Here is a 69,234-nt window from a genome sequence, read left to right on the forward strand (position 1 = left end):
AGCCATGCTATGCTGGACTTTCCCTGTGAAGAATGTGGTCAGTAGATATAGGGGTGTATTTTGCTGGTCCGAATGTTCCGAGTAGTAGGGAAAGTATAACCTTCCGCATTCATGGTGAAGTGTAAGAATGAGTTGCGGGTGCTGTCCACACCCAATGATACCCCAGTTACCGTAGAAAGGCAGTTGTAGTGTCAGCTGAGGTCGTCTGGAAGTCTGATCTCTAGAGCACACATACTGGTAGATATTAAAAAGCTCTAAAAGCTTCAGGTTAAAATGAAGGCCGGCCGTTTGACCATTAAGTTAGCACAATAGTCAGTGCAAAGATTTGGCGTTATGGACCGCTGTGGTACATACCCGTTCCCTCGGGTAACTTTTGTAGAGTTTTATAACGATTTGTGTATCTCTACCAAAGGATCATTTCGAAAACAAAATCAAGACTATAGTCTATAATGAAATGTACCACCTCCAGTAACGATGACTTTTCTTTCAATGTTTCAGAACCATTTGAGAAGCGCCACTTCCTGGTATAATGAGCTCATATGTTTCAGCTCCAGTTCTGACGCACCACTTCATATAATGAGTTGGTCTCTAATGTTTCAGCTCCAGTTGTGACGCGCCACTTCATATAATGAGTTGGTCTCTTGTTTTGTAGCTCCAACTGTGATGCGCTACTTCATGTAATGAGTTGTTCTCATATGTTTCAGCTCCAGTTGTAACGTGCCACTTCATATAATGAGTTGGTCTCTTTGTTTCAGCTACAGTTGTGACGCACCACTTCATATTAGTTGGTCTTATATATTCCAGCTCCAGTTGTGAGCACCACTTCAGGAAATGGGTTGGTCTCTAATGTTTCAGCGCCAGTTGTGAGCACAACTTCATAGTAATTGGTATCATATGTTTCAGCTCCAGCTGTGATGCACCACTTCAGATAATGGGTTGGTCTCTAATGTTTCAGCTTCAGTTGTGATGAACCACTTCATATTAGTTGGTCTCATATGTTTCAGCTCCAGTTTTGAGCACAACTTCAAATAATGTGTTGGTCTCATATGTTTCAGCTCCAGTTGTGACGCACCACTTCCTACTAATATGAGCGGTTTTTTCTGATTTATGTCCAGTTGAGACGCACCACTTAGACGAAGCAGATCATTTTTCCAGACAGAATCCTTTTTTCAATATTATGATGTAAACTCGGTGCTACTTTAACTCCATATAGTTTCTTTAGTCACGATGACTTTGACTGAATTTAAGCATGTCCTTCAACAATTGTACATTATACCTAGACGACCAAGGTGCCTGGACATGGGTTACACATTGCAACTGTCCGTGGTCATGTGGGCTCCATTCTGAGAAAGCCATGCTATGCTGGACTTTCCCTGTGAAGAATGTGGTCAGTAGATATAGGGGTGTATTTTGCTGGTCCGAATGTTCCGAGTAGTAGGGAAAGTATAACCTTCCGCATTCATGGTGAAGTGTAAGAATGAGTTGCGGGTGCTGTCCACACCCAATGATACCCCAGTTACCGTAGAAAGGCAGTTGTAGTGTCAGCTGAGGTCGTCTGGAAGTCTGATCTCTAGAGCACACATACTGGTAGATATTAAAAAGCTCTAAAAGCTTCAGGTTAAAATGAAGGCCGGCCGTTTGACCATTAAGTTAGCACAATAGTCAGTGCAAAGATTTGGCGTTATGGACCGCTGTGGTACATACCCGTTCCCTCGGGTAACTTTTGTAGAGTTTTATAACGATTTGTGTATCTCTACCAAAGGATCATTTCGAAAACAAAATCAAGACTATAGTCTATAATGAAATGTACCACCTCCAGTAACGATGACTTTTCTTTTAATGTTTCAGAACCATTTGAGAAGCGCCACTTCCTGGTATAATGAGCTCATATGTTTCAGCTCCAGTTCTGACGCACCACTTCATATAATGAGTTGGTCTCTAATGTTTCAGCTCCAGTTGTGATGCGCCACTTCAGATAATGAGTTGGTCTCATACGTTTAGGCTCCAGTTGCGATGCACCACTTCATATAATGGGTTGGTCTCTAATGTTTCAGCTCCAGTTGTGACGCGCCACTTCATATAATGAGTTGGTCTCTTGTTTTGTAGCTCCAACTGTGATGCGCTACTTCATGTAATGAGTTGTTCTCATATGTTTCAGCTCCAGTTGTAACGTGCCACTTCATATAATGAGTTGGTCTCTTTGTTTCAGCTACAGTTGTGACGCACCACTTCATATTAGTTGGTCTTATATATTCCAGCTCCAGTTGTGAGCACCACTTCAGGTAATTGGTTGGTCTCTAATGTTTCAGCTCCAGTTGTGAGCACAACTTCATAGTAATTGGTATCATATGTTTCAGCTCCAGCTGTGATGCACCACTTCAGATAATGGGTTGGTCTCTAATGTTTAAGCTTCAGTTGTGATGAACCACTTCATATTAGTTGGTCTCATATGTTTCAGCTCCAGTTTTGAGCACAACTTCAAATAATGTGTTGGTCTCATATGTTTCAGCTCCAGTTGTGACGCACCACTTCCTACTAATATGAGCGTTTTTTTTCTGATTTATGTCCAGTTGAGATGCACCACTTAGACGAAGCAGATCATTTTTCCAAACAGAATCCTTTTTTCAATATTATGATGTAAACTCGGTGCTACTTTAACTCCATATAGTTTCTTTAGTCACGATGACTTTGACTGAATTTAAGCATGTCCTTCAACAATTGTACATTATACCTAGACGACCAAGGTGCCTGGACATGGGTTACACATTGCAACTGTCCGTGGTCATGTGGGCTCCATTCTGAGAAAGCCATGCTATGCTGGACTTTCCCTGTGAAGAATGTGGTCAGTAGATATAGGGGTGTATTTTGCTGGTCAGAATGTTCCGAGTAGTAGGGAAAGTATAACCTTCCGCATTCATGGTGAAGTGTAAGAATGAGTTGCGGGTGCTGTCCACACCCAATGATACCCCAGTTACCGTAGAAAGGCAGTTGTAGTGTCAGCTGAGGTCGTCTGGAAGTCTGATCTCTAGAGCACACATACTGGTAGATATTAAAAAGCTCTAAAAGCTTCAGGTTAAAATGAAGGCCGGCCGTTTGACCATTACGTTAGCACAATAGTCAGTGCAAAGATTTGGCGTTATGGACCGCTGTGGTACATACCCGTTCCCTCGGGTAACTTTTGTAGAGTTTTATAACGATTTGTGTATCTCTACCAAAGGATCATTTCGAAAACAAAATCAAGACTATAGTCTATAATGAAATGTACCACCTCCAGTAACGATGACTTTTCTTTCAATGTTTCAGAACCATTTGAGAAGCGCCACTTCCTGGTATAATGAGCTCATATGTTTCAGCTCCAGTTCTGACGCACCACTTCATATAATGAGTCGGTCTCTAATGTTTCAGCTCCAGTTGTGACGCGCCACTTCATATAATGAGTTGGTCTCTTGTTTTGTAGCTCCAACTGTGATGCGCTACTTCATGTAATGAGTTGTTCTCATATGTTTCAGCTCCAGTTGTAACGTGCCACTTCATATAATGAGTTGGTCTCTTTGTTTCAGCTACAGTTGTGACGCACCACTTCATATTAGTTGGTCTTATATATTCCAGCTCCAGTTGTGAGCACCACTTCAGGTAATGGGTTGGTCTCTAATGTTTCAGCTCCAGTTGTGAGCACAACTTCATAGTAATTGGTATCATATGTTTCAGCTCCAGCTGTGATGCACCACTTCAGATAATGGGTTGGTCTCTAATGTTTCAGCTTCAGTTGTGATGAACCACTTCATATTAGTTGGTCTCATATGTTTCAGCTCCAGTTTTGAGCACAACTTCAAATAATGTGTTGGTCTCATATGTTTCAGCTCCAGTTGTGACGCACCACTTCCTACTAATATGAGCGGTTTTTTTCTGATTTATGTCCAGTTGAGACGCACCACTTAGACGAAGCAGATCATTTTTCCAAACAGAATCCTTTTTTCAATATTATGATGTAAACTCGGTGCTACTTTAACTCCATATAGTTTCTTTAGTCACGATGACTTTGACTGAATTTAAGCATGTCCTTCAACAATTGTACATTATACCTAGACGACCAAGGTGCCTGGACATGGGTTACACATTGCAACTGTCCGTGGTCATGTGGGCTCCATTCTGAGAAAGCCATGCTATGCTGGACTTTCCCTGTGAAGAATGTGGTCAGTAGATATAGGGGTGTATTTTGCTGGTCCGAATGTTCCGAGTAGTAGGGAAAGTATAACCTTCCGCATTCATGGTGAAGTGTAAGAATGAGTTGCGGGTGCTGTCCACACCCAATGATACCCCAGTTACCGTAGAAAGGCAGTTGTAGTGTCAGCTGAGGTCGTCTGGAAGTCTGATCTCTAGAGCACACATACTGGTAGATATTAAAAAGCTCTAAAAGCTTCAGGTTAAAATGAAGGCCGGCCGTTTGACCATTAAGTTAGCACAATAGTCAGTGCAAAGATTTGGCGTTATGGACCGCTGTGGTACATACCCGTTCCCTCGGGTAACTTTTGTAGAGTTTTATAACGATTTGTGTATCTCTACCAAAGGATCATTTCGAAAACAAAATCAAGACTATAGTCTATAATGAAATGTACCACCTCCAGTAACGATGACTTTTCTTTCAATGTTTCAGAACCATTTGAGAAGCGCCACTTCCTGGTATAATGAGCTCATATGTTTCAGCTCCAGTTCTGACGCACCACTTCATATAATGAGTTGGTCTCTAATGTTTCAGCTCCAGTTGTGATGCGCCACTTCAGAAAATGAGTTGGTCTCATACGTTTAGGCCCCAGTTGCGATGCACCACTTCATATAATGGGTTGGTCTCTAATGTTTCAGCTCCAGTTGTGACGCGCCACTTCATATAATGAGTTGGTCTCTTGTTTTGTAGCTCCAACTGTGATGCGCTACTTCATGTAATGAGTTGTTCTCATATGTTTCAGCTCCAGTTGTAACGTGCCACTTCATATAATGAGTTGGTCTCTTTGTTTCAGCTACAGTTGTGACGCACCACTTCATATTAGTTGGTCTTATATATTCCAGCTCCAGTTGTGAGCACCACTTCAGGTAATGGGTTGGTCTCTAATGTTTCAGCTCCAGTTGTGAGCACAACTTCATAGTAATTGGTATCATATGTTTCAGCTCCAGCTGTGATGCACCACTTCAGATAATGGGTTGGTCTCTAATGTTTCAGCTTCAGTTGTGATGAACCACTTCATATTAGTTGGTCTCATATGTTTCAGCTCCAGTTTTGAGCACAACTTCAAATAATGTGTTGGTCTCATATGTTTCAGCTCCAGATTTGTGTATCTCTACCAAAGAATCATTTCAAAAACAAAATCAAGACTATAGTCTATACTGAAATGTAGCGCCACTTCCTGGTATAATGCACTCAAATGTTTCAGCTCCATTTCTGACGCACCACTTCATATAATGAGTTGGTCTCATACGTTTCAGCTCCAGTTGTGATGCGCCACTTCAGAAAATGAGTTGGTCTCATACGTTTAGGCCCCAGTTGCGATGCACCACTTCATATAATGGGTTGGTCTCTAATGTTTCAGCTCCAGTTGTGACGCGCCACTTCATATAATGAGTTGGTCTCTTGTTTTGTAGCTCCAACTGTGATGCGCTACTTCATGTAATGAGTTGTTCTCATATGTTTCAGCTCCAGTTGTAACGTGCCACTTCATATAATGAGTTGGTCTCTTTGTTTCAGCTACAGTTGTGACGCACCACTTCATATTAGTTGGTCTTATATATTCCAGCTCCAGTTGTGAGCACCACTTCAGGTAATGGGTTGGTCTCTAATGTTTCAGCGCAAGTTGTGAGCACAACTTCATAGTAATTGGTATCATATGTTTCAGCTCCAGCTGTGATGCACCACTTCAGATAATGGGTTGGTCTCTAATGTTTCAGCTTCAGTTGTGATGAACCACTTCATATTAGTTGGTCTCATATGTTTCAGCTCCAGTTTTGAGCACAACTTCAAATAATGTGTTGGTCTCATATGTTTCAGCTCCAGTTGTGACGCACCACTTCCTACTAATATGAGCGGTTTTTTTCTGATTTATGTCCAGTTGAGACGCACCACTTAGACGAAGCAGATCATTTTTCCAGACAGAATCCTTTTTTCAATATTATGATGTAAACTCGGTGCTACTTTAACTCCATATAGTTTCTTTAGTCACGATGACTTTGACTGAATTTAAGCATGTCCTTCAACAATTGTACATTATACCTAGACGACCAAGGTGCCTGGACATGGGTTACACATTGCAACTGTCCGTGGTCATGTGGGCTCCATTCTGAGAAAGCCATGCTATGCTGGACTTTCCCTGTGAAGAATGTGGTCAGTAGATATAGGGGTGTATTTTGCTGGTCCGAATGTTCCGAGTAGTAGGGAAAGTATAACCTTCCGCATTCATGGTGAAGTGTAAGAATGAGTTGCGGGTGCTGTCCACACCCAATGATACCCCAGTTACCGTAGAAAGGCAGTTGTAGTGTCAGCTGAGGTCGTCTGGAAGTCTGATCTCTAGAGCACACATACTGGTAGATATTAAAAAGCTCTAAAAGCTTCAGGTTAAAATGAAGGCCGGCCGTTTGACCATTAAGTTAGCACAATAGTCAGTGCAAAGATTTGGCGTTATGGACCGCTGTGGTACATACCCGTTCCCTCGGGTAACTTTTGTAGAGTTTTATAACGATTTGTGTATCTCTACCAAAGGATCATTTCGAAAACAAAATCAAGACTATAGTCTATAATGAAATGTACCACCTCCAGTAACGATGACTTTTCTTTCAATGTTTCAGAACCATTTGAGAAGCGCCACTTCCTGGTATAATGAGCTCATATGTTTCAGCTCCAGTTCTGACGCACCACTTCATATAATGAGTTGGTCTCTAATGTTTCAGCTCCAGTTGTGATGCGCCACTTCAGAAAATGAGTTGGTCTCATACGTTTAGGCCCCAGTTGCGATGCACCACTTCATATAATGGGTTGGTCTCTAATGTTTCAGCTCCAGTTGTGACGCGCCACTTCATATAATGAGTTGGTCTCTTGTTTTGTAGCTCCAACTGTGATGCGCTACTTCATGTAATGAGTTGTTCTCATATGTTTCAGCTCCAGTTGTAACGTGCCACTTCATATAATGAGTTGGTCTCTTTGTTTCAGCTACAGTTGTGACGCACCACTTCATATTAGTTGGTCTTATATATTCCAGCTCCAGTTGTGAGCACCACTTCAGGTAATGGGTTGGTCTCTAATGTTTCAGCTCCAGTTGTGAGCACAACTTCATAGTAATTGGTATCATATGTTTCAGCTCCAGCTGTGATGCACCACTTCAGATAATGGGTTGGTCTCTAATGTTTCAGCTTCAGTTGTGATGAACCACTTCATATTAGTTGGTCTCATATGTTTCAGCTCCAGTTTTGAGCACAACTTCAAATAATGTGTTGGTCTCATATGTTTCAGCTCCAGATTTGTGTATCTCTACCAAAGAATCATTTCAAAAACAAAATCAAGACTATAGTCTATACTGAAATGTAGCGCCACTTCCTGGTATAATGCACTCAAATGTTTCAGCTCCATTTCTGACGCACCACTTCATATAATGAGTTGGTCTCATTTGTTTCAGCTCCAGTTGTGACGCACCACTTCAGAAAATGAGCTGGTCTCTAATGTTTCAGCTCCACTTGTGATGCACCACTTCATATAATGAGTTGGTCTCCAATGCTTCAGGTCCAGTTGTGACGCCACCATTTCATATTAGTTGGTCTCCAATATTTCAGGTCCAGTTGTGATGCACCACTTCATATTAGTTGGTCTCCAATGTTTCAGGTCCAGTTGTGAGCACCACTTCATATTAGTTGGTCTCATATGTTTCAGCTCCAGTTTTGAGCACAACTTCAAATAATGGGTTGGTCTTATATGTTTGAGCTCCAGTTGTGAGCACCACTTCAGATAATGGGTTGGTTTTTTATTTTTTAGCTCCAGTTGTTATGAACCACTTCATATTAGTTGGTTTCATATGTTTCAGGTCCAGTTTTGAGCACAATTTTAAATAATGGGTTTGTCTCATATGTTTCAGGTCCAGTTGTGGGCACCACTTCATAGTAGTTGGTCTCATATGTTTCAGCTCCAGTTTTGAGCACAACTTCAAATAATGGGTTTGTCTCTAATGTTTCAGGTCCAGTTTTGAGCACAACTTCAAATAATGGGTTGGTCTCAATGTTTCAGGTCCAGATGTGACGCGCCACTTCAGATAATGAGTTGGTCTCATATATTCCAGCTCATGTTGTGAGCACCACTTCAGATAATGTGTTTCAGCTCCAGTTAAGACGCACCACTTCCTACTAATATGAACGGGTTTTTCTGATTTATGTCCAGTTGAGACGCATCACTTAGACGAAGCAGATTATTTTTTCCAAACAGAATCCTTTTTTCAATATTATGATGTAAACTCGGTGCTACTTTAACTCCATATAGTTTCTATAGTCACGGTGACTTTGATTGAATGTAAGCATGTCCTTCAACAATTGTACATTATACCTAGACGACCAAGGTGCCTGGACATGGGTTACACATTGCAACTGTCCGTGGTCATGTGGGCTCCATTCTGAGAAAGCCATGCTATGCTGGACTTTCCCTGTGAAGAATGTGGTCAGTAGATATAGGGGTGTATTTTGCTGGTCAGAATGTTCCGAGTAGTAGGGAAAGTATAACCTTCCTCATTCATGGTGAAGTGTAAGAATGAGTTGCGGGTGCTGTCCACACCCAATGATACCCCAGTTACCGTAGAAAGGCAGTTGTAGTGTCAGCTGAGGTCGTCTGGAAGTCTGATCTCTAGAGCACACATACTGATAGATATTAAAAAGCTCTAAAAGCTTCAGTTTAAAATGAAGGCCGACCGTTTGACCATTAAGTTAGCACAATAGTCAGTGCAAAGATTTGGCGTTATGGACCTCTGTGGTACATACCCGTTCTCTCAGGTAACTTTTGTAGAGTTCTATCATTTCGAAAACAAAATCAAGACTATACTGAAATGAGAGTTGTTCTCATATGTTTCATCTCCAGTTGCGATGCACCACTTCATATAATGAGTTGGTCTCTAATGTTTCAGCTCCATTTGTGACGCTCCACTTCATATAACGAGTTGGTCTCTTTGTTTCAGCTCCGTTTGTGACGCTCCACTTCATTTGATGGTCTCTTGTGATGTAGCTCCAACTGTGATGTGCTACTTCATGTAATGAGTTGTCCTCATAAGTTTCATCTCCAGTTGCGATGCACCACTTCATTTTATTAGTTGGTCTCTGATGTTTCAGCTCAGTTTGTGACGCACCACTTCATATGATGAGTCGGTCTCTTGTGTTGTAACTCCAACTGTGATGCGCTACTACCTGTAATGAGTTGTTCTCATATGTTTCAGCTTTGGTCATCTCTATGTTTCAGCTCCAGTTGTAACGAGCCACTTCATATAATTAGTTGGTCTCTTTGTTTCAGCTGCAGTTGTGTTGCACCACTTCATTTAATTAATTCGTCTCTAATGTTTCAGCTCCAGTTGTGACGCACCACTTCATAACACCCGTGAAGATACAGGGTAAAAAAGGTCTTCAGCAACCCATGCTTGCCGTAGAAGTGACTATGGTTATCGTAAGAGCTGATAAACGGGATCGGGTGGTAATAATAACTCATATATAGCCTGACTAAATATAACCAGAAACGTTATCGAAATACAGCTCATTGGTATCGGGTGGTCAGGCTCGCTGACCTGGTTGATGCATGTCATCGATCCCAATTGCGTGGATCTATGCTCATGATGTCACTGAATTTTCTGGTCCAGACTCGATTATTTACAGACCGTCGTCATACAGCTGGAATATTGCTGAGTGCGGCGTTAAACAACAACAAACAAACAAACAAAACTCATATGGGCGAAAATATGCAGTGTAATATCTTTTTTTTATATTTGCAGTGTGCAATTACTCATTCTCGAAGCTGATTGGTCAGTTAAACAATGATCAATTATCATTGGACGCCATTTATTCAAATGTTTTACGTGCGACAATCTAACTGATTCGAGATATTTTAGACAAGAAAGAGTTTCATGTCAACAACATCTTCAAATTATTTGTTTTCATATATTTCACATGATTTTCTATTTACAGTAAAACCCAAAACTACGTCTGCGTCGATAACCATTTGACACCTGTCAAAGTAAATGACCTCGTTAAAGCGGACGGAGATCTGACAGACATGAAGTGTTATTCGTATAATTCAACCTCTGAGCACATTTAATGATGTCTTTGTTGTCATTGCTGCATATGGCCAGATAGAAGTTCCAAGATTCAGATTGCGAGTGTGGCCAGAATCCGTTTCAAGTGCGCCAAGATCACCGCCAAGTCCGAGTCTAAGACATGCTGTTTGACGAATGTTTCGACCACCCGAATCCAAAAACCGGACTTAGTACTTACTAATTACTTACTTACTTACTTTGGAGATTTAACGTGCGCTTTCCGACTGATGCGTATTTCGCACACGGGCCCGGCCAGGCCATTTAATGTGTTTCCGAAAGGGGCGAGGGTGGTCTGTGCAACCCAAGAGGGGGCTTTAGGGGTTGCTTATATAGAATTTGGGAATTTTGAGATTTGGAATAGATGCCGATGGGGTTGGGGAAGAGAACGAAGGGAGCTGGGTATGGTGGATGATTGTTTGTTTATGTGATTTTGATTTGGTAGGTTATTATGGTTTTAGATGCGTTTTATTAGTTCCGTTTTGATTAAGAATACGCCTAAGGCCTTGAAGTTTTCTAGTTTATTTTGTGGGTTTAGTATTGCTTCTAGAGTGAGAGCCTTATTTAGATTGAGGGTGGTTTGTAATGCGGTTCGATGTGTTAGGTAGTGTGTGCAGTGGATGAGTGCGTGTTCTGGGGTTTCTGGTTGTTTGCAGTGTGGGCAGTTACCTGTAGTGTGTTTTTTATAATTTTTTAGGTGGTTATTTAGGTTGGTGTGTCCTGTTTGGAGTTTAGTGATTACTCTGTCGATTTTTTTTGATGGATGGAGAATTTTTAGTTTGGTTAGTGGTTTGCTGAGCACTCTTTTGATTTGGCTATTTGAGTTTAGATATAGGTTATGCCATTTTTTTGTGATTTTTTGTTTGTTTACACTTTTAATTTCTGATTTTGAGATGGGTAAGTTTAAGCTTATTTCTGGGATTTTGAGGGATAGTTTAGCTGCTTTATCGGCGTTTTCATTACCGTATATTCCTACGTGGGCGGGTATCCACAAGAAGGTTATTTGTTTGCCTGCTTTTGTTAGGTCGTTGGAGCTTTTAAGTATTTGATTTATTAATTTAGGTCGGTTTTTGGTATTTTTGTTTTGGAGGGCTTGTAGTCCACTTAGGGAGTCAGTAAGTATTAGGACTTTTTGGTTGTTTTTGGATTCTTGATTGTGGAGGGCTGAGGCTATGCCCATTAGTTCGGCCGTGAATATTGATTGGTTATTTGGGAGTCGGAAGGATTGTGTGGTTTTAGTTGGTTGTGTGGTATGGACTCCGAAACCCGTGTGTTTGGAGGTCGGATCTGAGGATCCGTCCGTGTAAATGTGACACCAATTTGGCCAATTTTTGTGTATGTATGCTAGTGCGGTAGTTTTAGCTATGTTTGGGTCGGTTTGTTTATTTATTTGGCTAGCTAGTGTTGTGTCTATTTTGGGTATTTTAAGTTTAGGGGTGAAGATATTTGATTGTTTGCAGTTTTGTTTAAGATTTTTAATTTGGTGTTCATTTAGGTAGTTTGTTATTCTTTGGGATATTGGGGTAAGTAAGGGGTGTTTACGAGCTAGAGCTTGGTTTTTAGGGCTGATGTTTTGGTTTATTAAGTTTTGGATGAGAGGGTTTGATTGGGACGCGGCCCAGAAATTTAAGCTTAGCTGTTCCCTGCGTAGACTTAGTGGCATTTCTCCTGTTAAGGCCTGAAGTGAGGTGTAGGAGGTGCCATGTTGGGTGCGTGTAATGAGTTTGAGAGCCTGATATTGTATTGAGTCAAGTTTTTTAGATAGAGAGTTGTTTAGGGTGTTGTATATGGCGCAGCCGTAGTCTAGTTTTGATCTAATTAGGGATATGTAGAGAGAGAGGAGAGTATCTTTGGAGGCTCCCCAGTTAGAGCCAGTTAGGCATCTTAGGGTGTTTAGGTCTTTACTGCATTTAGTTGTTAGGTTTTGGATGTGAGCATCCCAGGTGAGATGTTCATCGAAAATAAGTCCTAAGAATTTGGTTTGTTTTTGAAATTTGATTGTTTGATTGTTTAGCTGGAGGATTGGGGAGGCGGGTTTCATGTTTTTATGTTTGAATACTATTCCTGTTGTTTTTTCTGAGTTAAGGGAGAAGCCCCATTTGTCAGCCCATTGTTGTATTTTATTAAGAGATTTTTGGAGTAGATTTTTGGCCATTTTCATGCTTTTAGTGCGGATCCAGATGGCTCCATCATCCGCGAATTTTGATGTGTTTACTTTAGGGGATAGACCCTCGAATAGATCGTTTATCATTATATTGAAGAGGGTGGGGCTGAGGATACTGCCCTGTGGAGTGCCATTTTCTAGGGGACATTGGTCCGATAGAGTTTGGTCTATACACACGGTTATTTTACGATTGTTTAGGAAGTCCTGGATGTAGTTTATTATCTGACCTTTGAGTCCTATTTTTTTAAGTTTTTGTATTAGCCCATCGTGCCATACCATGTCGAAAGCTTTAGAGAAGTCTAAGAAGATGCCTGTGGTATATTGTTTATTTAGTTGTCCTGTCTTAATATCTTGTTCTAGTCGGGCGAGGTTATCTAGGGTTGAGCGGCCAGGAGTGAAACCATTTTGATCTGGGTTTATGGTGTTATTTTGGGTTAAGTAATGTTGTAATCTATTTTTAGCCATTGATTCCATTACTTTACATAAGTTTGAAGTTAGGGATATTGGTCTATATGAGTTAGCTTAGTACTGACAGGTTTGCCTTTTGTGACCGACGATGACATCGATAAGAATCTTAACTGCAACTGATAATGAAAACACAGTGAAAAAGACTCAACTTGAGAAGTTGACATGAACTTTGTTCACAAAATTTATACAGGAAAGAAAAACAAGAAAATTAAAACTACTCACACTTTCAACAATGGCATCAGGAATAGTAAACAAACTCATTTTGCAACAACTTTTAGACATTCCGAAAGACAATATAACGATCAATATTTCGTAGAAGTTTGTAACCTTGTGTGAAGAAATAAGAACGTTGTGACAGTTTTTTATACGTTTTTGTAACCGCGACGTCAGCACAGTGCGGCACTGAGCAGTATGCAGGCTGACTGACGTCCAGGCACCATGAGGGTAAATGACACAGACGGTTCAGAAATCGAACTGTCTACTATGAAGGGGATCAAAGGTAGCATAATGCGTTACCTTAGCGACATGATTACCAACATATGCTCGCGAAATCGATGCACTTGAATTCGGAGAGGTTTTGAAATTAAAACACAAATAATTAAAATTATTACCCACGTGGTGAAGATACAGGTGGTAAGATTCTAAATGAAAGCGAGAGACATTTACACACACTTTATTAAACCAAACAAGATAGTCACGTGCGTCAACTTCGCTTTGCATTCTGAATTAGTTATGCACAGAGCTACTACAGACAATATATAATATATCCATTTGCAATGTACGTACTACTACCGATCGTTAGATCGAGGGTCCCTATGAGCGTGACGCACCCAACCAGCTTCTCGACTTTCAATTTGATTTGACATAAAAGGATAAGCGTGGTGAAATGAAGTCAGTTTTAACTATCTGGATATATATCTTGACTTACGTTGAATGTTCTGGTTGTGCCATCACAACCCCTTCGAAGCGTATTTTGGATTGTTTCGTGATCGGTGTTTGTTCATGAATAAACATACACGACTGCACGACCAGATCACTCAAAGTGAACAGTTCCGATACAAATAATTTAAAAACTACGTGGAAGTGTGCCTGACTTCTGATTTTGTGGCCCTGAACATCCCAAATGCGAACATAACATTCCCTAGCGTAAAACGCTGTGGCAAGATCACGGTTGTCTTTTCTTATTCCGATGGTGACGCTGACCTTCCTTCGAAGCTGTCACTGACATGGAAGCAGGCTGAGTTTGTTGATCTGAACTTTCTATGGTATCCTGTATACAAGGAAAAGGAAACTGTGTCCGATATTGAACTAAATAAACTTCCTGACAGCTTGGCACCTAGTCTACAGATACAGTGTTAGTCTGTCAACAGCTATTCGACCATTATGAATCACATCAAAATTTATCATCCCAAACTGGCTCCCACAGCCAAGCGATATCTACATTGTAGATATCGCTGCAATGAAATTGCATCACAATGCTTTGCAGACCATTGTGACGTCATTGGTTACCATGACATCACAATCAAATAACATCACTAATGGCTCTGGTACTGAAGCTGTGAGCAGTAATTTTTACACTTTAGACACTGCTTATTACTGTCCACAAACTGAAAAAGTTGGAAGAATGATATTGGAAGATAAATAAAATCTCACCCTCGTGTCTTTTGATATCAAATATCCCAACTCGTGCTGATATATTTGATATCAAAAGACACTCGGGTCAGATTCTCTATATCAACAAACTCCTGTTATCCACCAGGCTGTGTCCACTCCACAAGTGTGTACGACAAGTCCTCCTAAAATCCAACATGCACATGTTCCCCATCAGTCACGCTTGTCTCAAAGTACACACGATGTTCATTAAACTTGTTGTCTGGATTAAACTGTAACGCCGGTTCTCTTGTCATTCCTGGTTTCGTCTGTCTCATATCTCGGGTCATTCAAACAAGCCTTGATTAAAAAATTATGAATGCTAGATAGTTTACGCTGTGTAAATCAGACAGAAATATAACTGCAATAATGTGATCGTTAAAGGTTTTTAACAGAACTATATTTTTCACACGTAATAAATAACACCTTAAAATTGGAGCGAGTGGACAGTGTTGACACAAAATAGCTGATTCTTGATTGGCGACAGTTTTTCCCCCCTTGAAACGAGTCTTTAATATGATTATGGGTAATAAATAGAATAACCCGCTCGGTACGAGTGATTACGGAAAATATGTCACTCGTGGAATTAATGTTTCCTCGCTAAAGCAACATTAATTTCACCTCGTGGGTTATTCTATAAGTATTTCATTTCTCCATAGGGACGATAGGGTAGCCCAATGGTTAAAAGTATTCTCGTCACGCTGAAGACCTGGGCTCGATTCCCCACATAGGCACAATGTGTGAAGCCCATTTCTGATGTGCCCCGTGAAGTTCCGGGGTAGAATTGATCTTCAGCAACCCATGTTTGCCGTAAAAAGGCGAGGCTGCTTGTCGTAAGAGGCGACTAACGGGATCGGGTGGTCAGTTTCGCTGACATGGTTGATACATGTCATCGATCCTAATTGCGTGGATCGATTCTCATTATATTAATCACTGGATTGTCTGGTCCAGACTTGATTATTTACAGACCGCCGCCGTCAAACAACAAAATAACCAACCAACCAACCAACCAACCAGCCAACCATTTCTGGTGTCCCCCGACGCGATATTGCTGGAATATTGCTAAAAGCGGCGTAGAACCACACTCACTCCTCCATACACGATAAATATGATCATGTCATAGAATTTCATCTATAAGTTCTTACCTGAAAGGTGCAGGCGGCCAAACTTGTCATGGCGTATTTCACCATACGAAATGTTTGTGTTCAGTTTTCCTTGAATTGCGTCTGTCATTTTCTTGTTCGTTTCTTGATTGTGCAAATGAAGTAGCAATCGCAGGATAAACATGTTGTTTCCGATGGACGTCGCATCTAGGAAGTAGCTGTTGCGGTTCATCTCCCTGTGTAATTGTTCTTCTACTCCGATTTTGTATTTCCTTCATGAAATCTATCAAACAAACAGAACGTTTCCTTTGAGGGTGGCAAGTCAGTGTCGGAGTCCAGGGCATTGACTGGAGCTACTGTTAGCCATTCTTTCATGTAAGAAATACTCTTAGAAAATATCCCTTCATTAGCTCTCTGTATGTTCTCAGCAGTTGCTTCGGCCCAGACGTCCCTCGTTAGATGAGAACATGTTCTTCCGCCGCTTGTCGTGACATCGTAAGGGCTAGTAACTCATGATGACTGGCGGTTGTCTTGACGTAGATTCATGTGGTCTCTCACGCTTTCAGGCTTCAGTTTGTTTGCTTGCTTGTTTGTTGTTTAAAGCCGCACTCTCAGTAAATGTGAAAGCTATGAACCGATTTAAAGAATATAATAGATTAGACACTTTTGATATTTTTATTGTTTTGCCTCTGAAACTACTAAATACTCTGTAAATACTTTTCATGATGAAAAAAATAAAATAAAAAAGGCGTATTTTCGTGTGAACTTGCCCTTTAACACTAATGTTTATACACTAACAGCAGTGTTTGTAAAATATATGACGTCACTAGATGACGTCATTATACTGAGTGGTTGTCGCCATTTTTGTTCCTGCACAAGATTACTTAAATTTGCGCAAGTAGTATTGCAAAACTGAAGTGAAATTTCATTATATTAACGAGTACAACATATACTGAACCGCAAAAGAAACGTCACCCCACGTAACATTGCATGAAAAGTTGTCATTTAAATATCTGGGTATTTTTTGTCAAAGTTTCTTATGTTTTACATTACCTTGTCCGGAAAAATGAAATTTGATGATAAAAAAACAAAGCAGATGACAATAAAACCGATCGCCCAACCCGATGCACCCGAGTTCCGTGCAAATTGAAATGCACATGCGCTCCCCCATTTCTTGCCGTATAACAATCCATCCAGATCGGATAACATTCATTCGTTATTTAATTGCTACCACATGGCAAGATTGACAAGAAATCAGCGACACCGAGCCCTTGGACGATTGCAAGCTGGACAACCCGCCCGGCAAGTAGCCAATGCATTTTGATTCCACGTAAGGACCATATACAGGCTCAAGTAAAAGTACCAGACCACCAACACTACAGATGACGTGTCACCACCCGACGTCAGGGTCGTCAGATTGTGAGACAGCATCTTCAAGATCGCTTTGTTACTGCTGCGGAAACTGCTCGACAGACCATGGGGTCACACCAGCGACACATTAGTGCGGACACTGTGCGTCGACGATTGACGAGCAGACACTTCCAGTGGCAAAGGCCGGGACCGTCTTTAGTGGGCAACACAGAACCAGCATTGACGCCACTTCTCAGACGAGAGCCGTTACTGTATCTCAACAGCAGATGGCAGAGAGAGAGAGAGAGAGAGGAGAGAGAGAGAGAGAGAGAGAGAGAGAGAGAGAGAGAGAGAGAGAGAGAGAGAGAGAGAGAGAGAGAGAGAGAGAGAGAGAGAGTCTGGCGACGCTGTGAGAAAGGTGATTCGGATGCTTGTGTTGTTGAGAGAGACTCGTTGGGTGGTCCGAGCATCCTGGTGGGGGCGGGGGAAGAACTGGTCTTGCACAGAGGGTCGACTCTGTGGTCTTCCAGAACATCGGTCCAGGGAGAGGCAATGGTGTCACAGCACATCAAGTCTTGAGACCACACGTCATACTTCATTTGGCACGTCGCCGCAACCACGAGTTTCAGCATGATAACGCCCATGTTCACACTGCGAGAGCCACAAGAGACTTCCTCCAGCAGAATGGCTTCTGAACCATGCAGTGGCCTGCCCTCAGTCCCGATTTACTGTGGGACGAGATTCAAAGACGGCTGAATCACGTCCGACCAAGGCCGACAACTGCACCTGAACTGCGTCAGGCGTTCCTCAGAGTGTGGGCTCAAGTGCCTATGGCCTTCATCAACGGCCTCATCTATTCCATGTATCGACGTTGCACGGCAGTCATCAATGCACATGGAGGGCACACAAGGTACTGAATTGTGATGCCATTTTCTCTGAGACTAGTGTTGTGTTTCACTTTAAGAACATTTGACGAGCAGACACCTCAACTGAGCTACCCAGAAATATATACGCATGCGCTTGGATTGCTGCAGCAGTTTGTGGTGGAAGACGCCTACAGTGGACCTAGAGGAACAAAATGGATCACTTTCGTGAAACGTCTCACCCTGAACTCACCTTAGTCTTACTGACTCAGTCATTAGAGTTTATCATTGAACATGTATTATTACATTAACATGTACAAGTGTCTATAAACTGTTGCAAGAATATAAACATGTTTTTGTGTTTATTTATTAACGTCTTAATGTGCAATTTTAAGCAGCCCTGTATCTACATAAACACGTATGTTTATAAACATACAAGTGGACGTGTCTATAAAGTGTTGCAGCTTCAGTTTTTATTTCTGTGTTTAAACAGAAACACTTGTTTTAGAGTGTAGAAGTATTTGTTGTTCTACAGATTGTTTCTTGAGGTAGCAATTACCTCCGATGATGACGTATATGAATCTGTACTTTTGAAAGTTGTGTTATGTCTTGCCACGAACCCTTTACACTTAGCCAAGATGGACACAACAGGGTTGAGCTCACAATGTCTGACTGACGTACTTAAGAAAACGTGACCATGTTGTGCCACCAGCACATATGTCCTGTACTTTACTGGGTTCTTATTCAGCCGAATTTTTCCATGAGTTGAACTTTCGTCTCATGTGGTCTGAAGTCGACAATGGCATATATTCCTGTATGTTCGCCTTCAGACTACTCATGGTTTGGGTGACAGTATCTGATTCCCGGACGTTATATTAACTGGTGTTATCTATGACAATGACACAGGCGTTTAAAATGGGCAATAGCTGAAGTTCCAACCAGCCTATGATCACATCATCTCCTATAATTTCGCCTCGAAAACTAGCCCACATCCATCAATAAGCCCCATATCATGGGGTTGCAGAGTGTAAACACTGACACGATTACCTTAAGCTGAGGGTCTATGTCTGCTTTTTGTCCATCTGCCGATAGCCACATGTAGTCAGTGGAATGATTCACCAAGGTAAATTATCTGGACGCCCTGACTGTGAAGTATGAATGGTTCGGAGATAATGTCACCTCATAGACAGGATGGAATATTTTCCCCTGAAAAGTGCTATGTCATCGCCACGCGCAGTGGATAGAATCCCCATCTCATGGAGAACAATAGTTAGTGCAGGTAACATTAGTGCAGGTAACATTAATTGTATCTTTAATTCCTCCCAAATTCTACTACAAGTCAGGGTTACCTTCTACTCATAAAGCGTGTACACTTAACGGCTAATCACCCTGGATCAAAGCTGTCTAATATCCTTTAACGTCCCAGTTTTGTTTTTGAGACCACCCCTATACCTGTTTTGTTTTATTTATCATACCGTAGACTTGATGGTATGAATTGGAAACCCAATAGCATGGGCAGTTCGGTAATTCACCCTATCTAAATTAATAAATGATTTCCCCTATCTCTTAGGTAAAGAACTTGTATACATTTGGTTATGGCTATGCAAGTGTAATGTAACATGCATCATGGGAGCAATGTTAACAAAACAAACGCAGCGTCATTTTGTCATGTTAGAAGATGGACATTAAGAATTTTCTCAAAATGATTTTTATGTGTGGATTAGATGTTTTATGAGGAAATTATTATCATTATAACGGTGGTGTCACGTATATTCCTATAGTCCGTTTCAGTCTGCCACCATTGGACTTAGAATAAATGTGAACTTCTTGTTTTCGTTGGAATTTGTCTCCTGTAAACTTGTAGATAAGACTCCCCTGTGACTGAAATACTTCAAACCACAGGTAGGTCGATCGGTAGTTACTCTATATTTCAATAAAAACAGTCTGTGAAAAAGTACATTTTTTTTTAACAGGTAATAAAGCAGTTTTCTACCATTTCTGACAGTACTTTACAAGCTTTCCAGTACGCCAAGAGCCTGCAGATGTTCCCTGCATTGCAGACACTGCATTGCTAGTTTATACACAACCAATGAATGAAATCAAGTAAATCACAACTGTATAATAAGCAGAATCAATAAGATTGACAGAAATAATCGTCCACAGGGATTAATCGACCTGACTTTAAGTATCAAATTCAGGAATGACACCTTAGGCACACATGTGGCACTACTCGCTGTGCCAACAATAGGACGTGTTTTGGTATTAATTTTTATAGACAAATACTTGGTATTAACATTTATGTTTCTTGATCACCTACTTTGTGTAAGATTTATCCAGTATATTATAGATCCATTGTGTTATGATCAATACCAGGGATGCAAAATCAACTCGGAGCTCATCAGATGCTGACATTAACCCTATAAATGACTGAAGTCTTTAAAAGGTGAAGCAAGCAATTGGCAAATTCAGGCACAAAAAGGAGCAGCTCAACAAATGCTTAATTATTGAATATTGCCCATATCAGTGAAATTGTTGTCAGTAATTCTCACTGAGCATTATGACTTTTGTTTCATGTAGATTGTAGAGTCTATAGCAATTATTCCCTTGTATTCATTCTTTGTGAAGTATCCCATAGAAACAAAAGTGAGTGAGTATGGTTTTATGCCATTTTTAGCATTAATCCAACAATATCATGGCAGGGGACACCAGAAATTGGCTTCACAATGTACCCATGTCGGGAATCGAACCTGGGTCTTCGGCGTGATGGGCAAATGCTTCAATCACTAGGCGACCCGACCGCCGCATAGATACATGTATTAACATTAATGCAAATATCCAAAACAACAGTTTTATGTCTCATCCAACAACAGAGTGATGCTGGTGTCCCTACTTGTGATGTGAAAATGTAAATTTGCTTTCCAAAAATGTACTTAGTAATACATAGAATAACCTCCAGGCAGAGTGGAATTATAGATATCAGTCAAAGTCAATCGTGAAATAATGTTGGAAGTTACACAGTTGCTTCACATTGGACAGGTAGTCCAGAATCCCTTGTTACTCATAGGTTATTCTCTAAATGTATGTCATAAGAACAATATAAAACAGACATTTGTTCACAGTTTATTCATATGATCGATATAATTAATGAAATACATAATACATATATGCATTCAACAAGTACAGAAAGTTAGACATCTTTCTCATTTATACCCAATAATTTTGAAACATGTTATGACACAAATACCATAACTGTCATACATGTCATTAAGACCTCACATTTGTTTGCTTGGTTTAAAGATCCGCTGGCCTTTAAAACCGAAAACTGAACAAACAGAAATAAATCAGACTGACAAGGTTTACTGCCAAGGGTGAAGATTGCTTTGACAACAAAAATAATTCAGGGGACTATTATAGACTAAAAAAATCCAAAGATAAAATCGTCATGCTTGTTTTAATCACCTTACTGATCCAAATCAAACTTTGAGATGATTTAGAAGTCTTGTACAATGCAGTTATGCTCCAACCTACTGACTGTTATAACACAGTATTACGTCATATCAGGGTGCGTTAGCTTGTTGTCAGGAAAGCCTGAATTGAGACACTTAACAGTTTGTTGAAACCCAGAAAAATAATCGGGGATTTGAGTGAGTGAATGAGTGAGTATGATTTTATGCCGGTTTTAGCTATATTCCAGTAACACCACAGCGGGGGACACCAGAAATGGGCTTCACACTTTGTACCCAGGACGGGAATTTCCCGGGTCTTCAGCGTGCCGATTGAACGCTAGTAGTTGGGGGCAGGACTCCAGAACTGGAAGTAGTTCTGCGCATGCGCAATGGCACCCAAGATGGCGTCACTTCCGGTTCCAGTGGCGCGTGCGCACCCAAGATGGCAACACTTCCGTTTCCGAGGGGCCATCTCCCCATCCAAATTGGCAGCACAGCGTCTCCAAGATGGCGCCGGCAGGAAGGCGGGAAGGAGGGAAGAAGGAGGAGGGAGGAGGGAGGAGGGAAGGGGGTCAGGTTCTTTGTTTTTGTTTGTGGTGGTGAGTAGTCAAAGCAAAGAATGAAAAAGCGTTCTTTCGGGAAAGCTGGGTGGCCCTGAAAAGGGCCGTTTGATCTTGATGAAGAAGAAAACGTTTGTGGCACTATCCAAGATGCAACATCAAGAAAAGCTTGTTGGAAACAGGAAGCGGAAACAGACTGAATCATCCACAACACCAGCAGCAGCAGCAGCAGCAGACAAGAAAACGGAAGTGACAGAAAAACCCGGAGATGAAACCTGCAACACCTGCTACTTTGACCGTTGGACTCAGTGGTGGCTGCATTTACTTCTTCACCCACATTTCTGCAGAGCTACACATGCAGGGATGGATCGTCATCTTTCGTCTCACAGTGTGGCATAATCGCCTCATGTAAGTGTCCTTCAGGACTGGAATGGAATGTTCCATCACTTTCCTTCGTGCCAAGAACATAGACAGGCAGGCAGCCTTGACACCTGTCGCATTGCCATGGAGGAAGAGGAGATGGGGGGTGAGGAAGAGTGCTACAACCAACAATGACTTGACAACGTCAAAAACGTCTTCTATGATTTTGAATGTAGTCAAGACATGGGGGAGCACATCTCAAATTTGTGCGTGGTGCAGTTAGGATTTGGACGATGCATCGGTCAAGCGACAAAGGAGTTGTGCGAACACTGTCCATGGAGACAAGAAGGTTATGGTCCCACCCGCAAGAAAGTGTTTCGAGGCCCAACCACGCTACGCGATGTGTGTATCTGGTTGACAGCCCTGGCCGAAAACCCAAAGAAAAAGAAGAAAAACCAAGAGGAGGAAGGCGGCGCACGCAAGGGGACAACGGCACGTCTAGGCAAAAGAAAACAGGATGGAACCCTCTCAACCCATCCTCCGACAAAACGTCTGCGGCGTCCATCACCCCAGGAGGAGGAGAAGGGGGAGGATGTCATGGAGGTGGACGCGCCTATCTGTGCCTGAGGAAAAGAAGACGAAGAAGAAAAACACCACCGTCCAGCCGCCCGAGAAGGAGCTCATTTATGTGATTGCACATAACGCACGAGCCTATGATCTGCACCCATCACAAACAAAACCAGAAACAAAGAACCCGATTGATTCCCTTCCCTCCTCCTCTTCCCTCGGAACCGGAAGTGTCGCCATCTTGGGTGCGCACGCACTACTGGAACCGGAAGTGTCGCTATCTTGGATGCGCATGCATTACCCACAATGCCCTCTTCGCGCATGCGCAGAACCACTTCTGGTTCTGGAATCCTGCCCCCAAACTACTTACGCTTTAACCACTAGGCTGACCGACCGCCCCCCGGGATTTGAACCTCCAGTCATAGGTTTCTGGAATGTCATTTGGACAACTGTGAAGAGTGAAATGTGCCACCTTAGATGACTAAGCTATGTGTGCCCATTGTGTAGTAACATGGCAACCTCTTTCCTGAGTGAGTGAGTGAGTTGGGTTTAACGCCGCTTTTAACATGATTCCAGTTATATCACAGTGTGTCAGCTTAAAGTGGGAGGAAAGCCCGAAGTGATGCAGGTCTCAGACGTTAACCACTTCAGTGAAACCCACGAGGACGGGTGCTGACAAACCTAGAAACATAACCGAGGTGAACCGGGATTCAAACCCACAATCATAGGTTTCTGGCGTGCCTAAGGGACGCAACTCTGCACTGCGAAGCGGCGCCTTAGACAACTGGGACGTATTTTAGCTGTATGACGGTAGTATGTAATAATCATGAAATATGTAATTGCAATACAATGACATGCAACAACCAGATCAGGGAGCCTGACCACCCGTTCCCATTAGTCGCCTCTTACCCTTATGACAAGCATGGATAGACACAGTAGTGGATGTGGATTTTATGTAGATTTCATATTCCTAGTGATTAACCTCTTCATATGTTTTTTTATTATTTAATCTTTTAATGTTTAATTTAATTTAATTAAATCTAATTTAATTTTTTTGGTGGGGGTGGGGGGTTGGGTGGTTATAATTTTTATATTCTTGTGCTTCCGTTTGTACCCTTGTTTGTGTTTTCTAAATTCTGATAAGTACATTTTTATGTTATGAAATGCTATTCTAAAAAGACTAACAAAAAAATATTGCAATTTATCATGTTAACAGATCTTCTTTAATCTTTCCTATAAACGATTTCTCAAAATAACAATCATTTTGCGTGAAATCAAACAATTATTATCACTGTGCATCATTGTAAGAAAACCACCTCTATTACATCATAGCCATGTATTTTGGCTCACCTCACACCATAAAATCTTTCAGTTTTTTCAACAGACATCCTCTTCACTGCCTCATCTATAAAATAGTTGCCTAGAGAGTAGAGGGGTGTATGAATAGACACCAGCAATGATGGCAGCTGAGAAGGATCAACAGAAGGTGTTCGATCTGCATGATGAGCAAAGACTACAAGGAGAATGCAGCCCTGGCAACTGTTTGTTCCCAGATATTGGGTCAGATTGTTGATTTAGTAGCTATTATCAATTACATAATAATATTTATTATTATCAGCATCAGACATAAGGATGCTATTTGGTGGGACCTGAAGTAGAGTAAAACATGTAGATATTCAATGCCTGTCGAATGGGACAAGAAACATGTAACAAATAAAGCTCACTTGACTTTCAGTCAGGTGAGCTAAACAGCAATCATGATTACAAGATTTCACATTTCTTTTAGATTCAGAAGAGATGTAAGAAAAGAAGGACTGATAGACAATGTACAATAAAACAAAAGCTCACTTGACTTTCAGTGAGGAGAGTAGAAAATACAAATTTGAATTTACAAGATTTCATATCTTACAGTTAATTTGTTCCATAAGCATATTTTATAGATGACTGACCAGCCTAAATATGGGATTAATGGCTTTGATGTAATAGAGGTAGGGTATTTGAAAGAATTATAGTTGTGGCAACTCTCTTTGTATTTTGCTCTTGTTTCTACTTTAACAATGTTTGAGAATCTGAGTTAATTCACATAGAATCAAGATGGATGAGAAACAGTGGTTGGCTCTAGATTCAGTGCTCTAATGTGGGCTACATCTGCCACTGGTAAATGTCACTGATCTAAAGTCATCTAAGGTTAATTCCAGGTTCGGCAAATCAGAGAGAATAGGGAAAAAGACCCAGCAAGAACAACACTTGATCTGTCTCCCTGACTCCACACCAGCTATTAAAAGCTGAGAGTAAATGGGTGCATGGATAGACACCAGTAATGATGGCAGCTGAGAAGGATCAACAGAAGGTGTTCGATCTGCATGATGAGCAAAGACTAAAAGAATGCAGGCCTGGGAGCTGTTTGTTCCCAGATATTGAGTCCGATTGTTGATTTAGTAGCTATTATTATCAATTACATAATAATATTTATTATCATCAGCATCAAACATAAGGATGCTATTTGGTGGGACCTGAAGTAGAGTTCAAAGGGAAAACATGTAGATATTCAATGCCTGTCGAATGGGACAAGAAACATGTAACAAAAAAAGCACACTTGACTTTCAGTCAGGTGAGCTAAACAGCAATCATAATTACAAGATTTCACATTTCTTTTAGATTCAGAAGAGATGTAAGAAAAGAAGGACTGATAGATGATGTACAACAAGTATTTGTCACAAAGTGACAAAATGTCCCCTGCCTGTTTATACACCACAGTACCAAATATGAAGACAATCCAGCGATTTGCCTGCTGTGACCTTGAAAATAGGGTCAAGGTCACCAAAACCGACTGGTGTCTGCGGTGTCTGTATATACACCATAGTTCCAAATATGAAGACAATCCTGCCATTAGTTCTTGAGATATCGCGGCAACACCGTTTTCCAACTCCAAAAGCAGATTTGCCTGCTGTGACCTTCAAAATGGGTCCAGGTCACCAAAACCGACTGGTGTCTGCGGAGTCTGTATATACACCACAGTACCAAATATGAAGAGAATCCAGCCATTAGTTCTTGAGATATCGCGGCAACAGCGTTTTCCAACTCCAAAAGCAGATTTGCCTGCTGTGACCTTCAAAATGGTGTCAAGGTCACCAAAACCGACTGGTGTCTGCAGAGTCTCTATATACACCATAGTTCCAAATGTGAAGACAATCCAGTGTTCAGTTCTTGAGATATCGCGGCAACACCGTTTTCCAACTCCAAAAGCAGATTTGCCTGCTGTGACCTTCAAAATGGTGTCAAGGTCACCAAAACCGACTGGTGTCTGCGGTGTCTGTATATACACCATAGTTCCAAATATGAAGACAATCCAGCCATTAGTTCTTGAGATATCGCGGCAACAAACAGGTGGGACGTACGGACGGTCATGAATACTATATCCCCCGCTTCGCGCTTCGCGCTTTCGTGCGGCGGGGGGAAAACAAAACAAAAACTAACTTGACTTTCAGTGAGGAGAGTAGAAATTGCAAATTTGAATTTACAAGATTTCATATCTTTCAGTGAAGTTGTTCCATAAGCATATTTTATAGATGACTGGCTGTGATGAGAATGTCTGCTGAAAAATCTGAAGATTTTATGGTTGGAGACCAGCCAAAAAATGGGATTAATGGCTTTGATGTAATAGTGGTAGGGTATTTGAAAGAATTATAGTTTCTTTCTTTGTATTTTGTTCTTGTTTTTCCTTTAACAATGTTTAAGAATCCGAGTTAATTCACATAGAATCAAGATGGATGAGAAACAGTGGTCGGCTCTAGATTCAGTGCTCTAATGTGAGCTACATCTGCCACTGGTAAATGTCACTGATCTAAAGTCATCTAAGGTTAATTCCAGGTTCGGCAAATCATACAGAGAACAGGGAAAAAGACCCAGCAAGAACAAGACATGATCTGTCACCCACCCTCCACACCAGCTATCAATAGCTGAGAGTAGAGGGGTGTATGGATAGACACCAGTGATGACAGCAGCTGAGAAGGATCAACAGAAGGTGTTCGATCTGCATGATGAGCAAAGACTACAAGGAGAATGCAGCCCTGGCAACTGTTTGTTCCCAGATATTGAGTCTGATTGTTGATTTAGTAGCTATTATCTATTACATAATAATATATTTATTATTATCAGCATCAAACATAAGGATGCTATTTGGTGGGACCTGAAGTAGAGTAAAACATGCAGATAATTCATGCCTGTCAAATGGGACAAGAAACATGTAACAAAAAAAGCACACTTGACTTTCAGTCAGGTGAGCTAAACAGCAATCATAATTACAAGATTTCACATTTCTTTTAGATTCAGAAGAGATGTAAGAAAAGAAGGACTGATAGATGATGTACAACAAAACAAAAGCTCACTTGACTTTCAGTCAGGTGACTAGAAAATGCAAATTTGAATTTACAAGATTTCATATCTTTCAGTTAATTTGTTCCATAAGAATATTTTATAGATGACTGGCAGTGATGAGAATGTCTGCTGAAAAATCTGAAGATTTTATGGTGGGAGACCAGCCAAAATATGGGATTAATGGCTTTGATGTAACAGTGGTAGGGTATTTGAAAGAATTATAGTTGTGGCAACTCTCTTTGTATTTTGTTCTTTTTTCTACTTTAACAATGTTTAAGAATCCGAGATAATTCACATAGAATCAAGATGGATGAGAAACAGTGGTCGGCTCTAGATTCCGTGCTCGAATGTGAGCTACATCTGCCACTGGTAAATGTCACTGATCCAAAGTCATCTAAGGTTAATTCCAGGTTCGGCAAATCATAGAGAGAATAGGGAAAAAGACCCAGCAAGAACAACACTTGATCTGTCTCCCTGCCTCCACACCAGCTATCAATAGCTGAGAGTAAAGGGGTGCATGGATAGACACCAGCAATGACGGCAGCTGAGAAGGATCAACAGAAGGTGTTCGATCTGCATGATGAGCAAAGACTACAAGGAGAATGCAGCCCTGGCAACTGTTTGTTCCCAGATATTGAGTCTGATTGTTGATTTAGTAGCTATTATTATCAATTACATAATAATATTTATTATTATCAGCATCAAACATAAGGATGCTATTTGGTGGGACCTGAAGTAGAGTAAAACATGTAGATATTCAATGCCTGTCAAATGAGACAAGAAACATGTAACAAAAGAAAAGCTCAGATGAGCATTATTATGGATATTATATGGATTAATGGCTTTGATGTAACAGTGGTAGGGTATTTGAAAGAATTATAGTTGTGGCAACTTTCTTTGTATTTTGTTCTTGTTCATCTGCCACTGGTAAATGCCACTAACCTAAAGTCATCTAAGGTAAATTCCAGGTTCTGCAAATCAAAGAGAGAATAGGGAAAAAGACCCAGCAAGAACAAGACCTGATCTGTCTCCCACCCTCCACACCAGCTGTAAAAAGCTGAGAGTAGAGGGGTGCATGGATAGACACCAGCAATGAAGGCAGCTGAAGCTGATAAGAAGAAGGTTTTTGATCTGCATGATGAGCAAAGATCATGGAGAATTCATGCCTGGGAACTGAATGTTCCCAGATATTGAGTCATATTTGAGATATTTGATTGTGGATTGGGAGGTAAATTCCAGATTCCAAATCATAGAAAGTGACCCAGCAAGAACAAGACATGATCTGTCACCCACCCTCCACACCAGCTGTAAAAAGCTGAGAGTAGAGGGATGCATGGGCGGACTCCAGTGATGCCAGCAGGTGAGAAGGATCAGGAGAAACTCAAAGTGTTTCATAGATAGTGACCAAGTAAGGAAAAGACATGATCTGTCACCCACCCTCCACACCAGCTATAAACACCAGTAGCTGACAGTAGAGGGATGCATGATTAATGTCACATAACTAAAGTCATCAGGGTAAACTTCAGAAAGTGACCCAGCAAGAACAAGACATGATCTGTCACCCACCCTCCACACCAGCTGTAAATACCAGTAGCTGACAGTAGAGGGCGACATGGATAGACACCAGTGATGACAGCAGCTGAGAGGGTTAAGGAGAAAGTGTTTCAGTGGCTGGGATACAAGGTTGGAAGAGAAACAGTGGGAAACATCTGCCACTGGTATATGTCACTAAAATAAAGTCATCTGCTACTGGTCAGAAGAAGGTTTTTGATCTACATGATGAGCAAAGGTCATGGAGAATTCATGCCTGGGAGCTGTTTGTTCTCAGATATTGAGTCAGATTGTTGATTGGGTGGCTATTATCTCTAATATAATGACATAATTGTTATTATCAGCATCAAACATAAGGATGCTATTTGGACAGGACCTGAAGCGGAGTTCAAGGGACAATGTATGTAGATGTTCAATGTCAGTTGGTTGGACAGACGATAAGAAACATGTAACAATAAAAGCTCACTTCAGTCAGGTGAGCTACCAAACAAACAAAGATTATAGCCTTTGAAGAATCAGAAGAGATGTAGAAAATCATGGATTCACAGATGACAGACAACACAACAAAAGCTCACTTGACTATCACCTGACTAACTAAAGTGAGTTAGTTTTCAATGCCTCAGTCTGCAATATTTAAACCTGGGACATAAGGTTGGAAGAGAAACAGTGGAAAACATCTGCCACTGGTATATGTCACTAAAATAAAGTCATCTGCTACTGGTCAGAAGAAAGTATTTGATCTGCATGATGAGCAAAGATCATGGAGAATTCAGGCCTGGGAGCTGTTTGTTCCCAGATATTGAGTCTGATTGTTGATTGGGTGGCTATTATCTATAATATAATAACATAATTATTATCAGCATCGAACATAAGGATGCTATTTGGCATGACTTGAAGCAGAGTTCAAAGTAGAACGGCTGTCATGGTAGCAGCTAATGATCAGAAGAAGGTTTTCGATCAGCATGATGAGCAAAGATCATGGAGAAATCAGGCCTGGGAACTGAATGTTCCCAGATATTGAGTCATATTTGATATATTTGATTGTGGATTGGGAGGTAAATTCCAGATTCCAAATCATAGCTAGTGACCCAGCAAGAACAAGACATGATCTGTCACCCACCCTCCACACCAGCTACAAATACCAGTAGCTGACAGTAGAGGGATGCATGGACGGACTCCAGTGATGATAGCAGCTGAGAAGGATCAGGAGCACCTCAAAGTGTTTTCATAGATAGTGACCAAGTAAGAACACATCGTAAATGTCACATAACTAAAGTCATCAGGGTAAACTCCAGATTCGGCAAATCACTTAAAGTGACCCAGCAAGAACAAGACATGATCTGTCACCCACCCTCCACACCAGCTACAAATACCAGAAGCTGACAGTAGAGGGATGCATGGGCGGACTCCAGTGATGACAGCAGCTGAGAGGGTTAAGGAGAAAGTGTTTCAGTGGCTGGAATATAAGGTTGGAAGAGAAACAGTGGGAAACATCTGCCACTGGTATGACTAAACTAAAGTCATCAGCTACTGGTCAGAAGAAAGTATTTGATCTGCATGATGAGCAAAGATCATGGAGAATTCAGGTCTGGGGGCTGTTTGTTCCCAGATATTGAGTCTGATTGTTGATTGGGTGGCTATTATCTATAATATAATAATATAATTATTATCAGCATCAAACATAAGGATGCTATTTGGCAGGACTTGAAGTCAGAGTACACTACACTAAAGTTATCTGAGGTAAATTCCAGATTCGGCTCCTCATAATAAGAACCGGGCAGGGGATTCTGAGATCAAGTAAGAACAAGACATTATTTGTCTCCAAAGTATCGAAGTATCGATGACAACAAAGGTATCACTGAGTTTTGCTGCTATAGTTTGATAGTTATTTAATCTAAAGACCCTACATATATTTCTATACGTTTTTTCATATTTGGGTCAGTATTTACTCTACCCTTGAATCCTCCATACTTTATGCAGTTCTTTCTGAAAGGATGCAAAAAGATATATTACCTTGGGGCCCAAGAAGTGATGTGGACCTGAACAGACATTTGGATACCCTGTGGTCAGCAGCTATCAGTCAACACACAAGAACAGCCTACTCTACAGGTTTCCAGTGCTATTTCAGCTTCTTTGCCACACTGGGTGCCAGCAGTGCCTTGCCACCAGTTAATGAAGCTTACCTTCAGTACACCATTGTTCTGGATTTTCCCTAAAACATTTTAAGATTTAAAAAAAAAAAATGTTATACAACTGGTGTTATTATAGGCTTGACTCGGAAAGTAAATTAACTCGTAATTGTGTTTGGGAAATTAGGTCCATTGAACGAATGCTGAATAAGCTTCATTGAGTATGTCACTAAAGTTTTTCATTTACTGCAATGCATTTCTGTATGCAAGTTAGTTGGTATTTTGCGCAAATACGCAGCTTATCTGTAGCTCTGACTTAATCTGTTACATTTGTAGATTACTGTCTGCAGGGTTATGTTTGTTTTGTTTTGTTTGTTGTTTAACGCCGCACTCAGCAATATTCCAGCTATATGACGGCGGTCTGTAAATAATCTAGTCTGGACCAGACAATCCAGTGATTGATAACATGAGCATCGATCCACGCAATTGGGATCGATGACATGCATCAACCAAGTCAGCGAGCCTGACCACCTGATCCCGTTAGTCGCCTCTTACGACAAGCATAGTCGCCTTTTACGGCAAGCATGGGTTGCTGAAGACCTATTCTACCCAGGATCTTCACGGGCCCTGCAGGGTTATGACAAGGACCACCTTGTCCATGCTAACATTAACATGATTAAGTGATTAACACTTAAAATACATTATATTATACATGTGTCATAATTTGAGGCCTAATACTGGCAAATACAGCAGTTTGTGGGTTTGCTTCATGTAAAAAGAATTGTGACTGTTAAGGCTGATTATACAATTATGCAAAACCTAGTTCTTACAATTCAATTATAAAAACCCCAAGGTGGTCTTACAATTCAAATATAAAACCTCTCATCAGGGTGCCGTTGTACAAAGCGATCTTAGTGCTAAGGTGATCGTAACTCACATACCTTAACATAGACTTACGACAGTCGTAGCCCTTAGGTTGTTTTGTGCAACGGTACCCAGGTCTCACTTGAAGTAGTACCTCCCAGAAGGTTACCAAGACATAGGAAGATACCTTGGAGAGGTAAGGCAAGGTAACATCTGTTCGGTCAACATTTTCACTTGACTTCACTCTGATGCCTGCCACCACCACACTTTCAGGGCAGGACTCCCTGATGATGCTCTGTGTGTGTCTTCAGACAACTTGATGCTGGGAATGTTCCCCCCACTCTCACCACACTTTCAGGACAGGACTCCCTGATGATGCCCTGTGTGTGTCTTCAGACAACTTGATGCTGTCAATGTTCCCCCAACTCTCGCCACACTTTCAAGACAGGACTCCCTGATGATGCCCTCTGTGAATCTTCAGACAACTTGATGCTGTGGATGTTCCCCCAACTCTTACCACACATTCAAGACAGGACTCCCTGATGATGCCCTGTGTGTCTTCAGACAACTTGATGCTGGGAATGTTCCCCCCACTCTCACCACACTTTCAGGGCAGGACTCCCTGATGATGCCCTCTGTGTGTCTTCAGACAACTTGATGCTGGGAATGTTCCCCCAACTCTCACCACACTTTCAGGACAGGACTCCCTGATGATGCCCTCTGTGTGTCTTCAGACAACTTGATGCTGGGAATGTTCCCCCAACTCTCACCACACTTTCAGGACAGGACTCCCTGATGATGCCCTGTGTGTGTCTTCAGACAACTTGATGCTGTCAATGTTCCCCCAACTCTCGCCACACTTTCAGGGCAGGACTCCCTGATAATGCCCTCTGTGAATCTTCAGACAACTTGATGCTGTCAATGTTCCCCCAACTCTCACCACACTTTCAGGACAGGACTCCCTGATGATGCCCTCTGTGTGTCTTCAGACAACTTGATGCTGGGAATGTTCCCCCAACTCTCACCACACTTTCAGGACAGGACTCCCTGATGATGCCCTCTGTGTGTCTTCAGACAACTTGATGCTGGGAATGTTCCCCCAACTCTCACCACACTTTCAGGGCAGGACTCCCTGATGATGCCCTGTGTGTGTCTTCAGACAACTTGATGCAGTGAATGTTCCCCCAACCCTCACCACACTTTCAGGGCAGGACTTAACTATGAAGCCTCTTCTGGTGCATCTTCATGCTCCAAGATCTTGCAAACCCTTTCCCACACAGATCACACTCAAAGGGCTTGATTCCACTGTGACTCCTCATGTGTGACTGCAGGTTGCCTGAATGTGCAAACTCTCTCCCACATTCGCCACACTTAAAAGGCTTGATTCCACTGTGAAGCTTTATGTGTGCATGCAGATAACTTTTTAGCGCAAATGTTTCCCCACACTCACTACACTTAAAAGGCTTGAGTCCACTGTGATGCACCATGTGTCTTTTCAGACGACTTGATATTGTGAATGTTTTCCCACACTCACTACACTTAAAAGGCCTGTCTCCACTGTGAAGCCTCATGTGAGATTGCAGGCTACCTGCATGTGCAAACTCTTTGTCACATTGAGCACACTTTAAAGGCTTGGTTCCATTGTGAACCTTCATGTGTGCATTCAGATTACTATTTTGTGTAAATGTTTTCCCGCACTCATCACACTTAAAGGGCTTGAGTCCACTGTGACACAGCATGTGAGACTGCAGGGTACCTGCCCGTGTGAACTCTTTCCCACACACATCACACTTAAAAGGCTTGAGTCCACTGTGAATCCTCATGTGTGTATTCAGATTACTTCTTTGTGTAAAGGTTTTCCCACACTCACCACACTTATAAGGCTTCATTTCACTGTGAATCCTCACGTGAGACCGTAGGGCACCTGCTCCTGTAAATTTCTTCCCACATTCAACACACTCAAAGGGCTTGACTCCACTGTGAATCCTAATGTGATTCTTCAGAGTATCTCTTAGGGTAAATGTTTTCCCACACTCCTCACACTCATACGGCTTGACACCAGTGTGTCTCCTGACGTGAGACTTCAGGGTACCTGATTGTGCAAACTCTTTCCCACATTCAACACACTTATAAGGCTTGATACCACTGTGAGTCCTCATGTGAATCTCAAGAGTAGCTCTTAGTCTAAATGTTTTCCCACACTCCTCACACTTATGGGGCTTGAGTTCACTGTGACTTCTCATGTGTATCTGCAGGTTACCAGCTTCTGTAAACTCTTTCCCACATTCAGCACACTTGAAAGGCTTGATTCCACTGTGAATTCTCAAGTGTGTCTTCAGAGTGGCTCTGAGTGGAAATGTTTTTCCACACTCATCACACTTATAAGGCCGGAGTCCACTGTGACTCGTCATGTGAGCCTGCAGAGTACCTGCTTGTGCATACTCTTTCCCACATTCACCACACTTGAAAGGCTTGATACCATTGTGGAGCCTCATGTGAGTCTTCAGAGTGCCTCTTTGTGTAAATGCTTTTCCACACTCATCACACCCAAAGGGCTTGACTCCACTGTGAATCCTCATGTGACACTCCAGAGTACCTCTTAGTGTGAATGTTTTCCCACATTCAGCACACTTAAAAGGCTGGAGTCCACAGTGAAGAGTCTTCTGGTGCATCTTCAAGCTCCATGATGTTGTGAATACTTTCCCACACACATCACACTCAAAAGGATTTTCTCCACTGTGACTCCTCATGTGAGACTTCATGTTATTTGAGTGTGCAAATTCTTGCCCACATTCAGCACACTTAAAAGGCTTGATTCCACTGTGAATCCACATGTGGCCCTTCAGAGTACTTCTTAGTGAAAATGTTTTTCCACATTTGGCACACTTAAAAGGTTTGATTCCACGGTGGAGAGTCTGATGGTGCATCTTCATGCTCCATGAAGATTTTAGTACTTTCCCACACACATCACACTCAAAGGGCTTTTGTCCACTGTGTCTCATCATGTGTGTCTTCAAAGTACTTAATCTCGTAAACACTTTCCCAAATTCAACACATCTATGAGGCTTGACGCTACTGTGACTCATCATGTGTGTCTGCAAGTTACTTGATCTCGTAAACACTTTCCCACATTCCCCACACTGATTAGGTTTCCCATTCACATCACTGTGACCAGTCTCATGTGTCTTCATGTGTCTCTTCAAATGGCCATTTTCTGTGAATTCTTTCCCACACTCACTACACTGTTTCTTGAGACAATCTGTTTTCAGCATGTCAGTATCAGATTCTTTCTTGAAATCATCCAGCAACGCTCTCTCACCGTCTGTCATTACACATGTTTCTGTAACAGAGCCAGGATTCTGGGGATGGGTTTGTACTTCCATTATCAACTTGTGGATGTTACGGTGTTCACTGAAAACATAAAAAAGTTGTCACTTAATTGTTTATCATCTTCGTCTGATGTTTCCATATCATCTTCATCTGCATTCATCAGCACTCGCCCCTTTCCGTAACCTGCAAGAAGACTCGTCCCCCTATCGATGAATGTTATGTGCGGAAATACGACAAGCGCGTTTGATTTCAAGTTGTTCATAAAGAATTCCTCAGAAATAATTTTTGATTTTACATATGTCTTGCATCTAAAATTATACCCAAGACACAGTTAAATGTGTTCAACCATACTGTATAACTCTGCATGTCCAGATGTGCTTTAAATTGCATCTGAAATATATATAATATACGAGGAAATATATGTGAATCATTACGCAAAGAGTTGACAATTATTTTATGTATGCCCATTTGCGCTACGAGAGGGGCACGAGTCGCTATTCCGCTTGAGAGTAGTGATTGGCTTCATATTTTCATCTAAGCTTTGATAAACACTGGCTTCTATCTAACCATGCAATTTGATTTTCAACAAAGATTTCATCGGTTTTAACTTAATGGATTGTAAATGGTAACTAATATGCATACCGTATTCGACATAATAAGCGCCCAGGGCACTCTCAAAATTAGAAATAGGAGGCTCTTATTAGAATATTATTTTGGTGAAAAACAACAGAGTTGAAAGATCGTAAATTTCGTGGTTGAAGCTGACAGCCAAAAATGTTTATCTACGACAGATACATTAAGGATGCATATAACACATGTATTACACATGAATAAATAAGTCTTGTGTACACTCATCAATCGGAAGGGGTGCTAATTGGGATTGTTCACTAGCCAATATATTAGCAAATATCGCTCAGGACCCTTATTTGAGCTGGGCGCGTATTATGTCGAATATGGCAAGTTTCTTTTTTCGCTTTGGTTGTTTTCATTATTATGCATGGGAATGTAGTCTATTTGTATCAGGTATTTATTTAATGATGTTGCACACATTGAAACGTTATGTTTAGATGTAATTCGGTCCAAACACTATAAATCTACCATGGGAATTCTTTTGCAATACATCAATTAGATTCATATTGACCAGGATGGTTACGAGGCTTTACAAGCTGTGAAGGGGGTCTAAGGGGGTTGTAACCCCATCTGGGGCACGGGTGGCCCAGTCATCTAAGGCACCGCGATTCGCTGTGCAGAGTTGCGTCACTTGGGCACGCCAGAAACCTATGATTGTGGGTTCGAATCCCGGTTCGGCCCGATTATGTTTCTAGGTTTGTCAGCACCAAACCCATGCTCGTGGGTTTCACCGAAGTGGTAAATGTCCGAGACCTGCATCACTTCAGGCTTTCCTCCCACATTAAGCTGACACGCCACGATATAACTGGATTACTGTTAAAAGCTGCATTAAACCCAACTCACTCACTGTAACCCCATCTTATGCATTTTCAAGTATTGGAGCCGAAGACACAAAGTGTGGTAATAAGTATTTTGTCACGACTACGGCTTGGTCGGTCTACCGGCCTACGGTGTCTGGGGACTTGATGCTTCTTGGTCGGTCTACCGGCCTACGGTGTTGAAAGAGTAAAAATAATTAGGCCTTAGCAAGTTAAAGTTGAAAACACAAAATCATTGTCAATATACCGGTACATCACAAACGTATCGTGATACGTAATTGTTTCATTTGCATATTGCGGTTTACCGGCTTGCCAGTAATACCATGCAGCCCTATAAATAATGCACTTGTCAGGGTACTTTTGTTTATTTTGTTTTCACATTTTCAGTTGCATTTATTCTTCTCACAAAAATGTCGAGGTGAGCAGGATGAAGTAGTTTCATGTCAAATTGTTTTAGCTACAGGAAACTGTAATGGAATTTCCATCCCAGCAACTTTTGCTCACGACTCCTTGTCAGTAATAATTCCTTGTTGCTTACTATGATCCACGTTATCTTTACAGTGTTCCCTCCCACCTTTCTGTGACAAAAATCACCCAAGGACTTATTAAAACCATGTCATTCGTGCGTACTCATGAATTCAATGTCAGACGCATAGAGCCAATCACACCATATCAGCACATTTCTCACCACTCGGTATCTTGTGGATTAAAGAATGGGACGAGTGTGTTAAATGGCATCGGGGCTACTCGTAAGTGTCCGTCGACTACAGTCAATAGAGACCATGCATACCTGTAGCCTTTGTAAGTGTCTGTCACCTGTTCGTCCCTTTCCGTTCAGTTCCGTAACGTCAAAGGCATGACAAGGTAAATATGCACTAAGTTTAACAGTGTGGACGTAGCTCAGTCAGGTTGTAGTCAAAACGTCCTCAAAACTAAAAAAAGCCACAAAAAAGTCAAAATGGCCACAAACCCAAAGTCATAACAGCCACAACAGAAAAAAGGTCATAACGGCGTGAGGTGAGGTGAGGTGAAATGGGGTTAAACGTCGCATCCAAGATTATTGCACTTATATAGCGACGTGCATGTTCGTGTGTGTTTGGTTGGCTGCTTGTACTAGTCCGGACTGATGCTGATTTATAGTGCTAGCTCACTGAGATACCATGCCGCAGTTTAACATGAATACCCCACTCAGACACAGTATACTGACTCCGAGCCGACCAGTCCTTGTTTCAGCCCCTTAATGCCGAGCGCCAGACAGGGTAACAAGCTCTCCAGGGGGACACTCTACCACTAGACCACGGAGGCGGTCAAGTCATAACGGCCACAGGTCACTAGTCAAAATGTCCATAATACTAATGAATGAACGTAAGCATGATACATGTGTACAGAGTATACGTGTTAGATGTTGTTTTTAATAAAAAATTAATATCCAAATTGAGCAGGTTGTCTACAGAGTATACATATTAGATGTTGTTATTACAATTAATATCTTCCATTATAGCTAAAATGGATAGAATTATCATTAAACCGCCCGTATAATATCAAAAATAAGCAGGCCACTGTAACTTGATAATGCCCTCATATTTCTTGACGACAGGCCATTATCATGCACATTGTTAGGTGACGTCATAAGATAGGGATAGGTGACATCACGATCAATAGCGACATCATCTGGTTTCTATGACGTTTCCATATTTGTAAAAGTGGGTCAGCGACATTCATGTTGATTGCAGTAAATGTTTGAAAATGATAGTATTGTTTCTTTTTATTTGATAACAAATTCTATCCATTTTAGCTATAATAATAGTAACGCTATTTTTCAGGGCATTATCATTTGCAGAAGCCCTCGGTCTTTTCAGCTGCCCTCCTTCGTCAAGCAGTTAATGGAAGACCTCAGGCTTCTGCAAATGGTAATGCCCTGAAATATAGCGTTACCCTTATAGTATATTTCACGTGTTGTTTTAACCAGTCTCATCCATTTACTTTGATCTCTGTACTGACCAGTGTACCAATCTGTTGTGAAAACGTAAAAAAACTTTAATCCTAATGAGGAATCCTTTTACTTTTAGTGTTTTTATTTCAGACTAATCCTACACAAGGAGGTGTCTCTCCTTGGCCTTCAGGTCTTCTTGATGTAAGCTGACAACCTCTGCCGCTACATCAAGAAGAATGCTACAAACCAGCAAGAAGAAATCTTTGCGGCCTGGAGTGAGTGATTAAGTATGGTTTTACGCCGTTTTTAGCAATATTCCAGCAATATCACAGCGGGAACACCAGAAATGGGCTTCACACATTGTACCCATGTCGGGAATCGAACCCGGGTCTTCGGCGTGACTAGCGAAGCTTTAACCACAAGGCTACCCGACAGCCCCCTGCGGCCTGGAGAATGTACAAGGAAGGTCACACAACACCATCTGAGCTGCTGAGCATGTGGACTTCAAACCATGGACCAAGAGTTTCATATGTGATGTGGAACTGTGACATAGAACTGTGTTATCACTTGTGTTGTGCTGAGTTAGTGCTGAATTAAGAACTGAATGCACATGGTACATGGTAGTGTTAAGAACTGTTATACAATGTATAAAATACAATAATGTGACACAATACTTGAGTTTGTCTTCTTTAGTGTTGTTGCCGTTATGACTTTATTGTGGCCATTTTGACTATGGGTCGTGGCTATTTTGACTTTTTTTCTGTGACCATTTTGACTTTACCATTTTGACTTTACCTTTGAGGCCTTTCTGACACGAGGCTGTTTTGACCTGCTCACCTAAGTCGGCTGGCTATTGGGCTAACAATCCTAAGGTTGCAGGACGACGTTCGACAGACTGTCACGAAAAACTGGTTTCTTGTCTTTGAGACGTGACCTGCAGCCAGATCCTCCTCACAAGGGTGAGTGAGTGAGTATAGTTTTACACCGCTTTTAGCAATATTCCAGCAATATCACGACAGGGGACCCCAGAAATGGGCTTCACACATTGTACCCATGTTGGGAATCGAACCCGAGTCTTCGGCATGACTAGCAAACGCTTTAACCACTAGGCTACCCGACTGGCCCTCCTCACAAGAAGTTGTGGTACTTAGTGCTGGGACGGGTAACTCGGGTACTCGGGTTGGTGGGTCCTGAGTAGGACACGGGTACCCACAGCACTACCCGGACCCATGGTTAGTCAAGTGATATATTGTTTAAGGAAAAAAATATATCTAAAACACTGTGGCTACACTATCAGTCACTAATGTTCCCATTTCTTTCTGACAATGCACCCATTCCTTCTTACTTTAATGTCTGAATAAAGATAAAACTTCATGCAGTAAACTTCAGTGTAAGTATGACCAGATTGTTTATCTAAATACATTTTGCCAGGGCTACGGTCAAACTATTCCCAATCGGACATTTTCTACCTATCTCTTGAGACCTACAAACCTACCTGGGTAGGGTAGGGAGGTGGGTACCCTGGTAGCAAATTTGGACTCGTCCCAGCCCTAGTGGTACTGTATACTAAAGATGGTCTGAATAGGTATTTGCATCAATAGATAGGCATGCTACAAAACATCCTCGTGCCGTGTTGATTGTCTGGATCAAAGCTGTTTTGTATGCTCTTTTCGTCAATAAAATAAAAAATTATGCTGAAGTTGCTCAGGGCCGATAATTCACCACAAACAAGGACATAAATAAACCTCAGAAATTATTATGACGAGGAAGTAATTCAAAACTGACCGACATTTGTGAGAATCATAACGACAGATATCCTGGCCAAGCCCCATTCCCGTAACCTCCTTTTCAGTAAAATATTCACGTTGCGGGATACTGTGATCAGACAGGTGAACACATGTGACCGTGCATTCTGCCCTAGGGCCCTACTTTCATTCAGCAGTACCTGGCAGTATCATATTCCTTCTTCACCGTTTCCTCCGGCTTTTAAATTCATCACACTTTTACCTCGTCGAGAAATATCTCTTAGTCGGGTGAACAAGCTGGAAGTTACATGACTCTGCAAGCATTTTGGCTATGGCAGCCTTTTCGTTTTACCTTCGCGTGATTTCGGAGGGATTATTAAAGGGACATCACTCCATGCAAACCTTACACTTGTGATCATTCTGGGTATGATACAGATATTGAAGAGTTCAACCCCATGTCTGTCATGCTTTTTCGAAATATTGTCAACAAAGAATTAAAAAAAGAAAAACAATTTCAATCCCACTTTCCAAGTGAATGTCATTTCTGTGAAATCGCCATATAACAGCTGGAGACACAGTTTCGCCAAATTAATACCGAAAAGAAGTGATACTTTAAAAATAGTTTACAGATCCGCCCACTGTAAAATATATTTAAAAAATGGTTTTCAAAAGCACTATTCTTTTCTGTGTTCCCCCAAAATAGACTTGGATACAGTTCTGGAGAGGCTGTATATTGTTTCTGAGAATCAACTAGAAATTTGTCCATGAAAACATTTCTTTAAAATAATTGTATTTTCTTCTTTACAAGAACCTTTCCCCTTCTGCTGTTTTCAGACTTATCCTGCGCCATGACTGTAGAATATACCCGCACACTCACTATCGAACAGTATTGACCAAAATGCCTGCTCCGTCGTAGCGCTTCTCTGTTCATTGACAGTTTGTTGGCAGGTGAAAAAGCATAAATATGATTTTAATATATAACACCTTTTATCAGGGCACTTCCACGCCCCAACCCCGAATCTATCATGCTGAAACTTTCAGATCTTTTACCTACAGCACGCCTTAACATGTTTAGAACACGGCTAATGATGTAACTCATATATTACAAATGTTGTAAAATATTAATTTGTCATATTTTTAATTATCTTATCTAACACAAGATAGGTTTAAGTCAATCATACAAATGATACATTTTAAGTCTAAATATTTCCATGTTCAATTGGGGATATGGGTGTCCCAGTCGTATTCTGTCCAGAGTTTGAGTCCCATGGGCATACCAGAAACCTATGATAGTGGGTTCGAATCCCGGTTCGCCCTGATTGTGTTTCTAGGTTTCTCAGCACCACTCCCCTGCTCGTAGGTTTCACCAAAGTGGTAAACGTCTAAGATCTGCATCACTTGGGGATTTCCTCCCACATTATACTGAACAGCCGTGATGTAACGGGAATACTGTTCAAATTGTGTCAACCCAACTCACTCACTCACTCAGGTTCAAGTGTGTGTGACACTTAAATGAACAATATACTTCTACCAGACCGAGAGGTGACATGAAGCAGAGAGATAACAACGAAATTATGTCTCCGTACGGTGGCCATTGGAGTCTGGCAAACGTCGGTCCCACTGAAGAAAGCCTTCATTTCCTCGACTTATTATAATACAGATTGCGACAAGACCACTACGGGCACCACACGGTGGCACATGCGGGCTTTGCGGGAGATTGGAAACCGGGACATGAAGATGATTCCAACCTCCGTCGGACTCCACGGACACCGCATGGGGAACAAAGAAGCGTCGATTATTGCGACGGTCACAAGCACGGACTCCATTAGTCTGTCTTACAGACCCTGATACAAATATATATCAAATACAGTCTATAATGTTTGGCAAGTCTAGATTACTGCAGTATCAGGCTGAAAATGAAGAGAGTAACTGGGCTCCCTTTTATTATATGTTTATCAAGATAACTGAACAACTGTTTTTTTCTGTACGATATGTTCATTTCAGAGACTAGATGTTAGTCTAGGACTCCATGATTATGTTTGACCTTCAGCTTGGCCTGATATCTGGGCAGCCAGAGAACTGATCGGGTCCCGGGCGGAGAACGCACGGTCGTGCTCACTGGACTGCACGAGCCACATGTCTCAGCCTACGTCTCCACAAGCCAGGGTCTTGGTCAAGAGCTGGACACCGACAGACCCGGATCATCACTTGCCACACAGGACCTAGTCTGGCATGTCTACCAGGCTGGACATGGCTCCGTGATCAGACCTTTCAGCCTAGACTTGGACCCGGACCAGAGGGATGAAAACGGCTCATCTCAACGGGTCTTGTCCGATTCATCTCCAGCAGTAACAGTTATTGGAGTTTGTGAGTTGGGTTTAACGCCGCTTTTAACAGTATTCCAGTTATATCGCGGCGTGTCCGCTTAATGTGGGAGGAAAGTCCGAAGTGATGCAGGTCTCAGACGTTTACCACTTCGGTGAAACCCACGAGCACGGGTATGGTGCTGGCAAACCTAGAAACATAATCGGGGCGAACCATAATCTTAGGTTTCTGGTGTGCCCAAGTGACGCAACTCTGCACAGCGAATCGCGGCGCCTTAGACGACTGGGCCACCCGTGCCCCCAACAGTTATTGGAAGAGATCGACCATCTCACCTCGGGTCTCAAGCCAGAAACAGACAAGAAAGGTATTCCACAGATGCTGTAATAAGCAGGTTGCCATGGACCTTCCATCTCAGCACATGCACTGTGTTCTACTATCACCGAGTTACGAGTTACACGTCATCATGAAGTTGAGAAGTGACGTGAAGCTAGCACTTTCCAAACTGAAACGCAGGACATCGAACCCATGACTGCCCTCAACCGTATCCTCCAAGTGTGGACCATTACTTCTTCAAGCTAGTCGTCTCGTAATACGCGAGTGTCTTTACCGATGTCAAGACTCGATAAGCAGACATGCTGTGGATATTGGGGCATACAACTGGTTTGTGGTGGGAGTGTGCCACGTTACCCAACCACTAGAGGAATCCTATGAAGGAATCTCAAGAGAGTCTCCAGTCTCCATCCAGACGGACCAAGTCGGTCTGATACAGTCTTGTAGATGGCATTGTTAGAATGCAAGAAGAGATACTCATCACCAAGATGTGGATGTCAGGATTCCAACAGCCCACCATTAACTTGGCAGCCAGCACCCTCGGCATCGCTTCCGATTTTTACCTTCCGAAGGAGAGTCCTATCTGATCAACAAGTTGAAGAACAGGACTTATCACTTGATGCCTTACACAATCTTGAAAGAGCAGTCGTTATTTCAGTCACAAGCGACGGGGAGGGGACCACAGAGGGTGCAAGCCTGTTTGAAGAGAGGATCGCTGCTAGAACTGTCAGACAACCCCACTTTTTGTAAGAAACCCTATCAGCCTGGCTATGTTTATGGACTCAGATTCTCAATGATGAAAATTCAACCTATCGCCAACATCAGAACTAGTGGGAGGACGACTGCTAACATTCGCCAACAAATTGGAAGCACACCGCGTCTGACCGCTAGATTCTAGAAGTCGTGAAGGTACAGGAAGTTTAGGAAGGTACAGTTCCGTCAACGACCAGATCTTGTCTCCCGGCCAGAAGAAAGTCCCAAGGTACCAGCTGCTTCCTTGGTCATTCAGTCGCTACTATAGACAAGATGGCCATACGGGAAAAGGAGAATACAGATCACAACAGAGGTTTTATTCCGAAGTTTTCTTGGTTTGTTGGTTGTTTAATACCGCACATAGTAGATATAGTTAAATGATGGCGGTCTGTGCTTAATCAAGTTTGCACCAGATAAACCAGGAATTGACATCATAAACATAGATCTACACAACTGGGATACAATGAGATTATTCAAGTCATTGAGCATGACCAAGTGGTTTTCTGTTGCTTGGTCAAGAAAGGAATCAGCTTCCGTGATCTAACTACTGATTTATATTTCCAGAGAACATGCCAGTACAAAACAGCATATATATATATATATATATATCGGCGCTTCACAGGAGAATCCCATGTCCACTGGAGGATCGTTACCTCAAAACACTGCCGATTGTCATAGATGTGGCTGATAGGCCCAACCTCACTCTACGATGGAGGATGTCATTGCAAGGCAATCTGACGTCTCAACAGGATTTGACTTACAGGAGAACATTTTATTCGTTCCTTACAGGCGTGGATGAATTCAGTAAGGACACCAAGTGAGTGAGTGAGTTGGGTTTAACGCCGCTTTTAACAGTATTCCAGTTATATCACGGCGTGTCAGCTTGATGTGAGAGGAAAGCCAGAAGTGATGCAGGTCTCAGACGTTTACCACTTCGGTGAAACCCACGAGCACGGGTGTGGTGCTGACAAACCTAGAAACATAATCGGGCCGAACCAGGATTCGAACCCACAAATATAGGTTTCTGGCGTGCCCAAATGACGCAACTCTGCACAACGAATCGCGGCGCCTTAGACGACTGGGCCACCCGTGCCCTCAAAGGACACGAAGGTTAGATAGCCTAAAACATTTCCCGCCAACATTGTTGAAGGATCCCAGGAAACCTCATGAAGGACTTTCCATTTGCATGTCCAACGATTCAAGGGCTATGGCAACTTTACAAAAAGGATCTTCACATCAATTTCTCGAGATGAGCGCAATCTACGATGTTGTTTGTTTGTTTGTTGTTTACCGTCACATACCAGGTAAAGTTCAACATCATGTCAGAAGCTTATCACGTCGGGGTAGGATAGTGACTACAGACTGGTTTCCCCACCCGGAAGCATTCCGTTAGATCGACGTGGGACTTGTTAGTCACATCTAGTGAATGTCAGCTTAGTGCCGGACCCAGTTGATGCGTTGTCCATGGACTGGACGGGAATATTTGCGTACGCTTTCCCTCCTTGGAATCTCCGGTGTGATATATAGAGGACACAAACTGCATGACCTTTCTCATAGCAATGTTATGGCCGGTTCCTCAGACTGTTTCCGCTACTCTTGAACGAACCCCTCAGACTACTGGAACCTCTGCCAAACCAAGATCAGTAGTCATGCACGCCAGTCTATACAGTATCCATCTTCACGCTTGGAAGTAACCGTTCATAAGATGCAGGCTTCCGGTTGAGCTCCTAATCCAATGACGATCACCAGGATATTAAGTTCTGTCTTGCCATCTTCAAAGGATACAGGTCTGCTCTAACCTCTGTTCTATAGCATGACAGACTATCGAGAAAAATCATCCTGTCCTCAACAGACTCATGAGAATTGTTCTACTGGAGGATATCAAGACCCCACACACTTTCCCTAAATGGAACCCCTTTATCATCTTTTCAAATCTTTTGGAGAAGCTGTTCTTACCTTTGACGTCTGCTATGTTGTTTCATAAACCCCAAAAGGCAGCGTTCCTTTTGGGCATGATCACAGCAGCTAAAGTCTCAGAACTCGACTTACATTGTCTTACACATGCAGAGTTCAATATCCATCACAGCCTTACCATAGCTCTTAGGTTATAACCCGTCTATGATTCTGCACCTTGTGCAGCAACATCCTTTGATGGTAGGTTAACAATTTGGCCCATTTCGTCTGTCTACACTGTGAAGGGCAGGTAATAGGTTAACAGCTAGTATCACCCTCAAAGTCAGCGGAATTATGTCATCGCTACCGGAATTGACGTCAGAAACGGAAGAAACCAGCTATGTAGTAATGTCCTGGACATTATTCAAAATTTGGACGTTGGGGTGATTCTGTTCTACTGTAAAAAGTAACTGTGCTTCATATAAAGTGGGGATGTTATTCCAAATGTCCACCAAAGATTGGGTAACTGAGCTTGCATAAACCGAGTGGTTCTGGTCCTGTCGTAGGCGTCGGTCCATCTCATCCCAGACATGTTCTATGGGGGAAGAGGCCTAGAGAAACAGTCGGCCATGGCAGTACAGCAATGCTGCCTCAAAATGTCTGTTAAACGTGCAACATGTAGGAGGGCATTTTCGTGCTGCAAAGTTGCATCCCTACAGTGAGTGAGTATAGTTTCACACCGCTTTTAGCAATATTCCAGCAATATCACGGCGGTCTGTAAATAATCGAGTCTGGACCAGACAATCCAGCGAGTGACATCATGAGCATTGATCCACGCAATTGGGAAACGATGACATGCATCAACCAAGTCTGCGAGCCTGACCACCCGATCCCGTTAGTCGCCTCCTACGACAAGCATAGTCGCCATTTACGGCAAGCGTGGTTTGCTGAAGACCTATTCTACCCCGGATCTTCACGGGTCTCACCGGATTTGTCTGGCCCATACCTGATTACTTACAGACTGCCGTCACACAGCTGGAATACTGCTGAATGCTTCGTTGTACTGTATTGATTACACCTTCGTTAGTTTTTCTCCTCGCTTCTATAGATGAAACATTATCGATGGGGTAAATTGAAACTCACTACAATCGTGTTTATCTGGAAAGGTTTATTACCGCAACAATTCCACATGTTCACTGCAGTTAGTCCGTGTCTCCTGTGCTAGAACTCCCCCTTTCGTGTGACAAAAGGCTGAAGATAATGTCCTTAGAATAGGCTTATGAAGATTCCAGGTTAGAATTGGCCTTCAGCAACCCATGCTTGTTCTAAGAGGCGACGACAAACTAGTTCGACTGGTCAGACATGCTCTCTGACTTGATAGATGGATGTCATCGTAACACAATTGCGAAGAAAAATTCTCGTGTCCAGACTTGATTATTTTCAGACCATCATCATATAACTGGAATCTGGAGGTGTAGGGCATTGAAAAACAAACCTCAGCATAGTGGAGATTTCACTGACCAACCGACTCCAGTTGAGATATCACACTTGTTTTATGTAGCCTTGAACAGTATTTCAGTTATATCACTGGGGCTTAATGTTTGAGGAATGCTAAAAGTGATGCTAGTCTTAGACATTTTCTATTTCAGTGAAATCCAGGTGTAAGATGAGGACAAAGCAAAGAACAAAATCAAACATTCTGATGTTTTCGAAGTACTGACACAGACGTACACAATTTATCTTCAGTGATTGAATTTTAAAGTGCCAGATGAAAAACTTTATCTTATAATGGTTAGGTTTCTCGGCAGGATACAGCCAACGGATAAAAAAGATATCCGTTGGGGTCATATGCGGATAGAGATGCAAATATCAAAGGTCAAGTAGGACTACTTTCACTGTTTATAAACAAACATGGCGTCGCCCTCGTCATTCGGCGATCGAGACAAAATTAACCATTAACCATATAAACTACAGGGATAATTGCTATCATTATCAAAAGAACAGTCTAATATACTGAAAATCAGTGTCTAACTGTGACGTAGCAAAGACATTATATAAGTTTTGGCAACTTTGGAGATATAAATTTCGAAACAATTTTGCGAGGGCACGAAGCCTAGCCAAGCGGGATCAGTAGCCATATCTGTGCTTGTAGACCTCTGCGGCTTGAAACCTTCTCCACAAATTAAAATAGTTGGATTTGGCCGAAATATGTTTGAATTGTTACCTTGTTTCGTTTTGTCGCTGTGTGTACATCTGACTACACTTCTTAAAGTTATAACAGGACAGACCGACTGTCAACAACGTCTGACCGTGGCCGTTACGTGTCATAGACGAGGGTTAGAGTAGCTTCCCTTTGATAAAGGGCAGTTACTCTAGCGGACAGACCGACGGATTGCCGCGAAAGGCAATTAAAAACAACTGTTGTTTTGCGTATATGTTGCTTCGCCACTGTATAAGAAACCGATTTCAGTTGGAACTATATTGGCTACTGTCACTATCCGACTGACACATCACTTACACTGTGACGTAATATATATTAATGCGTGCATTACAGGAAAACGCGCAATGTTTCGGTATGTTTGGGAAAGCGATTTACAGAATTATAGAATGACATTATATGATAAAGAGGTTATCATGCTTGTGTGTATGGGGATGGTAAACATCCTGTATTAGGAATAAACACTATGTATTTAGCTCGCCAAGGCTCGCAAAATACGTTTATTCCTAATACAGGATATTTACCATCCCCAAACACACTCGCGTGATAACCTCTATATATGGAGATGATTGCGAGATGATTTATAATATGTAATATTTGTCTGAATTTTGCATATTTATTGGTGTTGATTCCATCCTTCATTATCTAGTGTATAAAAGCTCCATTATGTCATGACAATTAAAATTATCATGGATGCAAAATTAAGTCTGACCTTAGAAGTATGCTAAGAGGTGGAGCGAGCAATGGGCAAATTCAAGCAAACAGAGGGGATAGCTCAACAATGATTGAATATTACCCACATCAGTGAAATTGTTTTCTGTAATTCTTACCGATTTGTTTGTTTGTTGTTTAACGCCACACTCAGCAATATTCCAGCTATATGATGGCGGTTTGTAAGTAATCGAGTCTGGACCAGACAATCCAGTGATTGACAACATGAGCATCGATCCACGCAATTGGGACAAGCATAGTCGCCTTTAAGGGCAAGCATGGGTTGCTGAAGACCTATTCTACCCCGGATCTTCACAGGCTGTAATTCTCACGGAGCCAGATTGGTCAGTTTATACCAGTTGTTCCTTTGTTCATAAGAACAACATAAATGCAGACAAATTTTCACAGTTTATTCAGATGTCAGATATAATTAATCAAATATGTAACACAAATACGCATTCAGCTAGTCCAGAAAAAAAGAGATCATTCATATTCATCAATACTCAATAATTCTGAAACATGTGGACACTGTCATGTCACAAAAAAACAATTGTCATACTTGCCACTGGGGCCCTACTTTCTGCCCAGTGTATGGATCTGCAAACTTAAAACAATGTTGAAAGTTAAAAATTCAACGAACAGAAATAACTGACAATGTTTTTTATAGGGGAGTTGAGCACTGGACAACTTGTGAAAAACTCACAATAAAACGTGTCAGACCTGTGTTATCAATTCAAAAAGTATCCACTAGAACACCAACTTCTATGGCACATACCAAAAAACATTAATCAGAGATTTCAACATCTGATCCTAGATTTCTGGCACGTCTATGGGACAATGTTTGCACAGCGAAATGCCCCACCTTAGACAACTGGGTCATTCTGTAACTTGGTGGAAATTCTCATTCCTGTATATTCAAACAAATATGCCAATTTGGAAAGCGCTGATGTCAAAGAATTGCAAGATCTTATTTGTTGCAGCGTCTTTGTCATAACCTTTTTGTCAAAAGTTCATGTTTAAGGGGTCAGTAGATTTAATTACTACAACAGAAACCTCACAGATCCTCTTTAATTTTAAAACTGTAGAATTGTGTAGGGATGCAGGTGAATATTGTATTGCTATATATCACACCACACATTGTCTGCAGAATCATATGCGTTGATACTTACGGAAATATTATGCCTTCTGCGCTAGGGTCATTTATCTAATTCTGCACATTTTATTTATCATTTTGGCAACTTTAATACAACTGATTATTTTTGTTGTTGTTGCTTAATGCTGCTCGGTGACTTGGTTGAGACATGTCGTCATATTCCAATTGCGAAGATCAATGCTCATTACGTCGATCACTGGATTGTCCGGTCCAGACTTGATTATTTACAGACTGCTGTCACATAGCTGTAACATTGCTAAGTTCAGAGTTGAACAACATCCATGCATGCTCACACACTCAGCTACATGACAGCATTCTGTAATTAATCAAGTAACGACCAGACAATTCAATGATTGACATCATGAGCATGGATCTGCATTACTTGGATACGATGACATGCATCAACCAAGTCAACGAGTCTGACCACCCAATCCCATGTATGACAAGCATGGGTCAATCTCATTAAAATCAGACCTTAGTTCTCGCTACCGCTAAACAAAGATCTGAAGACATCCCATAAGGGGTCACATCAGAATGATCTTTCATCCGACCAATCAGTGCATCGCTTGCCAGATTATGAAAGTGACAGTCGGAATGCGATTTCTAATCATGCAATCTCGAAAACTTTAACATGGGGTATTCCGAAAGATAATTACGGGTTTAATGACTGAATCCTTACAATCTAGACCATCTATTAGCCATTCCAGGATGTTTTTTTGTTCAGGTTTCAAATTTGTATTAGAGAATTTGTTAAAATATGTTTCGAAGCGTAGTCGCCAATTTGAAATTTGTGCCGTAAAGCATGAGAAAGCTGCCTTCTGATTGGTCATTCCATTGGTCGTCAAAGTTCGTGCAAGTTCAGTCTGACGTGACCCATAATGGGATGTCCTCAGATCTTTGTTGAGCGGTAGCGATAACTAAGATCTGATTTTAATGAGATTGAGCGTGGGTATAGTCAAGGTAGTAACTGAAGATTTTATGTTGATGTCATATTCCTATTTTATCAGCTTTTAATATGCTTGTTTAAGGGGAGAAATTATTACACTCACTAAAATCTGATGAATATATGCATTTTTATGTAAAGAAATGCAATTCCAAAACGAAAGAAACAGGTTGAGGAAAATCGTATCCATATGTTGGTAAAAGACATGGCAATCAGTCATGTTAACAGATCTTGTTAACATGACTGATCTTCTCATGTGCACCATATCTATAAAAATAAACCTTGTTTTTTTGTGAAATAATTGTTGAAAATTAACTTGTATTTTGTTCTTGTTTTTACTTTTAGAATCTGAGTAATAACTCGGATAAGAATAAGACATAAGAGAAACCTAAGTCGGCTCTAAATTCAGTGCCCTTAGGAGAGCTATTCAGAGAACCAATGAACCTTGTAAGATACCCCAAATGAGAGAGTTTTTGATGCCTCGGTCAGCATTATTTACACCTGGTTTGGAAGGTAAACAGTGGGAAATATCTGCCACTGATTATTTGTCACTAAACTAAAGTCATCTATCGAAAATCCAGGTTTGGCAAATCAGAGAAAGTGACCCAGCAAGGACAAGACATTATTTGTCTCCCCCTCCTCCACACAAGCTATAAATAGCTGACAGTATAGGGGTGCATGGGTAGACACCAGTGACGATAGCAGCTGAGAGGGATCAGAAGAAAGTCTTTCATCTGCATGAGATTTCAGGCCTGGGAGCTGTTTTTTCCCAGATACTGAGTACGATTGTTGATTGGTTGGCTATTAATTATCATATGATAATATTATTATTATCAGCATCAAACATAAGGATGCTATTTGGCAGGACTTGAAGCAGAGTTCAAAGGATAATGTATGTAGATAATCAATGTCTGGTTGGACAGACAAGAAACATGTAATGACAAAAGCGAGTTAATTTTCAACGCTTCAGTCTGCAATATTTAAACCTGGGACACAAAGTTGGAAACATCTCCCACTGGTAAATGTCACATAACTAAAGTCATCAGGGTAAGTTTCAGATTTGGCAAATCATTGAAAGTGACCCAGCAAGAACAAGACATGATCTGTCACCCACCCTCCACACTGGCTGTAAATACCAGAAGCTGACAGTAGAGGGCGACATGGATAGACACCAGTGATGACAGCAGCTGAGAGGGTTAAGGAGAAAGTGTTTCATCGGCTGGGATATAAGGTTGGAAGAGAAACAGTGGGAAACATCTGCCACTGGTATATGTCACTAAAATAAAGTCATCTGCTACGGGTCAGAAGAAAGTATTTGATCTGCATGATGAGCAAAGATCATGGAGAATTCAGGCCTGGGCGCTGTTTGTTCCCAGATATTGAGTCTGATTGTTGATTGGGTGGCTAACATCTTATACAATAATATAATTATTATTATCAGCATCAAACATAAGGATGCTATTTGGCAGGACCTGAAGCGGAGTTCAAGGGACAATGTTTGTAGATGTTCAATGTCTGGTTGGTTGGACAGACAAGAAACATGTAACAACAAAAGCTCTCTTGAGCTTTCAGACAACTTGATGCAGTGAATGTTCCCCAAACTCTCACCACACTTTCAGGGCAGGACTCCCTGATAATGCCCTGTGTGTCTTCAGACAACTTGATGCTGTGGATGTTGCCCGAACTCTCACCACACTTTCAGGGCAGGACTCCCTGATAATGCCCTGTGTGTCTTCAGACAACTTGATGCTGTGGATGTTCCCCCCCCCCCCCACTCTCACCACACTTTCAAGGCTGTCTACTGTGATGGATCATGTGCCTTTTCAGATTACTTTTTAGTGTAAATGTCTTCCCACACTCATTACATATATAAGGCTTGATACCACTGTGATGCGTCATGTGAGACTGCAGGCGATCAGCTCGAGAAAACTCTTTCCCACATTCACCACACTTAAAAGACTTGATTCCACTGTGAATCCTCATGTGTGTCTTCAGATATCTTCTTTGTGTAAATGCTTTACTGCACTCACTGCACTTGTAAGGCTTGAGTCCACTGTGACTCGTCATGTGAGCCTGCAGGGTACCTCTCAGAGCAAACTCTCTCCCACATTCACCACACTTAAAAGGCTTGATTCCACTGTGAAGCCTCATGTGTGTCTTCAGAGTGTCTTTCAGTGGAAATGTTTTCCAGCACTCAGCACACTGATATGGCTTCTCTCCAGTGTGACTCAGCATGTGAGACCTCAGGCTGTCAGCTCGTGCATACTCTTTCCCACATTCAATACACTTAAAAGGTTTAATTCCACTGTGAAGTCTCATGTGTGTCTTCAGAGTATCTTTCAGTGTAAATGTTTTCCCACACTCCTCACACTCAAAGGGCTTCACTCCACTGTGACTCAGCATGTGAGACTTCAGGCTACCTCTTTGTGCAAACTCTTTCCCACATTCACCACACTTAAAAGGCTTGTTATCACTGTGAATTCTCATGTGTGTCGTCAGAGTATCTCTACGTGGAAATCTTTTCCCACACTCATCACACTTAAAAGGCTTGAGCCCACTGTGACTCAGCATGTGGGACCTCAAGCTCTCAGCTCGTGCATACTCTTTCCCACATTCAGCACACTTAAATGGCTTGATACCATTGTGAATTCTCAAGTGTGTCTCCAGACTGGCTTTGAGTGGAAACGTTTTCCCACACTCATCACACTTATAAGGCCGGAGTCCACTGTGACTCGTCATGTGAAACTGCAAGGTACCTGCTTGGGCAAACTCTTTCCCACATTCAGCACACTTATAAGGCTTGATACCATTGTGGAGCCTCATGTGTGTGTTCAGATTACCTTTTTGTATAAATGCTTTCCCACACTCATCACACCCAAAGGGCTTGACTCCACTGTGAATCCTCATGTGTCCCTCCAGAGTACCTCTTAGTGAAAATGTGTTTCCACATTCAGTACACTTGAAAGGCTGGAGTCCACAGTGAAGACTCTTCTGGTGGGTCTTCATGCTCCATGATGTTTTAAATACTTTCCCACACACTTCACACTCAAGGGACTCGATTCCACTGTGACTCATCATGTGTGTCTGCAAGTTACCTGATGTTTTAAACACTTTCCCACATTCCCCACACTGATGACGTTTCCCATTCACATCACTGTGACCAGTCTCATGTGTCTTCATGTGTCTCTTCAGATGGCCATTTTCTGTGAATTCTTTCCCACACTCAATACACGGATAAGGTCTGACTCCTGAGTGACGTTTCATGTGTTTCTTCAGGTAACTTGCTTGTGCAAATTCTTTCCCACACTCACTACACTTTGGAAGCGAGCCTCCATTCTGCCACTGACATCTTAAATAATTTCCCAAACTTGATAAACTCAAATTGCTTTGCTGGCACAGTTCTTGTCTTTCACCTGTCTCGAACAACGCCATCTCACAGTCTGTGATTACACAGGTTTCAGGAACAGAACCAGGATTCTGTGGTTGGCTTTGGACCTCCATTATTAACTTGCGGATGTCATGGTGTTCACTGAAAACATAAATGAATGGACACTTTACTTTGCTTGTTTATTATTATTATTATTATTATTATTATTATTATTATTAACACTTTCAATATCATATTTATCTTGTTTATTAGGGGCATGGGTGGCCCAGTCGTCTAAGGCGCTGCGATTCGCTGTGCAGAGTTGCGTCCCTTGGGCATGCCAAAAACCCATGATTGTGGGTTCGAATCCTGGTTCACCCCAATTATGTTTCTAGGTTTTTCAGCACCATACCCGTGCTCGTGGTGAGACCTGCATCACTTCGGGCTTTCCTCCCACATTAAGCTGACACGCCGTGATATAACTGGAATACTGTTAAAAGCGGCGTAAAACCCAACTCACTCACTATCTTGTTTATGTGTGTCCGTCAGAAGTTTTCACAAAAAAATCACAGTAACAACCTGGGCAGGGATGTTGCACGCTGCCAGGCAAACCAAATATGACACGAAATACTGACACCATCTAATTACACAAAAGTTTTTGATTTTGGAAGGAAATATAAAAAACTTTATGCCAAACAGCCAAACACTGAAATATACTATGATGCACTAAGTTTTACTGAACTGAGCAACAATATGTTACATACTTATAAACTAAGTAACACCTTGTTTTGTATCAGTATGCCAATATGCAATAACACAGTAACATGGAAATTTATTGTATAACATGATGCATTGCTGTGTCAGTGAATGGTCCCACACCTAATCAGGCTGACAACACTCACCCCACCCCACTCCCCATTCACCATGCGCAGATTTGGCTACCATCGTCCTCTCTGCTTGAAACAGTCGATCCTTGCAGTGTTACAAGTGAAATTGCTATGGCCTACCATATTCGACGTAATAAGCGCCCTGCTCTAATAAGCGCCCAAGGCGCACAGACTTTTCTTTTGTATCATTTCAGGCTGTCAGCATCAACCACAAAATTTACGATCTCTCAACTCTTTCACCAAAACAATATTCTAATAAGAGCCCCCTATTTCTAATTTTGAGATCGCCCTGGGCGCTTATTACGTCGAATACAGTAATTTCACAGCAAGTTTGTCATCTTTGGTCGGCAGTAATGGACCACTAAGCGGAATGTTTCAAAGCTTGAAACCAAAAGATCATCTTCTATGTCTTGGTGATTGGCAGCTTGAAACCTTTTCCAGGCGGGGCCTAAGGTCAGTCGACACGCAGGATTCGAGAATGGACTCTCTCTTCTAATAATGGTACTCAATGTTGATTTGGGAATATTAAATTCCACTGCAATGTCTTTCTTACTTTTTATGTCTGCATTGATAGCATGTGCACACTTCAACACAATCTTGTAAAATTTAAATGTTTAATGTCTGTTCTACGGACAAAATTATTCCAACTACATGTACTGGTAAGGGTAAGACTGACATAAAGCAATAACAAGGTTGAATTGTCACAGCTGATTGTGTTGATTTGCCACTGATTGTGAGTAGCTAATTGACAGTGCCACTTGACACACTGAGATTTCTCAGTTCGCTATACACGTCACTAATAGGTGGTATTTGGGCTTGTCGAGGATCAGATATCAGTTTGTTATATACTTTAGTTCACTGTAGAGAGTTTGTTATGTACGTAAATTTTATATGATAATATATAGGCAATAAATCAGGGAATTTGTAACAGTTCATGTATCCATTTGTTAGCTCTATCCATGTTCAACTGTAGGCCTATACACTCTCTTAGTCAACAAAGTAAACTGTGTGCTTTAGTTGGTCAGGGGAGATACTTACATCACAGAAAAGGACAAAAAAACATCTGAAATTATTTTGATGTGGAAGCAATTTACACAGAGCCCCACCCCTAAAATTCCTGTTCACGTTTCATACATACCGTGGGAACAATAGTCTGTCTTACAGACCCTGATACAAATATATATCAAATACAGCCCATGCAAGTCTATAATTTTTGTTCCATTCCGACATGGGTACAATGTGTGAAGCCCATTTCTGGTGTCCCCCGCCATGATATTGCTGGAATATTGCTAAACATGCTAAAAGCCGCGTAAAACCATACTCACTCACTCACTATATTTGGCAAGTCTAGATTACTGCAGTATCTGAAAATGAAGAGAGTCTCTTGGCTCCCTTTCATCATATTTTTATTAAGATAATTGAACAACTGTTTTTTTTCAGTACGATATGTTCATTTCAGAGACTAGATGTTAGTCTATGGGAACAAGGAGACACGAGTCTGTGGCTAGGGATCTAATCACGATTCAGTCATTCCACAGCGCCTTGCATTATCAGATTCCTTCTCGGTCGTTTCCTGTGGCTTTCAAAACGAGGACACTCTTACCTCGGTGAGAAATGGGGGCAGAAATGGCTCCTGGTTCGGTGAACAACTAGGAAGTTACATGGATCTGCAAGTTGTTTCGCTATGATTAGTATGAACCTCTGCCTATCTCTCGTGTTGTCAAGCTCCTCATAGCGATAGTCCTTTCGCGGAGCTCTCTATACCGAGAGTGTAATGAAGGTTTTCACGCGCTGAGAAGGAGCTTGTCGCATTGTCATCAAAGGGACATCACTCCATATGAATCATATATTGTGGTCTTTCTTGCTACCATAGAGATATATGAGTTCGATTCCCCCTCGGTCATTCATCGAAATGTTGTCATTAATATATTGAAAGATGACAACACCCCATTCCCTTTCCCCAATGGAATGTATTTTCTGAGAAGAAACAAATAATTAGGAAGTCGTCACGTGACTGACAGAGACACAATCACATCAAACTGATATCAAAAGAGTGAGTGAGTGAGTGGGTTGGGTTTAACGCTGCTTTTAACAATATTCCAGTTATGTCGCGGCGTGTCAGCTTAATGTGGAAGGAAAGCTCGAAGTGATGCAGGTCTCAGACGTTTACCACTTCGGTGAAACCCACGAGCACGGGTATGGTGCTGACAAACCTAGAAACATAATCGGGGCGTACCGGGATTCAATCATTGCGTGCCCAAGAGACGCAACTCTGCCCAGCGAATCGCGACGCCATAGACGACTGGGCCACCCGTGCCCCCGATATAAAAAAAGCGAATAGTTTAAGAATAGTGTACGACCCGCCAACACCTGAAAATGAACTTTATAATGGTTTTCAAATCACTATTTTTTCCATTCGGACTTTATTCTTATGTATGCAACACAAATAGAATAGTTCTGGCGAAGATGGTAACACGAAAATACTCGACCAGAGATCATAAAAGAGACCAATTTTATGGCCTCTGCTATCACACGTTTCCAAAACTGATCCAGAGAACACAAAAGCTGAACTTTGCTACATTATTACTGGTAAGGCACGATAGGTTGAGGAGTGACCTGACAGTTACCCCGTATTACTATGTATGACTATATTGTGAAGTAAAGGGATAGCGGGTGGTCCGCGACGAGTAGTACGATGGAAATGTGCGTGTCCTGTCTCGGCTAACAACGCGTTCTAGTGGCGGGTTCAATAGCGCATTATAGTATGTGCTGATGTGAGGTATACAGTGACTGTGAAAACGGTGACAGCAAATTTGTATGGATAAAACAATTGAGAGGTATTGTGACAATGAAGGGAATGCATTTGCTTTAAAAATAAAATGGAATACGTTACTTTATCTGCGCTTTTGTGTAGAAAGAGACAGACCAGTGACAATTCTAGGTTTGACAATGCTTGGGATTTATTTGTAATTCTTTCTCCATGTAATTTATGTCATAATCGGCCAGTTCTTGAGCCTGAGAATGTATCATTTGGCCATGCTTATGTGGCGGCCATAAAATCTCCAAGTCCCGTGATGGGATTCGAACCACGGACCTTCTGATCCGAGGTCGAACGCCTTGTCCACATGACCAAAGAGGTTAACCCCGTTAGCAAGCTGACAAGGTAAGGATGTCATCTGTGCGATGACTCCACGCCCTTCTATACTTACCTAGCTTTGACATGTTTATTCCTTTGTAAATTAACTTCTATCTAAACTACTATTAAAGAAGTCTGGTATCGACTTGTAACACCGACCTCTTAATAGTCTTATTGGCAACGCGTCTGTCCAAGGGAGCGAAGTCAATTTCATCGTGCACAACATGCGTTGACCTTGCAACCTGTAGCGAGTGAGTGAGTATGGTTTTAGGACGCTTTCAGCAATATTCCAACACTATCACGGCGGCAACACCAGTAATGGGCTTCACACATGTAATCCTGTCGGGAATCGAACCCGGATCTTCGGCGTGACGAGCGAACGCTTTAACCACAAGGCTACGCGACCGCCCCTAACGCTACAATAAAGAGAACATGTTGGTATGATACATCAAAGAGCAACGCATGACCACGTCGCAAGGTTTGGCTGTAGCCGAAAGACAAGTAATCAGGCGCCTGGCCTGATCCAGACAGACTGAGCGGAAGAGTACGGTGGCCCATACCCGCCACTGGTGAGGCTATATTTTCACTGTATGCCTGTATATTTTATCTGGCGGCCGCCAGATACTTCCACTGGTGAGATCATTTTTCACTGTATGCCTCTATATTTTATCTGGCTCAATCTACCAAAGCCCAATCTTACGAATACAATCCCCAACCTGTCGATTGCCATGGCACTGATCTGGAAGTAATTCTGGTCACACGTGGTATGCCAATTTGAAACGGAAAGTATCTGGCAAAATATAGAGGCATACAAGGAAAAAGGATCTCACCATTGGAAGTATCTGGCGGCCGCGAGATAAAATATAGAGGCATACAGTGAAAAATGATCTCACCAGTGGCGGGTATGGTTCACCGTAGAAGAGAGACAGGCCTAGGAAGGGGCAGACCTCCTGTCACCACCATCCAGGAAAACGCTACATACCTATTCTCCATCTGATGAGTCATATTATCACGGTGACGCCATCACCTGCGACAGCCATCCTGTCAGTTGCTGGACATTGTCCAGAAGACTACGTCGGTACAAATTCAGAGCTTTCACACAACTACGAAACACCCTGCTGACACCGGAAAAACAGATATCGATGGGCTCCACCACTTCAAATCATGACATGTTCACAGGAGAGAGCAGATTCCAGATTTTCCAAGCAGATGGAAAAAGTTGTTACCGGGGACAAGGAGAACGCACGTCACGTTGTTGCGTTCAAGATGTCGAACTGTTTGTCTGTCAATGCGGCATCTGTTGCCCTGTGAAAGCGGCATCTTTAGTCCTGTCTCTTGCCAAGTCAATGCTGTGACCAGGTCAAGAAAGATCGGGTGATTTTGGAAAGAAACATCATTGGATAGCGTTACCTTGACCAATTTCTCTACCCTGGTGTACTACCGTTCTTGCAAAAGAGCAGGACAGATCCTGTTTCAACAAGACAACACAAGACCCCATATAACATCCATCTTACCGAGGCAAGTGAGTTAACTGACTATAAAAGTCCAGTTTCCACCCTTGCCGAACTAGGCTGGAATTCCTGGGCTCGATCGTAGCGCCACCAGTGGCTATTACGTGTTATATCCCTTCTATGTCGCTCCTATGGACCAATCACATACCACCTCTCGTATCACTTGCATTCGCTTGAAACAAAATGGCGGCACCAAGTCAAGACGATCTGATCGATAATCAAGATCTATATTGTGGTAAAACGGGTCTTACCGCGTGACGTGCATAAAATCACGTGAGCACCTTGATTAAAAACATGAAAAGATCTGGAAAATATCTGTCGACAACGAGTTGGCGGTGCAAATGATTTTCAAATCCTGCAATCTAGCGAAATCTGCATGACAGTTTACGAACTGGATTTCGATTTCGTTGCGCTATTGTGATTGGACTATTATGCATAGACTCGTTAGTCCAGCCAAAATGTAACTCCATAATACAAGCCTAGTTCGGCAAGGGTGGAAACTGGACTTTTATAGTCAGTTAACTCACTTGCCTCGGGAAGATGTACAACATCTTGCCTTGGCCAGCACAGACATATCACCTATTGAACACTTGTAGGCTCACCTTGACCATTAAATTAGAGCACGACCAGGCCCCCCTTATACAAGGATCGGTTAGCACAGGCCCTCCGTAGAGAATGTTGTCGAGTCCCATTTCTTGTGATCAGAAGTCTCACATCTGCCGGTTATCGAGTTGAGGCGTGCATTGATGCCAGTGGCGGGCATACACAATATTGACTGAAAATTGTGACATATGAAGGATTAAGGGGAGTTTCAGGTGCTGATTCCAGTTTTGATGATTGATCGATGACTGAACAACAGACACCATCCTCAATCCTTATAACTGTGGACATAATACCTTCATTTTGTTCTCATTCACAGCATAACTTGTAATGATGTTGATGTTGACAATACAAGTACCTTCCTTGACATTGGTTGGTTGGTTGTTGTTTTTTTGTTTAACGCCGCGCTCAGCAATAGTCCAGCTATATGACGGCGGTCGGTAAATAATCGAGTCTGGACCAAACAATCCAGTGATTAATATCATGAGCATCAATCCACGCAATTGGGATTGATGACATGCATCAACCAAGTCAGCGAGCCTGACCACCCGATCCCGTTAGTCGCCTTTTACGACAAGCATAGTCACCTTTTATGGCAAGTCCTTGATATTGGTACTTTTATTCATGAATTTATTTTATTTGTATAGATATATGTTTAAGTTTTCAATGTTTTGGTCAGTGGACATTTAAAGACAGTCTACATCTGTTTCAGTCATTTGACGGCAGGACAAATGTACAGTAAACTATGTTTATAACGAACATGCTTATGACGAACTGACCGATATAACAAACTTATTTTTTAGTCCCGGCCATTTGTTGTATATATGCATATAACGAATTACGGTTATAGTGAGTGAGTGAGTATGGTTTTACGCCGCTTTTAGCAATATTCCAGCACTATCACGGCGGGGGACACCAGAAATGGGATTCACACATTGTACCCATGTCGGGAATCGAACCCGGGTCTTCTGCATGACGAACGAACGCTTTAACCACTAGGCTACCTGACTGCCCCAATTACGGTTATAACAAACTAAACTTAGTGGTCCCTTTGAGTTCATTATAACGGAAGTTTACTGTACTTACAGGTATAAATAACCTTGTCCAAAGACACAACATGACATGGCCTCTTGTGAGTGGGTGAGTTGGGTTTAACGTCGCTTTAAACAGTATTCCAGTCATATTACGGCGTGTCAGCTTAATGTGGGAGAAAGCCTGAAGTGATGCAGGTCTCAGACGTTTACCACTCCGGTGAAACCCACGAGCACAGGTGTGGTGCTGACAAACCTAGAAACATAATCGAGGCGAACCAGGATTTGAACCCAGAACCATAGGTTTCTGGCGAGCCTAAGGGACTGGGCCACCCATGCCCCCATATGGCCTCTTGAGAAGGAAAATTTGAAATGATAATTAATAAGTAAGTGTCAAGCATACTGTTAATCATGCTCATATCTCAATGTCAAAGATTATATCTTTGCTCAGGAATACTCTGTATTGATGTGGATGGCCATTTTAGTCCAGATTTAAAAGAAATTAGAATGAGATTTATTTTTCAAGCAGGATGCCGAGTTTTTATTTACACAAAATTATGACCTGTGTTGTTTTTTTCAAATGGTCTGCCCAAAGTATGAAGTCCCTGCAAGATGAAGCAGCTTCAGGCAAACAACGGTGACAGCTCAATAAATGTTTGATTATTGAATATACCGGGTACCCACATTTGTGAAATTGTTTTAAGTAATTCTCACTGATATAATAATGCTTCACGTACATTGGCCGGTTTATTTCAACTGTTTCTTTGTATTCATCATTCGTAAAGCATCCCATGGTAACATTTATGCCAATAACTGGAGATGATGTCATCCATTGTTCTTGACTGACAGTTTTATGCGACACTGTCCCTTTCAACAGGTTGATGCTGGTGTTACTACTTGTGGAAACCTAAATTTTCTTCGCCTTCTCAGAAAGGACCACAGGTCATATATAAAATAACACACAGGCAGAATGAAATTATATACTGTCAAATCATGAAAGTCAAAATTATGCAATTGCTTCACTTTGGACAGACAGTCTATAATTCGTTACTCATAGGCTCTTCTCTAAATGTATTTCATAAGAACAACATAAATACAGGTAATTTTTCAAATGTTATTTATTCATATGTCAGATAACCTTAATGAAGTATATTTGTTTTGTTTGTTTGTTGTCGCAGTCAGCAATATTCCAGCTACATGATGACGGTCTGAAAAAATCGAGTCTGGACCAGACAATCCAGTGATTGACATCATGAGCATCGATCAGTGCAATTGGGATAAAAAGACATGCATCAACCAAGTCAGCAAGCCTGACCACTCCATCCCATTAGTCGCCTCTTACGACAAGCATAGTCAAATATATGATACATATATGCATTCAACAAGTACAGAAAGATAGAGATCTTCCGTATACATCAATACTCACTTCATAAAAAAATATCAACATCACCACATTTCTACAAAATTGACTTTCATTGTTGGTACAGGTATTTTTGCAAAACAATAATTTTGAATAATGGATCTGCCGACCTTAAAAAATTACAATTTAACATGTAATCATAAAAACTAATTTAAATACCGCCAAAGATTGCACTGATAAGAGAGTTCAAGGTACTATCATATGACTCATTTTTTCCAACATTTTTTTCTTTTGATCTTACCAATCCAAATCAAACTTTTAGAGGATTCAAAATATCCAGTACAATGCATTTATTCGACTGACCTACCGATCAATCCATAAACCCCAAAATAAAATAAAACCCTGGAACATGATGAGGGCGAATCTGAGATTTGAACCTCCAATCATAGGTTTGTGTCAAAATGTTTCACCCTCGCTGACTGCAACCTGTGCCTACTGTGTATAAACATGGCAACATCTTTCTAGTAACATATTCAAGGGTAGAAATGTCTTTTAAAAAAAACAAACACTGAAACTCAGCTGGGGTACTATATAATTTGAGTATACTGTAATGTTATGTATCACAAAAACTTCCCTTGACATCACAAAATCCACATTATGACATGAAAATTCTCATCCCTGTATACTGGTATATTTAAAAAAACAAAACAACACTTTTAGAATGTTTGTAGTGTCATCAAAGAAATGAATCTCATTTGTAGCAGTGTCCTTATCAATCTTTTTGATAAAAATCAAGTTTATAAGGGGGTGCCAAGATTCAATTACTACAGCAGCAACCTCACGGATCCTCCTTTTCTAAAGCTGAAGGAGGCGGTCGGTTAGCCTAGTGGTTGAAGCGTTCGCTCGTCACGCCGAAGACGCGGGTTCCATGCCCGACATGGGTACAATGTGTGAAGCCCATTTCTGGTGTCCCCCACGGTGATAATGCTGGAATATTGCTAAAAGCGTCGTAAAACCAAACTCACTCACTCTACATAGCTCTCCTTAGAGCAATGAATTTAGAACTGACTTCGGTTTCTCCTGCTTCTTGATTTTTTTCAGTTGTTACTCAGATTCTAAAAGTAAAAATAAGAACAAAATACCAATCTATATTTAACAAAGCACATTTATAAGGAAGATGAAAGATCAGTTCTCGTGACGGATTGCTATGGGGTTTTTCCCAGTATGATACTGATATGATTTCCCTGAACCTGGGATGGCAGTCAGATACAGTATCTATAGGAATGATGTAACAGCGATTGGATTTTCGAAGGAATTTTAAAGCAATAGCCATCAAGCCCGAATTTTGACTCTCATCACACTTAAAAATTATTTACATTTTCTGTTGCTGTTATACCATATCCAAAGGAATTATCAACCAATAGTTTTCATTGTGTATAATTCTAAGAAGAATAATAGGTACTTTTATTACATCAAGAACTCTCTCTCTCTCTCTCTCTCTCTCTCTCTCTCTCTCTCTCTCATTGGTTATTAGGAAAGAAGTAAGGGGTCCTCTCTAAGACTGTTAAATTGCTGACAGTGAAGAGGATGTCTGTGGAAAGTCTATAGTGTGATGACAGCTAAAATACAGTATTTATCCCAAACTATCAAAAGGCACCAGTTCACCACTAGATCTATCTATGTGCCAAGTATGACGAAGAAATATGGTACAGTTTTCAAGATCTGCTCCGGAGACGAAATGTGACGGATGGACGGACGGCACCCATTCCTATATCCCCCTTGCACTTCGTGGCGGGGGATGATAAATCTATTTGAGAATAATAAGTAAATTACAACAGTACATGATCATATGAATATCACAAACACACCCAAATCTCATGATCTGCCATTATACTAACAATATGAAATTCTGAATTTTTACCAATGGTACCTGTATTGAGATGTTACAATAAATCAATTTTCAGTTATGTAAAGTTCTTAAAACATTCTTAGAGATTACATGAAAAGTATGTTGAAGATAGCATAAGTACTATACCAGTTGAAGAGATTTTGCAGAAATTTTGGGACAACTTTGGTCACAGAACAAAAGTGTTTGTCGGAAAATATATAAAAAAATGCTTTTCCAAATATCACAACAACCAGGCACCAAAAACCTGGTGATTGGACAAAAAACATCACGGTTTACTGTGGCATCAATGTGAGATCTGAACAGACACAAAACATTGAATTTGCTGCAATATCTGATAACATTCCAAAAGACTATTTTGTACTGCAGCAAACTAAAGACTCTATAACTGTTGGAAGGCAGACAGGATTATCCTGTAATGGGAACATGATGTTTACAAGTGAGATTTTCTACTGACGGGCATGTACATCTTTCCGTCAGTGGTACAGTAATAAATGACACTTTTGGGATTGTCTATACATTACGACTCAAAATCCCTTAACTCATTCTTTTCAACACTGAATATGACAAGATACTGTCAGTGCATATCTCCTAACAGAATATCAGATGAGAAAGAAAATATTGTTCTTCAGCAAAATTTTGAGAAGAAACCCATTGCATACTCTGCTAAGTGTTTGAAAGTTTTATCTTTGAATTGTTTAAAGTCAACAGTAACATGTCAGAACTGTAGGTCTTTGCTTTGGTGTAGCCCCACTGAAGCCACAATCAGCCATACTTCTGCAGACGAAACTGTCTGTACTGGACCATGTGGACCATGTGAAAGGGCCAAGTACATCAGATCCCTTCACACCTGAGGAGCTCTTAACATTCAAAAAGCTCCTTATCTAAGTGATGGACAAATGAATGTGTTTAAGTCACAGTTATTGTGTCTCTGCTGTCTGTTGTACGACCTCCAAGCAAACAAAAGTCCTCAGATGTTCTACATGATTGTCAAGTTCTTTATTTAGCTATGACCCAGATCTATCAGGTATATGAGCGAGTATCAGTCTTCAAAATCTCAAGTGATCCGGAACATTACGGGATTAGCCGATAGAATTATGAAGTTAAACGAGATTTAGCTGTAAGTTGAAGTTTGACTGAAGTTCTATCGGCTAATCCAGAGTACTGTAGGGATTACATGCCCTCCCTGATTTCCCAAACCTACATCTCACGTAATCCCTCCATTACTCTGGATCAGCCAATAGAACTTCAGTCAAACTTCAACTTACAGGTAAGTCTCGTTTAACTTCATAATTATCTAATGACTTATATTGGAGACAAAGGTAGAGAGATGTATCTTACTTTCATGCAGGCACCTGCTGAAAATGAACAGCTTCCAAAGAATAAAACATTAGCTGGTGTATTTTCTAAATATGATCAGTATGTAGCCCCCAAGAAAAACCAGATTAGAGCAACTGTTATTTTCAACAGAAGAAAACCAGAACAAAATAAAAGTGTTGCTTTACAACCCCCCAACATGTGTCTTGGCTTATATGTTACACTACAGGCTGACCATGTATGTAACGCAACACGATACACAGCAGTCTGACAGTGATTCACCCGAGGGTTAAAGATAGGACACTTGCTCTTAGTCGAGACTTGACCCTCGGACAGCATCTAGGCAGGTTGTCTCTCTGACCCCCCCAAGATGCTGCCTTGCCATTGCTGTATCTTGGAACTAAGATCTTGGAACCTCTTGGCAACAAAGTTCTTGAGCAAAAGATTCCCACAAGTCCCGTGATATTCATCCATCCACATCACAACTAAAGTCAAAACAGCCACTAACACCGTGAATACTTACATTTAGTACTAACTACTAAATTACTTTATCGCGTGTATCCAAACCATTGGCTAATTACGCCTGTAACCTAATCACCCCTTGTAACTGAATCACCCCCGGGTCAGCACCCTGCACCGTGCCCGGGGCAATAGATCCTGCGCAAGCGCAACCCTCCTTTGTTACATCCTATAGTCCACCATTCGCACACCGTCTCTCTTTAAGTACACACGTGTTTCGCTGTATCTAATCGCTAATAGTTCAATCACTTTCGCTTTGTATTTTTTCTTTGAACACAATCGCGACCGTTTCGCCGATTACGCTTTGAATACCATCTATTTCAGCAATGGCCGTATCGCATTTATTTCGTTCTACCCACTAACTTCAGCCTCGGGACATTTTACGCTTGTGGATTACAACTTACCACCTCGACCATCCGTGATGCCTCCCAAGAGAAGAGCAGCCGTCAACCACAAGCTTGTGGGGGGAGCCAAGCAGGCCAGGACAACCAGAAGACAAACCCCGGGAGTACACATTGTACAGGAGACAACAGCTGATGGTGAGTCTGCCAATTACGGGAATATCGAAGGTGGCACGCCCATGCTTCATCCCAACAAAACAATTAACATGCAATCAGCACAGCTCATAAATGGCGTGCAGGCAGCTAACTCGGGTAACCAGGTAAACGATCAACTGGAAAAATACTCCAGTTGCTGGAACATTCAGCGCCCAGCCCCGCTAGCACAAACCAACAGGTAAAGCTTGGTTTAGTTCTCCCGCCATTTCACCCAACATAGAGAGAATCCCCGATGCCCACATGAGGCTGACGGTGACACGGCTTGGCCAGCCAATCAGAACGCAAGATACAGGGATTCACTATCCTTCCGTGCGGATGGAATAGATGTACACGTCAAAAAACAAGTGAGGGAAAAAATCTGGCGTTGCGAGTTCGACCTCGGCACAATCCTACCAAACACCGAGGAATGCCACGAGGATGGTACGATTACCATGGCGTATGATTCCCCAGGTAAGATAATTTTTAAACCAATAAAGCAGCACCCAAAGCACCTGTCCCTGGCAAGCTGGACATATATTTTCATGTATGTATATGTTAGTAGGCACGCCTAGGTACGCACAACCCAGGGGTTGCTGTCATACATGGAAACCATAACAACGGCGGCACTTCGATTCTGGGGGTGGGGGGAGGGGGGTGGGGGTTGGGGAGAGATGCCTGGTCGACCTACAACCAACGATTCCGACACAGAATGTCAAGGGACCCCTCACGCCGCTGGGACAACATTGACGGGGAGCTGTGGCTGTACATGGTCACACAGCCGGTACGACAACCAGAGTCAGGCGGACGCGAACGGGGCGCAACGACACAGGGGGACATCGCCAGTAAGGTATGCTGGGATTTCAATAAATTTGGTTGTAGCAGGCCCAACTGTAAGTACACTCACAAATGCGGTAAGTGTGGCAAGAATTCCCACAGCTCTAGGACCTGCTTTCGAGGGAATGGGGTCAAGGGCAGCCAACTCTACCTTGATATGGTGGCATCAATCCTTCGGATATGACTCCAGCTTCCTGACACAAAGATCATCGTACCATCAATGCTGCCCAGGCCCTACTGCCAGGGATCCACTAAAGATTGAGGGGATGCGGAAGAATATCAACCACCGACTGGCAAACCGAGTCAAAGAGCTCGGCGGTACAACAGTGCCACATCCCCAGATCCTGGCATCAGACAAGTCGTGGTACGGCTGGGAGGGCGTCCACCTCAGTGAAAAAGGACTGTGTGTGTTTACGGACAATTTGTTGCATGCCCTGGCACTTGTTTTGGGCCAGTAAGGATGTTATTTCAACAGGTTAGTGTTTCTTTTTAATATATAGGCAAGCTGGGCAACAATACTATGTGACTTTTAGTGATTCTTCTGAACTTATAGTTTATATTTCCACAGGGTAGGTTTTATACAATTTTGTCATTTTTGTTAAGTCTTCACATTTATAATTCCTCTGTTTTCATTCAAAACTACAAACTCTGATGACGGGTCCTCCAGTAAATCATGTTTTCCTTGGAGTATCCTTTGAAAAACTAAACGTACAACTGCTGAAACTACCCCCTCACTCAAGTTCCCCATCTACACCCCTCCAGCCAGCGACCTCCACTCCCCCTGATCTCCATTGCTGAACTATGTAGTTACTGTGTTCGATGTAATAAGCACCCCACTCTAATAAGCTAATATATTGGCTAGTGAACAATCCCAATCAGCACCCCTTCCGATTGATAAATGTACACAAGACTTATTTATTTGCTTATAATACTCTAATTTTGAGAGCGCCCTGGGCACTTATTACGTTGTATACGATATATAGATATATATACATATATCTATTAAGATCTGGAATAAAGTGTTGTGGACCCACTGATGGACTCCTGTGATAGAAGATACAGATATCCCAACCAACTAGCCTGGGATACTTGCACAGGTGGCCAAGTGCCCTGCCTCATTACTAATTGTAGAATGGAGTTTGGGTGCTCAAGGCACTGATTCCATGGGTTCCATAATAACAGCTTTAAGCCAATAGCCTAGGGCTATGTGGTCACATGACAAGGGCCAGAGTCATGGGACCTCCAAACCTTCAGACTGTCTCTTTTTGCCTACACTGTCGAGGTGATACAAAGTCTAAACTGCATGGAAACAGGGAAAAAAGAAATTTTGAAAAATTCCTAAGTAGCAAAAGGCACCACTTCAGCCACTGGTAAACACATGTACCAATTCTTTCACAGTTGTGCTTTAGAAACGATGGACAGACAGATCAGATGATGACAATATCCCCTTACATTAGGCCAGCCTTTATTTATTTTTAGGATTACAGACTTTTCAGCCCAAAGTCCAGGGTTGGAGGAGGAAAAGAAAAAAAAAGAAAAAGAAAAAAAGCCAGATTCATTTTGCCTCTGGCATACTTTATGAACATATTCTGTGCTCAAAAGACAGCCATTTGTGATGATAAAGCCCCTTGCAACAATAAAATTTCTACCACTTACAACACGGGAAGACAACCCTCAAAGTGCAGG

At 41.7% G+C, this 69,234-nt stretch overlaps 2 pseudogenes; both read right to left on the bottom strand.

Moving 5' to 3' along the window:
• Window positions 1-15,723: 15,723 nt before the first annotated feature.
• Window positions 15,724-17,941, bottom strand: LOC139454908 (uncharacterized; annotated as a pseudogene).
• A 15,010-nt stretch (window positions 17,942-32,951) lies between these two features.
• Window positions 32,952-56,565, bottom strand: LOC139454909 (zinc finger protein 721-like; annotated as a pseudogene).
• Between the last annotated feature and the right edge of the window lie 12,669 nt (window positions 56,566-69,234).

This window comes from Haliotis cracherodii, unplaced genomic scaffold, assembly GCF_022045235.1.
Source record: "Haliotis cracherodii isolate W230 unplaced genomic scaffold, xgHalCrac1.p SCAF_11, whole genome shotgun sequence".
Classification (NCBI taxonomy): Eukaryota; Metazoa; Mollusca; class Gastropoda; order Lepetellida; family Haliotidae; genus Haliotis; species Haliotis cracherodii.